The sequence below is a fragment of the Dendrobates tinctorius genome, unplaced genomic scaffold (assembly GCF_039654945.1).
Source record: "Dendrobates tinctorius isolate UK_male_01 unplaced genomic scaffold, ASM3965494v1 ptg000084l, whole genome shotgun sequence".
NCBI classification, from domain to species: domain Eukaryota; kingdom Metazoa; phylum Chordata; class Amphibia; order Anura; family Dendrobatidae; genus Dendrobates; species Dendrobates tinctorius.
The window spans coordinates 43,780,334-43,845,524 of NW_027361752.1; the positions used below are offsets into that span (position 1 = coordinate 43,780,334).

Consider the following 65,191-nt stretch of genomic DNA (forward strand, 5'->3'; position numbering starts at 1 on the left):
CACCCCCCCTCCCCCTTAGCGTTGGGCTCCCTTCCCCTCATTCCTTTGTGTTGCACTGTCTTTCCTACACTGTGCAAGACAATTTTCCATCCTGTGATTTCCATCATTCCACAACTTTCCTTTCTCGGTGTTACAATGTCAATGTTGTAGAATGTTGTATAATGAGTGTGCTATAAATAAAGCAAAACCAACGTGTCTATTTTTCTATTGATGCAATTAGCCAGAATGAACTGCATATGTTTATAAATTATAGAGAGCAGTAGGAATCATATCGATCGAGAGTAGTAATAAGTAAGTGTAAGCAAAGTAACTTTTGTCCAATGATATTCTGCTGACATCTCTAAATCAAAATTGCTCAAAAGTCAAGGTCTATCCACTGCGCTTCATTGCAAAGTTCCACGGGGGTTTCCAAAACTCCACTGAGTCTCTCACGTGGATGCTTTATTTTGACTAAAATTCTAAATATTTATGATAAATTGTTTTCAGTTATTTACAATTTAATTGCTCCTACAGTAGAGAATTCATACTCTCACTGCTCTTACAGTAGAGAATCCATATCACTGCTATTACAGCAGAGAATTCATAATCTCACTGTTTACAGTAGAGAATCCATAATCTCACTGCTCTTACAGTAAAGAATCCATAATCTCACTGCTCTTATGGTAAAAAAAATCCATTGCCTCACTGCTTACAGTAGGGAATCCATAATATCACTGCTCTTACAGTAGAGAATCCATAATCTCACTGCTCTTACAGTAAAGAATCCATAATCTCACTGCTCTTATGGTAAAAAAAAATCCATAGCCCCACTGCTTACAGTAGAGAATCCATAATCTCACTGCTCTTACAGTAAAGAATCCATAATCTCACTGCTCTTACAGTAGAGAATCCATAATTGCACTGCTCTTACAGTAGAGAATCCATAATCTCACTGCTCTTATGGTAAAAAAAACCATAGCCCCACTGCTTACAGTAGAGAATCCATAATCTCACTGCTCTTACAGTAAAGAATCCATAATCTCACTGCTCTTACAGTAGAGAATCCATAATCTCACTGCTCTTACAGTAGAGAATCCATAATCTCACTGCTCTTACAGTAGAGTACACCCACACACCTAAGTCTTCTTCAGTGACAGTTTTACCATTTAGTACAGAATTGTACATTTTATATCCCCTGTCCAAGCACATGACCTTACATTTATCTCAAGCCTTCAGCTTCTCCGAGGGCTTGTGCAGTATCAGGATTTCCGCGGTACAAGGCCATATTGGCAATGTGATTTTCTTTAGTTGGGGCGCTGGCCCAGTCCTGACTAATGTAGAAAACTGATACCACTCTCCCTGAGGGCTGCACTTCATTCAGACAGGACTTTTCAGAGCCCCATTATCAAGATCATTGCCAGTCCCAGGTGACATCTCTTAAAGGAGGTGGCCACTAATTTACTATCTATCCTTAGGACAGACCATCAACATCTGATCTGTTGGGGTGCGAGAACCTGGCACCCCCCGCCGATCAGCTGTTACCAGCACTGGCCAGGAGGTCTCGATTGCTGCCGGAACACACCAACTCCTCATTTCTATAGTGGCCGTGTCTGGGTACTGCAGATCAGCTCCTTATCATAGTGAATGAGACAGTGAAGAAAATGCTGCAACAAATCTACTGCATGTGAACATGCCCCAATCTTTGGTCACTCGACAACTCCTACACTGTTTATCCCTTATCCAGCACTTCAACCTGCCGGTGGCCATAAAGGAAGACTTATCTCCGGGCCCTATTCTTCCCTGGCTATAACGCATTGGCCAGGAGTTGAATTCAGGAACAGCCACTCACTCTTTACAAAATTTCTGGGTATCACTAGTTTAAGTGGTGAGTTAAGGGTTAATACTGGCAACTCACCACTCAGCTGTTTTTACAGACTTGGTGATGAAGAAATGGAATAGCAGAGCTGAGTAGGAGCAGGAAGTTCAGAGGCAGTAAACTAAGTTAACTCAGCGATATAGCACAGCTTGGTTTGTAACAGAGTTCAAAGTAGAACGGTGACATCAATAAAGCAGGGTGACCAAGTGATATAAGAGAGCTAGGTTTATTATGAAGTCCAAGGGAAAGCTGGCGTAGTGAGAAGTCATGGGAGCCCAGCGACATACAGAGATGGGTTTGTCACAGAGTACAAAACTGAACAGGTCAGGGATATCGCTGAGCTTTGTTTGTCACAGCATCCAAGGAAGAGCTGACTAGCAGGATAGAAGAGTTGTCCCAAGATATACTAGAGCTGGGTTTGCCACAAAGTTCAAGACAGATCTGACCAATGATATAGCAGAGTTGCCCAGTGATATAGCAGTGCTAAGTTTGTAACAGAGTTCAAAACAGAACTTGCACATAAATAAAGCAGGGTGACAAAGTGATCTAACAGAGCTAGGTCAATTATGAAGTTCATGGGAGAGCTGGCGTAGTGAGAAGACGTGGGAGCCCAGCGACATTCAGAGATGAGTTTGTCACAGAGTACAAAACTGAACAGGTCACGGATATCGCTGAGCTTTGTTTGTCGCAGCATCCAAGGAAGAGCTGACTAGCGGGATAGAAGAGTTGTCCCAAGATATAGTAGAGCTGGGTTTGCCACAAAGTTCAAGACAGATCTGACCAATGATATAGCAGAGTTGCCCAGTGATATAGCAGTGCTAAGTTTGTAACAGAGTTCAAAACAGAACTTGCACATAAATAAAGCAGGGTGACAAAGTGATATGAGAGCTAGGTTTATTATGAAGTCCAAAGGAAAGCTGGCACAGTGAGAAGTCATGGGAGCCCAGCGACATACAGAGATGGGTTTGTTACAGAGTGCAAAACTGAACAGGTCAGGGATATCGCTGAGCTTTGTTTGTCACAGCATCCAAGGAAGAGCTGACTAGCAGGATAGAAGAGTTGTCCCAAGATATACTAGAGCTGGGTTTGCCACAAAGTTCAAGACAGATCTGACCAATGATATAGCAGAGTTGCCCAGTGATATAGCAGTGCTAAGTTTGTAACAGAGTTCAAAACAGAACTTGCACATAAATAAAGCAGGGTGACAAAGTGATCTAACAGAGCTAGGTCAATTATGAAGTTCATGGGAGAGCTGGCGTAGTGAGAAGACGTGGGAGCCCAGCGACATTCAGAGATGGGTTTGTCACAGAGTACAAAACTGAACAGGTCAGGGATATCGCTGAGCTTTGTTTGTCACAGCATCCAAGGAAGAGCTGACTAGCGGGATAGAAGAGTTGTCCCAAGATATAGTAGAGCTGGGTTTGCCACAAAGTTCAAGACAGATCTGACCAATGATATAGCAGAAGTGCCCAGTGATATAGCAGTGCTAAGTTTGTAACAGAGTTCAAAACAGAACTTGCACATAAGTAAAGCAGGGTGACAAAGTGATCTAACAGAGCTAGGTCAATTATGAAGTTCAAGGGAGAGCTGGCGTAGTGAGAAGACGTGGGAGCCCAGCGACATAACAATGATGGGGTTGTCACTGAGTTCAAGGCTGAGATGATCAGGGCATTGCTGAGCTTGGTTTGTCACAGTTTCCAAGGCAGACCTGATTAGCGGTGATAGCAGAGTTGGCCTGAGATATAGCAGATCCGGGTTTTCTAGACTGTTCAAGACAGAGATGACCATCATTTTAATAGAGAAGCCCAGCGATATAGCAGAGTTGGATTTGTCACAGACTTAAAAGACTGAGTTGACCATGGGAATTGCAGATTTGCCCAGACATATAGCAGAGCTGTTTTTTTCAGAGTTCAAGGCAGAGCTGACCAGGGATATAGCAGAGCTGGATTTGTCACAGGCTTTAAGGCAGAACTGACCAGCTGTAAAGTACCATTGACAAGCGATGCAGTAAAGGTGTGTTTACCATAGAGTTACCAGCAATGTAGCGGAGTTGCCCAATGATATAGCAAAACTGGGTTTGCCACAGGGTTCAGAGCTGACCAGCGGTATAGCAGAGTCGGCAGCAGAGCTGGGTTTGTTAGAAGTGTACAGGACCAAAGCTGTACATGGCAGCGGCACGTGAGCAGATCGCCTGAATACTCCTGCAGCAAGCTGCCGCCTGAGCCAGAGAAATCACTGAAAACCCGACACAGAGGGGATCCCAAATTTACCAGGACTCTCCCAAAATTTTAACAAAACCCTGGCAAATTAGGTTACGACCTGGTCAAAAACAGGTGCGGTTTACATAAACCTCGCCCAAAAGTGGGCACGCCGGTCACTGGGGTATGTTTCCAAGCGAGATTAGCTTATGAAAGGGGTCTCAAAGGTCTCAGATTGTGAAAATCGCAAAACCTGCAAAACAAATGTATCTTTAGCTGAGTGACTATAAAAATAACAAAAAAAAGCAAAACAAACTGTAAAGTTCAGAACATAAGAAAAACGAGAAGGAAACCAAAACACAGAAGCGGCACCCAATCACGTGATTTCCCCACTGCGGCTCCCACTTCTCCGCTGTTATTGGTCGAATCAGGTGGCAATCAAATGACTTCAGCCAATCAGAAGACACCTTTATCGCTGCTCTCCGGCTGGGAAGGAGGAAGGGCCGAGTCTGGAGTGGAGGTGAGCCTCGTTTTAGCCACTCCACTCTAGTCGCTCCCCCTGGACAAGAAGAAGAAGAAGACAGAGATGAAGGAGCAGCAGGTGACGTACGGGTCGCAAGGCATTCTGGGACTTGTAGTTCCACAGAGTAGCTGTCCTGTATCTGTGCACTGTATGGCGGCATTATTCAGTCTCTGTGTGTTATTGGGCGCTGTACGGTGTCCTGTAGTGGCACTGTCCTGGCACAGTGTGGCGCTGTCCTTTCCCCCTGGTATAAGGCTATTATTGTGTCTCCAGTGTGTAGTGGCGTTCTCTTGGTGCAGTATGGCGCTATTATTCCTTTGTCCTGTTGCAGTATTATATTGCCTCTATCATATAGTATTATGTCGGCACAGTATGGCGCTCCAATATTGTTATAGAATAGTTTTCTCTTTGTTCGGTTTGGCACTGTTATGTCTCCATTATACCGTATAGCGGTACTATACTAGTGACGTATGGCGCTATTACTCCATTCCATTGTGGTATTTGGCACCTTATGGCTTCGATACTTCACTATTGAATAGCGGTATTATTTATTAGCTCAGCATGGCCCTGTGTGCTTTTCCTTTTCTATTTGCTATTATTACCCTATTATTTGGCGGTGTTATTTTGGTTAGTATAGTGCTGTAACTACCTATTGTATGGCAGTATTATTTTGATTGCTATAGCGCTGTTATTACCTATGGTATAGTGATAGTATATTGGTTAGTATGGCACTTCTATTACCTATCATATGGTGATCTTAATTTGGTTATAGGTAATAACAGACCAATCGTATGGCGGTATTACTTTGTTTTATATGGCGCTGTTATTACCTACTGTATGGCAATATTCTTTTGGGCAGTATGACACTGATATTACCTATTGTATCCCAGTATTATTTTGGTTATTATCGGGCTGTTATTACCTATTGTATGGCGGTATTATTTGGCCATTATGGCACTGTTATTACCTATCGTATGGCAGTATTTTGTTTTGTATAGCGCTGTTATTACCTATCGTATGCCAGTATTATTTTGCTTATCATGGGCCTTTTCTTGCCTATTATATGGCAGTATTATTTTTGTTATTATGGAGCTGTTATTACCTATTGTATGGCTGGCAGTATTATTTTGGTTATTAGGGAGCTGTTATTGCCTATTCTATGGCGGTATTATTCAGTCTCTGTGTGTTATTGGGCGCTGTACAGTGTCATCCTGACTCCTCTCACCATTGTACGCTGTTATTCTCCTGGCACTGGTGTTTCTCTATGTCCTGTAGTGGCACTATCCTGGCACAGTGTGGCACTCTTTCTCCCTATGGCGCTGTCTTTTCCCCTGGTATAATGCTGCTATTTGGCACTGTTATGTCTCCAGTTTATAGTGGCGTTATCTTGGCGCAGTGTGGCACTATTATTCCTTTATCCTATTGCCTCTGTTTTCTCTGTCATATAGTATTATGTTGGAAATCCTTATTTTTATAGAATAGTTTTCTCTTTGTTCGGTTTGGCACTGTTATGTCTCCATTATGTAGCGGTACTATATTAGCTGAGTATGGCACTGTCATTACTCCTTTCCATTGTGGTATTTTGCACCTTATGGCTTTGATATTGCCCTATTGAATAGTGATCCTAGCTCAGCATGGCAAAGTGTTTTTCCTTTTGTATAGTGGTTTTATGGTGGTTTGGTGCTGTTATTACCCTATTATATGGCAGTATTATTTTGTTTGCTATAGCGCTTTTATTACCTATTGTATACTGGTAGTATTTTGGTTAGTATGCCACTTTTATTGCCTATTATAAGGTGATATTGTTTTAGTTAGTATGGTACTGTTATTACCTATTGTATGGTGGTATTACTTTGGTTAGTATGACACTGTTATTACCTATTGTGTGGTGGTATTATTTTGGTTATTATGGGGCTGTTATTACCTATTGTATGGTAGTATTTGGTCACTGGGCTGTTATTACCTATTGTATGGCGGTATTATTTTGGTTATTATGGATCTGGTATTACCTATTGTATGGCTGTATTAATTTGGTTATTGGGCTGTTATTACCTATTGTATGGCGGTATTATTCTGGTTATTATGGGTCTGGTATTACCTATTGTATGGCGGTATTATTCTGGTTATTATGGGTCTGTGATTACTTATTGTATGGCGGTATTATTTTGGTTATTATGGGGCTGTTATTACCTATTGTTTAGCAGTATTATTTTTGGTTATTATGGGGTTGGTATTACCTATTGTATGGCGGTAATAATTTGGTTAGTTTGACACTGTTATTACTTATTGTATGGCGGTATTAATTTGGTTAGTATGACACTGTTATTACCTATTATTTATCAGTATTATTTTGGTTAGTATGGCACTGTTATTACCTGTATTATGGCCGTATTATTTTGTTAATATGGCACTGGTATTACCTATTGTATGGCGGTATTAATTTGGTTATTGGGCTGTTATTACCTATTGTTTAACAGTATTTTTGGTTATTATGGGGCTGGTATTACCTATATTATAGCAGTATTATTTGGTTAATATGACATTGGTATTACTTATTGTATGGCGGTATTATTTTGGTTATTATAGGACTGTTATTACCTATTGTTTAGCAGTATTAATTTGGTTAGTATGACACTGTTATTACCTATTGTATGGCGGTATTATTTTGGTTATTATGGGGCTGTTATTACCTATTGTTTATCAGTATTATTTTGGTTAGTATGGCCGTATTATTTTGTTAATATGGCACTGGTATTACCTATTGTACAGCGGTATTAATTTGGTTATTGGACTGTTATTACCTATTGTTTAACAGTATTTTTGGTTATTATGGGGCTGGTATTACATATTGATGGTGATATTAATTTGTTTAGTAGAACACTTATTACCTATTGAATGGCGGTATTAATTTGGTTATTATGGGACTGTTATTACCTATATTATAGCGGTATTATTTGGTTAATATGGCAGTGTTATTACCTATTGTGTGGCTGTATTATTTTGGTTAATATGACATTGGTATTACCTATTGTATGGCGGTATTATTTTGGATAGTTTGGCACTGCTATTACGCTTGGTGCTATTTTTGACACTTCTTTTTGTATTTGAGCAGTGCTGTACTGTGCTACTCATTCACACTGCAGTTCCTTTTTGGCATCACCCTCAAGGCGTCTTCTAAGCCACCTGACAGTTTCTTCGCCCTCCTCATAAAGCCGAAGTCATATGTCTCAGACCGCAATGCTATAGCTGGCCGCAGGTCTCCTGACCCGAGCGTGACGTTCTCATACACGCCCATGACAGTGTTTGGTCGGTGTACCCAATGTTCGGACTGTGACACGCGGCTGTGTGGATGCAGCAGTGCAGTATTCTGCAGAGACTACCTGTGTGGGGTTCCTGATTAGGACCGCGGTTGGTTATGATGTTACCATTTCATTTATGTAGCAGTTTTCTTTTTTTTTTTTTACGTTAGTTTTTAATTTTTCATGTTTTGTGTCTGTCAAGGACCCTCAAGTGCGCTATTAACATGTACAGTATATGAAGGTGTCCGACCTTAGGTTACAAGTCCGCAGTTACTCTATGTGACTGCAGACTTGTGAATCCTCACATCGCTCGCACCGTGAACTGCGCATATTTGCCTGCAGTAGGCACATGATCGCAAGTACATGTTTTGCAGAAATGCGGTCACATGCCGACTAGACGTGCACAGTCTAGTTGCAATGTGGCCGGAAGTATGCAAATCATGTATGCCGGCGCTGGAGGATCGTCACATCTCAGAGTCCACGCGCACTCTTAGGATTCACAAGTCTGCAGTCACATAGAGTGACCGCAGACTTTTTCCTCAAGGCCAGACAACCCCTTTAAGACATTGTGTGCACATACCCTCAAAGAGTATTGGAAGTGTCTTTTCATGTAGAGTTTAGAGCAGAATCCGGTGTAAAATCCACATCAAATAATCATCCCTCAATATTCCCATGGGATATTTTTGTAGGCATGGAAATCTTTTTTTTTTTTTTTTTTTTTTTTAAATCCAAGAATGATCCATTTCAGGAAACACTGCTTTTTGTTGTCGTTGTTTTCACTTTTTTTTTTTGTTTTGTTTTTTCTTACCACAGCGAGGTTTTCAAAACCTTGTTGGAAAAAACAGCTGGAAAAACTCATCACAGCAAAATGGATTTTTCCGTGAAAAAAATTTTCAAAGCGTATTTGAATTAGTTTTTGATGTGGATTTTTGGAGAAGATTCGCTTTAAAATCGTCCTGGAAACTTTTGCCCTTTCCCTTTGCTATACCTTGCTGCGGCTTTCAGTCGTCCAATGTTCCGCAACTTTTGTCTCATGTACGTTTACCCTCGGCTCGGTTCACGTAGAAAACTTCTCACTTTCGATTTTATTACATTTAACACCCAAATCCACATACTATCCTCCCATTGTTCTCATTGGGAATTCCCCATTCATATTAGACGTCTATTTTTCTCTTACATGTTCTATCTGTGAAAAATACACTGCTGAAAAAAAAAAAAGGGAACACTTGGGGTATGTGCACACATTGCGGATTTTGATTAATTTCCGCAGCATTTTGGACACGCGGAATTGCCTTAGATCCGCAGTGTAGAGTGCTCACAGTGTTAATGAGTAAGAAATGCAAAAACGCTGTGCACATACGGCAGAGAACTCCGCACGAAATCACAGCGTTTTATTTTCCGCAGCATGTCTATTCTTTTTGCGGATCTGCAGCTGCGGTGTCTTTCTTTCTTTCTCTCTCGCGCTCTCTCTCGCGCTCTCTCTTTCTCTTTTTTTTTTTTTTTTTTTTCTCCCTCTCTCCCTCCAGCATTTTCTGCCAAGAGATGCAGAAAAATCTGCAGGCTAATCCGCAATGTGTGAACATACCCTTAGGGAGCAACACTGATTGACAATCAATTTCACATGCTGTTGTGCAAATGGAATAGACAACAGATGGAAATTATTGGCAATTATCAAGACACCCTCAATAAAGGAGTGGTTCTGCAGGTGAGGACCACAGACCTCATCTCAGTACCAATGCTTTCCGGCTGATGTTTTGGTCACTTTTGAATGTTGGTTGTGCTTTCACAATCGTGGTAGCATGAGACGGACACTACAACCCACACAAGTGGCTCAGGTAGTGCAGCTCATCCAGGATGGCACATCAATGCGAGCTGTGGCAAGACGGTTTGCTGTGTCTGTCAGTGTAGAGTCCAGAGGCTGGAGGCACTACCAGGAGACAGGCCAGTACAACAGGAGACGTGGAGCGGGCCGTAGGAGGGCAACAACCCAACAGCAGGACCGCTACCTCTGCCTTTGTGCAAGGAGGAACAGGTGGGTCACTGCCAGAGTCCTGCAAAATGACCTCCAGCAGGCCACAAATGTGCATGTGTGTGCACCGACGGTTAGAAACCGACTCTGAGGATGGCATTTGCCACAGAACATCAGGATTGGCAAATTCACCACTGGTGCCCTGTGCTCTTCACAGATGAAAGCAGGTTCACACTGAGCACATGTGACAGAGTCTGGAGACACCGTGGAGAGCGATCTGCTGCCTGCAACATCCTCCAGCATGACCGGTTTGGCAGTGGGTCAGTAATGGTGTGGGGTGGCATTTCTTTGGAGGGTCGCACAGCCCCCCCCCCATGTGCTCGCCAGAGGTAGCCTGACTGCCATTAGGTACCGAGATGATATCCTCAGACCCCTTGTGAGACCATATGCTGGTGCGGTTGGCCCTGGGTTCCTCCTAATGCAGGACAGTGCCAGACCTCATGTGGCTGGAGTGTGTCAGCACTTCCTGCAAGATGAAGGCATTGACGCTATGGACTGGCCCGCCTGTTCCCCAGACTTGAATCCGATTGAGCACATCTGGGACAGCATGTCTCGCTCCATCCACCAACGTCACGTTGCACCAAAGACTGTCCAGGAGTTGGTGGATGCTTTAGGGTATGTGCACACAGTGCGGATTCTGCTGCGGATCCGCAGCGTTTCAGGCTCTGCGGGTCCGCAGCAGATTTAGGTGCATTGTACAGTACCATTGTTTTCAATGGTAAACTGGAAAACGCTGTGCACATGTTGCGGATTTTTCCGCGGTTTACAATCCGCAGCATGTCCATTCTTTAGTGCAGAAATGCTGCGGTTTCACACCTCATCCATTGTGAGGTGTAAAACAGCAAGACAAATCCGCAGATAAACCGCAGGACTTTAGTCCTGCGGATTTCACTTCAAAATCCGCAGAGCCAAAAAACTCGGTGTGCACATAGCCTTAGTCCAGGTCTGGGAGGAGATCCCTCAGGAGACCATCCACCGCCTCATCAGGAGCATGCCCAGGCGTTGTACAGTAGGGAGGTCATACTGGCACGTGGAGGCCACACACAATACTGAGCTTCATTTCCTTGTCAAGAGGCATTTCCACTGAAGTTGGATCAGCCTGTAATTTGATTTTCCACTTTGATTTTGAGTATCATTCCAAATCCAGACCTCCATGGGATATTCATTTTGATTTACATTGATAATTGTTATGTTTTATTGTTCTGAACACATTCCACTATGCAATAAATAAAAATTGGAACTGCAACTGGAATATTTCATTCAGAGATATCTAGGATGAGGTATTTTAGTATTCCCTTTTGTTTTTTTTGAGCGGGGTACATTTTATTCTATCACTATAGTCTGTGGTGCTGTTCACATGTCAGGGGAAAAAAAAAAAGTAGACTTGTCTGTTTTTGGTCCAATTTGCTGATAAAACTCAACTATTTTAATGAAATCTGTACGTCAAAAAAGAAAAAAGCCGCACACGGATGTCATCCTGACGTCATCCCATTGTTGTCTTTCTCACTGTTTATTGGGCGTGAGACTGGAATATTTATTATTTTACATCCAAAAATGGATGGAAATTAGATCCAGTGCACTAATGAAAACTGTGATAGATAATTTATGCCCATTTAACGCATTTTTTATCAGGTTGTCGAGCATTGGTGCTTCTTTAAGTTTACAACGATTTATTAGTTGGCATACTTTATGCCAGAATTTTGTATCAAGATTTTGGCTCATGAAGTTGAATATTATGCCATGTCCGGGGAAACTGTCAATAAGTTTTTGCCATATAAGGTAAGCGCGGCATGAAGTGAGGGCATAGACCCTGATTCCAGTGCTTTCTGCCAATATACAATGCACACAGGAAGAAGCCTATCAGTGATATGGGCGGGGTTATACACAGCTCAGCATTCCGGGATTCTAATACAACTGCTGCAACCAGTAATCTGAGTGGACACATCGCTGTAATCAGGGTCTCTGCCTCTACATCATGCTGCTGTGAGATTACATAGCCACAAACCTGCTGACAGATTCCCTTTAAAGACTGTGGACCGGATTCATCAGTTGCTTTTTATTTGTTTTTTTTAATCTGTCTCCTCTTTTCTAGAATTCAAGGACACTTCATTTGTTTTTAATTTTTGTCTTTTTTTTTATTAAAGATGCTTTATTTTTTTTCCTTTTTTGAAAAAAAAAAAAATGTTTCAAAATCGCACGTTTGTCTTCAGATTAGACAGGTTTTGCGCTCCGCTAATTGTGCTGGAGTTGGAATAGTGAAAACCTCTGGATTATGAAAATTGCAAATATATTGAGAAAATGTCCAAAAAATTGAAAATACAAACACAAAAATGGTGGAAGAGACGTAATAAAAATTCTAAGAGGTAAACTTTTAATGCAAAAAAAAAGAAAAACTAAAATAAAAAAAAAGTAAAAAGAATGATAAACTTGGGTCTTAGAGTAGATAATCTAGAGATACACCAGATTTAAGACCCTCTAGTCTAAAAGCCAATGTCATCGGGATCGGCTGACGGTCTAATGTGTTTGGTGGGGCCTCCCGAGTCTACCCCGTCAGATAATGTCGGGGAGAGAAGGAGCCATCCTGTTGGAATTTTAGCAGCAGGCGAGGAGATAAGCAGCCGCCAGAGGGGTCTGTCAGCAGATTTACCATAGAGCCCAGCGTTCCCGTGTGTGGGGGAAATAGCTTTCAGCCCAACAATCATTCAGTTTATGTAATGTGTCCTGGGGGGTCTTAAAAAGGACTTGTCAAAAATGGCCAGTTTTTGGTGTTCTTTTTTTCCTGCTTCTTCCCTGAATAATAATAATTTTTTTTTTTTTTTTTTTTTTCAAATCCCCCATACGGTTCCAGAGATGTGGGCCATTTTTATTAAGGTCTTTTCCAAGCGGGCGGTGCTCTGAGCATTCTAAAGACACGCCCACGAGGATCCTGTGAGTCACGTCCCCTAGGTAAATATAATACAAATTAGCACGAAATATAAAGGCCCGTATGTCGAGGATTTCTAAAAAAAAAATAAAAACAATTAGAAGTCTGCCCAATTGCTTTGCACCTAGTGGGGAGATACTGCCTCAAGGTCAGTGGTTGAATTTTACAATTCGATATATAGAGAAGGAAAAACTCGAAGGAGTTAAAGTAGTTTCACAAAGACGAGTGACTGTCGGCCTTTAGTGATCGTACGGACGTTCTGCCCTATTCTCTTTCTCCTCTGTTTTGGGTTTCTTCCCAGATCTGTTACTTTTTTTGTGTTTGTATTATTACTTTTTTATTATTTTTTTTTTTTTTTTTTAAAGAATTTCTAGCATATCGATAGGGTATAAAAGTCAGATATAGCGCACTTGGACGGCACTATTCCAAGCTCCTCTCGGCCACCTCATTTCAGCCACCTCTTCATTCCTATTGCTTAGGGGAGTTTAATATCACACACTTATGTGTCCCCTGTAACATAGATTTTTTTTTTTTTGCCTGCCTTGAAAACCATTGTACTAAAGGGGTGGTCTGCATAAGGGAAGGAGGAGAGAGATAAGAAAGTATTTCACTTAACTTGCATCTAGAAAAAGTGGAGAACTTGGCGCTTGCGGTGCATTACACAGTCAGACCTAATGCTTCAATGGGAGCTCCAGTGTGAGTCCAGACGAGAAGGCTACCGGTCACAACGCCGCAGCTGTAGAAGAACCCCCCCCCATCGTTTTGATGTCAGCGCAGCGCGTGTCATACTATCCTTGACCCATGTGGCGGAACAGTTACACTGAGGAACAGCGCCAATAAGAAATGTTCCGCTCGGCGTTCTTTGGCCATCACATGTGATGTCTTCTGTGTTGTGTATTTTAGTAGTGATTTCATTTCCTCTTCTACAGATTTCAGATCATGGTCGGGAGAAGGATGTGGCCGGGCGCGTAGCCAGCACCTGCTAGGATGGGGCTTCGAGTTCTTCTGCTAATATGCTACTGTGTAGTACGAGGTGAGAGATTCATGCTGCCCGGAGGGGGGTCTATTATTTTTATGATCTCCAAACCCAAAAACGCAGAAAGTAGGTTAGAGCCACACTTGTAAAGAAAACCTGTCTGCTTCAGTATATCTGCCATGAAAGACAATTCTGAGGCATATTTTCTTAAAACCCTTCTATGTTCCTCTGTTATTCCTCCTGAAAGTGATATTTACAACTGGGTGCTACCAACGCCACTATATATATATATATATATATATATATATATATCTATATATATATATATATCTACTATGTAATTGTCTAATTCTGTCTCTCTGTTTGTAACGGAAATCCCGCGTCACTGATTGGTCGCGCCAGGCCTGGCGCGACCAATCAGCGATGGGTGCAGTCCGACAACGAATTGGCACGGAAATCGAATGACGCACGCCACCGCTACCGTTTTTTTTTACTCTGTAAAGAGTATATATTGCAGTAACACCCAAGGGAAGTAGTTTTGAGAAAGAACAAGCTATTGTTCGAAACGCGTAATCTACTACTTGTTACTCATGTGAACACACCATTTTTTGCTCTGTTTTGGACTTGTTTTTAACAATAAATTGGACTTGAATTTGCAAAGCTGGACCTTTTTTCTTTTTCCTTACCCCATGTGCTATCCCCCTTGTCTGCTGTCTCTCTCCTTCCTGTGCTGTCCCGTTTGAGCTGTCTCCCCCCTGTGCTCTGTCTCTCTCATCCCTGTGTCTGACCATGTACAGAATACACCACAGCTCCTGGGCAGCGGAGGAAGCAAAGACAATACTGACATTACAGCAGGAGATCACAGAGGATGCATTTTGTGAGGTAAAATATTGTTTAAAAACAGTCAGTGAAATATTTTACCTCACAAAATGAATTCCCTGTAATCACCTGCTGTAATGTCAGTATTGTCTTTTGCTTCCTCCCCTGCCCAGGAGATGTGGCATGCTCCATACACTGTCAGACACAGTCAATTTTTAAAATTAACTTTCATTCATGGGAAAACCCCTTTAATGTGACCAGCTTCCTCTGCCTGTTGACACGTTGCACATCTGCCGCCGGGATCAGTCGAATGATTCACTGCGCCTGTGCGGGATTCGTACAGGCGCAGTGCGACGTTGTTCCACTGGTGGTACCGTGCAAGAGGCTGTGTGAGTATTGCGTATAGAGTGTGTGGTGCGACGGAACCGCTGGTGGTACCGCGCAATAGATTGGTACCAGCAGCAGTTTCCATATTGAGACACCCATCACTTGGGTGTCCCAATATGGCGGTCATTGAACTTCCTCCATTTGGAATTCTGGGATACGGTGACATCTGGACAGAACAGGAAATGAAAACGTTACAAGGCTATTATATAAATAGATGCAGCAGCTGGAATAACACATGTGGTGCCGGAGCCGCTGTTCCCCTCATTCTCCCATCTCATGGCTGGAGTCAAAAAGATATAAATAAACTGGAGCAATGGGCAGCAACTAACAGAATGGTTTTTAACAGGGAAAAATGCAAAGTACTACATCTGGGCAATAAAAATGAAAAAAGCATATACAGAATGGGAGGAATAGGGCTAAGCAACAGCACATGTGAAAAAGACTTGGGTATACTAATAGATCACAGACTGAATATGAGTCAACAGTGTGATGCAGCTGCAAAAAAGGCAAATGCAATTCTAGGATGTATTAACAGAAGCATACAGTCTAGATCACGTGAAGTCATTATTGCCCTCTACTCCTCTTTGGTCAGACCTCATCTGGAATACTGTGTCCAGTTTTGGGCACCACATTTTAAAAAAGACATCAACAAACTGGAGCAAGTTCAGAAAAGAGCGACCAGAATGGTGACCGGTCTGCAAACCCTGTCTTATGAGGAAAGGTTGCAGGATTTGGGAATGTTTAGCCTGCAAAAGAGAAGACTGAGAGGAGACTTAATAGCTGTCTACAAATATCTGAAGGGCTGTCACATTGTAGAAGGATCATCTTTATTCTCATTTGCACAAGGAAAGACTAGAATCAAAGGGATGAAACTGAATGGGAGGAGACACAGATTAGATATTAGAAAAACTTTTTGACAGAGTGATCAATGAGTGGAGCAGGCTGCCACGGGAAGTGGTGAGTTCTCCTTCAATGGAAGTCTTCAAACAGAGGCTGGACAGACATCTGTCTGGGATGATTTAGCGAATCCTGCTTTGAGCAGGGGGTTGGACCAGATGGCCAAGGAGGTCCCTTCCGACTCTAACATTCTATGATTCCATGATTCTATGAGTCATATTTGTGCCAAAAAAAGCAATCACTATAGTGTTTTTCAGACTTTTTGCCTGAACCCTTTTTCCAGACATTTTCAGAACTGCTGAGGTAGAAAGTGTCCACAAAGCAGAAAATAATAATACGGCAAGAAATGCTGATTTAGTGCACATCACGTCTCCACCTCTTTCTGTAACTTGTTCCTTAAAAAACTTATGACTTATCCACAGTATAGATGGATGTAAGTATGTAATCAAGAGGGTCCCTGAAACCCCCCAATAATTCCAACTATGGGGGTCCACCAGTCCGGTGTGTTAAAGGAGTGATAGTGAGCACTTGTGACCACCTCGCCAATAGACAAGGGGCAGCGGCCACACGTGCACCAAACTGCTGAATCCACATGGGGTCTCTAGGACCCCAGTTCACATATCAATGATTCCCAACAATTGTACATATAATATTTATTTTGTAATAGATGATAAACCGTATAGATACACATTGAATGAGAAACCAGAATTCAGTCCGTTGCCCCCCCCAGTGTATATCAACTAGCCACTCAATCCCAGTGTATAACATCTTACACCTCGCCCACAGTCTATAACAACTGGCCCCTCACCCCTGGGTCATAACAACCAGACCCTCACCCCCAGTGTATAGCCCCCAGTGTATAACATCCGGCACCTCGCTCCAGGTGTATAACATCCGGCACCTCGCTCCAGGTGTATAACATCCGGCACCTCGCTCCAGGTGTATAACATCCGACACCTCGCTCCAGGTGTATAATGTCCGGCCCCTCTCCCCCGATTTATAACATTCGGCCCCTCAGCTCTATGTATTACATCTCGCCCTCCCGATATATAACATCTGGCCCCTCACCCTCAGTGTACAACAGCCAGCCGCTTGCCACTGATGTATAACATCTGGCACCCGCAATGCCATCTGCTTTTACTAGCTCTGGTGATAAAGAGTTCACTGATACAATCGCGGTCCTGTAACAGAAACTACTGGTGTAACAAGTCCGTTCATGCCGTTTGTTCCTCCTAAATCTTCCCCCATGACCTTTGAGTAATATTATTGAGAAGTGGAATGAACCGCAGCAACTCCGCCATAAAGTGGAGAACCTGCAATGTTACAGAGCGGGGGGCCAAGTGCTGAGGAGCAGAGGGCAGAAAAGTCACCATCGCTCTGCTGACTCCATAACTGCAGGGTCCAGACCTCCTTTGGTATTAACATCAACACAAACACTGCGCCCTCACCGGGAGCTTCATGGCCAAACAGCTGCATGCAGCCGTATATCACCAAGCACAATGTCGAGCGTCGGATGGAGTGGTGTAAAGCTACCACCACTGGACTCTGGAGGAAACTTGTTCTGTGCAGTTGTAAGTGCCAGAGGGTGGTAGCTCTGGATGAGCTGATGCTCCATGACGCTCTGGCACATTACAAATGTATTGTGTCCCAGTCCATATATGTTGTGCTGTGTATGATGCATTACACTCACTTGCAGGCCAGAGGCCTTAGCTGTCTCCTCGTCTGTTCCAGGAACACCCTCACACACATCAGGGGACATCCGGCTTGTTATAACTACTTCAACTTTACTGTACAGTTCAAGTACATCAGTCACCTTTCGTCACTCGTTCCCTTAAACACTTCCATCTTTTCTTTACGTTCAGCTCTGACTATCCCTGTGCTTGATCGTTCTGTCAGCCCCAGGGACTTCCCTTCCGGTCCCGCAGAATTCTCAAGATCCACCACGTTTCCGTCACGTGGCTCCCCATTCGGCTTCCTCTGTATGGAAGGGATTAAGGCATGCTCCTCAGTGCCTATTTTTGGCCGTAGGCTCCGGATGTTTCAGAAATGTCCACATGGAGTTTTGTACGATCTTATACCGCCAGAACGATCTTTAAACACTGTCTTTCCAGAACGCTTCACGAACTTGACACCGTCACCAAAGAATACACTAATTCTTTCTTATCAGGACATGATTACCCATTTTATCACCCCTAGCTCCCCCCAATGTGGGCTAGTACAAGTAGTAGGATAGGATTTAGTTATCTACTAACTTATGGCTTTTACTGTACTTTCCCTCTACCTGAGCTGAGTATATGTGAGTCTGATGGAGGAGTCTGGGTTTGGTGGAGAACGTTACCTGCCTGACTACATTATCAGGGGTTGGCCTCGGACCCTTAGTTCAGGCGTCACACAGTGCCAGCTGATCCTAGAATCAAACCACAAGTCAGGAGTGTATTCTGCTGTCTAGGCAAGTTATTAAATGTGAATTTTGCTTTGTCATCTGTGGTCACAAACACTGAGGGCATGTGGTTTCCTTCGGTTTTTCTGTCCTACAACATGGCACATTTCTGCAGCTGATTTGTTGCAGGTTTATCCTAAAATCGTCATATTAATATCGCACCATGATGTCGCAGGGAATCTGCGGGAAAGTGGATTTACTAGTTTTCTAAATTCTTAAAAAAAAAAATGCTAAAACCAATTAAGAATTTCCCTTCCTATGAGATAATGCTGATCCCAGCAGTTAACCACTTGACTGCTGCAACCAGCTATGATCAAAGCAATGCACAAGGGAGACAGGCCTCCTTGTAGAGTTGATGGTAGCATAGAGACTTTTTGAGACCTCCTAAAAGCGCCCCAAGGTTGTGTCTTGTCAAATGCCTGTGAATGTAATAGTTTGTTGTGTGGCATATTTTTGTACCCTGACTCTATCGGTGTGTTTTTAATGGAAAAAAAATTATACGTTTTAGTGTAGAAAGAAAAAAGGAAAATGAAATGCAGAACACATTTGTGATTTCATAAAAATAACCCCCACCACCCCCATACATGTGATATCACAGGGATTATAAGGAAATTCTAAAGACAATTAATATATTAGATCCTCAATGAATGCAGATTAAAAAAAATCCCTGCCTTTTGTTTTTTGTTTTTTTGCTGGTGCTTAATAGAAAACGCACCCCTTACAGTAGCTCAGACCCCTGGCACCCCCTGACCTCAGTGGGAAGATTTGAAACTTCCTTCTAAAATTTCACGCCAGTCCTGCCAAGCACCGCAGAGAACATAAACTTCCCCTTTCCATGCATCCTCAAAGACTTCTTACGAAATATTCACCTCTATTTTTTTTTTTTCCCTAACCTCTAAATTGTCCCGTACCCTCCATGTCGCAATTTTGCAGCAGCTCGTGATAAGGCAAATTGTCTGCTTCTCGTACACGGGGGGGGATTTTCTTGGGTTCCAAATTTGTCTATATTTGCAAAATACTTATTTCTTGACTTCCCTCCGCCACTTAGTTCTACTATTGTTGTTTGTTTTTGGTTTTTTTTTCTGTGCAGATCTGTCACAAAATGAACGAGATTCCTGAAATCTCATCCACACATTGCTTATTTGTGAGGTTCAGATTTAAAGGGGTATTCCATCTCCAAGATCCTTCCCAATATGTACAGTAGTAGGTGTAATAATAATATTCGCAAATACCTCCAATTAGAAATGTAGTATAGTTCTCCTGATAACTTATGTCGCTTACCCCATGTGCAGGGCATTGCAGTAGCTTAGGTATCCATGGCTATGACCAATAACAACTAACTGCCACTATATGGTTGTAACCATGGATACCTAATCTGCTGCAATGCCCCTCACATGGGGTAAGGCCTGTTTCACACTTCAGTTTTCAGTGTCTGTCAAAATCCGCCGTTTTGACGGAATGATGGATCCGTCGAAATGAGTGAAAAACTAATGCAACTGATCTGATTTTTTTCGAATGATCTGTCTAGCGCAGGGGTGGGGAACCTTTTTTCTGCCGAGGGCCATTTGGAATTTTATAATAGCGTTCGGGGGCCGCATAAAATTATTAATAATGATGAGCGAGTATACGCGTTGCTCGGGTTTTTCCGAGCATGCTCAGGTGTCCTCTGAGTATTTTGGTGTGCTCGGAGATTTGGTTTCTGTCGATGCATTTGCATGATTTGCAGCTGCTGGACAGCCTGAATACATGTGGGGATTCCTTAACAAACAGGCAATCCTCACATGTATTCAGGCTGTCCAGCAGCCATAAATCATGCAGCTGAGGCGAGGAAAACTAAATCTCCGAGGACGCCAATAGGCAGCACAGGTTCCCCAATAGGCAGGTAAATGCCCCCAATAGGCAGCACAGGTCCCCATTAGGCAGCATAGGTCCCCAGTAGGCAGGCAAATGTCCCCATTAGGCAGCATAGGTCCCCAGTAGGCAGGCAAATGTCCCCAGTAGGCAGCACATACTGACCTGGTGTTGAACACAGTGACTCCTGGATGGCCCCCAGGCCCCGCACCGCACACACAGCAGCACACGGTCACCACCGCATCGGTGACCGGGGTGATGAAGATGGCAGGCTGGGGAGGCAGGCCGCAGACCAGCGCAGCTCACACTCTGGTGTGCGGTTACTCGTCCTCTTCATTAGTATCAGTGCGCGGGGGCCGCTGGGGTCCGGCGGGGTGTGCTCAGTCCCCGTCAGTGCGTGCACGTATCAGTGTGCGGTATCCAGCGGGCGGGGCCAGGAAGCAGAGCAAGAGTGCTCCTCTGGCTCCTGCAACAAGGTACCCGATCGCTGCTCTGGAGCGGCTGCGGGCCTGATTAAATGATATGGCGGGCCGGACGTTCCCCACCCCTGGTCTAGCGGATCAGCCGGAAAAACGGATCCGTTTAATCAGTCGCATCCGTTTTTGTTTTTTTTTTGTTTTTTTTTGACGGATCTGTCGAAACTGCAGATTTTGGAATGTAATGGAACATGATTCAACAGAGAGATAGCGAGAGCGGGTTTTGGGGTTAAATTTCATGAAAGGAAATTCTTCTGGGCATGCTCAATTTAAAGAGACGCACTCCGTCAACGGATTCCGTCATGTGACGGACGGGGACGGATCCGTCGCCCATAGGCGTCCATTCTACCGGACGCCGACGGATCCGTCACCGTCCGCCTTTTTGACGCAGACAAAAAGACGTTCCTATGGACTTTTTTTTTCCTGACGGACCCAAATTTTATGACTGATCCGCCGCACAACGGAATACCATCCGTCACAATCCGCCGCCAATGCAAGTCTATGGGGAAAAAAACGGATCCACCAGGCAAATCCATCAGATCCGTTTTTTAACCCAAACGGCGGACAGTGACTGACGCCTGCAAACGGAAGTGTGAAACAGGCCTAAGCGATATAAGTTAACAGGAGAACTATGCTACATTTCTAATTCGAGGTATTTGCTAATAATATTATTATTATTATTATTACACCTGCTACATATTGGGCTAGGATCTTGGAGGTGGGAATACCCCGTGAAATCTGTTGCATGTCAATCCTTTCAGTGTTTTTGGTGCAGATTTCATCCATACTAATAGGTAAAAATCTGCATCGGAAACGTATGTAAAAAATGCATAAAAACCGCACCTGTTTTGCATTGCATTTTTCTTGCCAAGAGATATTTGTGCACCAAATACTTAAAGGGAAGATGTCGCCAGGTTTGGGCGATGGGCGATACGGTCACCACCTTTCAGGCCTGATACAGAATTCTATAAAGCTGAATATCTGCCCTCAGCCTGACCTGAAAGACCAGAAAAAGTGCTTGTATTTGTAGAAAAATATATATATATATATATTTCTTGCACGGTTGAGAATCAAAAGTAAAGGCAATGTTGAATTGAGGATAAAATAAATCTTGTTTTTAATTGTTCATTTCAAAAAGTGATTACAAAAATGAAGAAAAGTAAGTTCATGACATGCAATAATTATTTGAAGAGAAAACGAGCATTGTTCTTACATATAGTCTTGAGCAGCTGTGGTCCGGGTGTTCGAGAGTCTCAAGGGATATGAGATCTCCTGAACAAGAGTTAGACCGGCTTTATATACTATTCTGTCCTATAAACTACAACCACATATGGTGGCTTGCCACTATGTTCATAAGTTCTTCCATATTAAGTGAACCGTAGTTATTTTAACAATATGCATACAGTTATTTATGCATTACCTTAGTCTGAGATATTTAAGCCTAAAGTCTGAGATCTTTAGAACCATTCATTATCTCTAAATAGTCACATTTTGACAGCTTTGACTATTTTGACCTATACATTTGACAAGAGAGACAGCTGTGTGAGCCAAGGCACTCAGAATAAGTCAGTCACTTCTCTAAAGTAAGCAAAGCCTGTTAACTATATTCTGTATGAGAGAATTAATCCATATTATAGAAATACTGATATTTTACAGTATTATACTCCCCTATGGGGCGGTCCGAGGGTCTCGCTGGTCTTGGTCCGGCGCCTCCCTTCTTCTTGTGAACCTTTCTCAAGCAATGTACAAGTTCATGCGCCAGATATTTAAGGCCACTTTCACATTAGCGTTTTTTAGCGCAGCACTTCGTGCCCAATAGAAACGCATGCAAAAAAAACGCATCATGCGTTTTGCATGCGTTTTTAGGCGCATGCATTTTAACCAGTTTCTAGCCATGTTAACTCTTAAAATGCATGCGATTTCAAACGCAGGCGTGCGCATCTTCATGCGCTCGCCTGCGTAACCATAGGCTGTAATGTGTTATTTTGGCGCATGCGGGGTTTTTTACGCCGTTTGACGGACCCAAAAATGCAACAGGTTGCGTCAGATGCGCCTAGGCGCAAACTACAAAAAACCGCATGCGCACAAAAACGCATACAAACGCTAGACCATGCGCCCGCCATGTCAAACATAGGGGCGCATGCGCTTGGACGCACACGATGTGCTGCGCTAAAAACCACTAATGTGAAACCAGCCTAACACGTACAAATTAACGAAAGTATTTAACAATATGAGCAGATCATAATGTAAAAACATGAAGTACATACACAATGGTATAAATACAGGATAGTGCCACAGATATAAAGCGCATTTTAGTAGTGCATACAAAAGTGCGGTATATATTCTTTTTCTTAAAATCAGAAGAACTATACTACATTTCTAAATGGAGCCATTTGCAAACATTATCATTATTATTACACCTACTACATGTTGGGAGTGGATCTCTGAGATGGGAATAACGCTTTAATGATCAAGGTGTTAACATTAAAGGGGTATTCCCATCTCCAAGATCCTCTCCCAATATGTAGTAGGTGTAATAATATTAATATTGGCAAACCCCTCCAATTAGAAATGTAGTCTAGTTCTTCTGATTTTCTATGTCTCTTTCCTCATGTGCAGGCATTGCAGGATCTAAACGAATCCATGGTTAGGACAACTAGCAACTAGCTTTCACTATATCCGTGGTCGTAACCATGGCTAGTTAAGGTCTTGCAATGCCTGCACATGAGGATGGAGACATGGCAAATCAGAAAAACTATACTACATTTCCAATTGAGATATTTGCTATTATTATTATTTCACCTACTATATATTGGGCTAGGATCTTGGAGATGGGAATACCTCTTTAATGCTCCTCATACGCTCCTCTCCATGGAGTTCTTTGATTCTTCAAGTGTCTGCTTCCCAATGCTGCCATTCCCAATTTCTCCGGGTATAACATGGAATAAAGAACAGGAGCATATCTGAGACATGTCTTCACGCCTTTTAATTGAAGTTTCTGAGTAGACAGTAGAAAGTGAGTCTCTGCCCGTTGCTAGCAGTGTGATAATAGTAGAGGTGGACAGGCACAGGTTCTAAATCGTCACCTTCCTCCTCTACTCCAGAGTTCACCCTCCTCTTCATCGTCCGCTATTTTGCCCCATACCGTAGCGTTGTCTTTTTCTGCAGAGCAGGTTTTGCCCGTAGGCCTGGTGACATTAGCCAGTTTGCTGTCGGCACCTTACCTGAGCTGGTATGTGACTAATTAATTTCACCGGCTATTTGAGACTCATGGTGTGCACTGGCAGTCTTTTTTTTTTTCGTACCCCACAGCCATGTCTTTAGTAACTTACAGTTAGGTCCATATATATTTGGACAACATTTTTCTAATTTTGCTTCTAGACATCACAATGAATTTTAAAGAAAACAATTCAGATGCGGTTGAAGTTCAGACTTTCAGCTTTCATTTGAGGGTATCCACATTAAAATTGAATGAAGGGTTTAGGAGTTTCAGCTCCTTAACATGTGCCACCCTGTTTTTAAAGGGACCAAAAGTAATTGGACAATTGACTCCAAGGCTATTTCATGGACAGGTGTGGGCAATCCCTTCATTATGTTATTCTCAGTTGAGCAGATAAAAGGCCTGGAGTTGATTTGAGGTGTGGTGCTTGCATTTGGAAGGTTTTGCTGTGAAGGAAACATGCGGTCAAAGGAGCTCTCCATGCAGGTGAAACAAGCCATCCTTAAGCTGCAAAAACAGAAAAAACCCATCCAAGAAATTGCTACAACATTAGGAGTGGCAAAATCTACAGTTTGGTACATCCTGAGAAAGAAAGAAAGCACTGGTGAACTCATCAATGCAAAAAGACCTGGGCGCCCACGGAAGACAACAGTGGTGGTTGATCGCAGAACAGTCTCCATGGTGAAGAGAAACCCCTTCACAACAGCCAACCAAGTGACCAACACTCTCCAGGACGTAGGCGTATCAATATCCATATATACCATAAAGAGAAGACTGCATGAAAGTAAATACAGAGGGTTCACTGCACGGTGCAAGCCACTCATAAGCATCAAGAATCAAAAGGCTAGACTGGACTTTGCTAAAAAACATCTAAAAAAGCCAGAATAGTTCTGGAAGAACATTCTTTGGACAGATGAAACCAAGATCAACCTCTACCAGAATGATGGAAAGAGAAAAGTATGGCGACGGCGTGTTACAGCTCATGATCCAAAGCATACCACATCATCTGTAAAACACGGCGGAGGCAGTGTGATGGCTTGTGCATGCATGGCTGCCAGTGGCACTGGGTCACTAGTGTTTATTGATGATGTGACACAGGACAGAAGCAGCCGAATGAATTCTGAGGTATTCAGAGCCATACTGTGTGCTCAGATCCAGCCAAATGCGGCCAAACTGATTGGTCGTCGTTTCATACTACAGATGGACAATGACCCAAAACATAAAGCCAAAGCAACCCAGGAGTTTATTAAAGCAAAGAAGTGGAATATTCTTGAATGGCCAAGTCAGTCACCTGATCTCAACCCAATTGAGCATGCATTTCACTTGTTAAAGACTAAACTTCAGACAGAAAGGCCCACAAACAAACAGCAACTGAAAACCACCGCAGTGAAGGCCTGGCAGAGCATCAAAAAGGAGGAAGCACAGCGTCTGGTGACGTCCATGAGTTCAAGACTTCAGGCAGTCATTGCCAACAAATGGTTTTCAACCAAGTACTAGAAATGAACATTTTATTTACAATTATTTAATCTGTCCAATTACTTTTGGTCCCTTTAAAAACAGGGTGGCACATGTTAAGGAGCTGAAACTCCTAAACCCTTCATCCAGTTTTAATGTGGATACCCTCAAATGAAATCTGAAAGTCTGAACTTCAACTCCATCTGAAGTGTTTTCTTTAAAATTCATTGTGGTAATGTCTAGAACCAAAATTAGAAAAATGTTGTCTCTGTCCAAATATATATTGACCTAACTGTATATGAAACAAATGTCCCCTTCACCCACAGGTATGACATCGGTCAGGGTCTCTTGTGAGGAGGTCCTATGCCCCCTTACTATACTGTTTTGTTTTTTTTAACTTTGACTCCTGGGCGACCATATGTGAATGGCTCCTTTCCAAACGAGACTGCAGATCCGTTCCTGGTATTGGTTGTGGAAGACGAGCACCACCACTCTTTAAGTAGTCAGAGCAATGAGGCAACACAGCCCGAATATAAAGCTCACAGACCAGGATAATTGAAAGTATTCTGGGAGCTCTCAAAGTGTGCTGCACATACCCGGCGAGGCAACGCCACATCGCTATTGCTTCATTTTAACGGGGTCCCCTGTATCAGCTGTCCCTAACCTGCTAGCATGGCGGTCTAGTACAGGCTCTCCTGCCCTACACTAATCACACTGATCAGTGTTGGGCAGCGCATGCAAGAACTCTCACCCGGGGCCATGTGATTTATCAATGCCAGATGATTTGAGGAAATCGGTCAACAATTCTACGCAAGGACAGAAACCCTGATTCCATAGATGTTGGGGGTTACTTGCTGTAGTTTTGATAAATCACTTTTATCTTCTGCAGCTCTGTTAGTCTTCTCAGTAATAATGCCTCCCATACTATTGGATGACAACTTTCAGCTTACAGTCTGCATAGGCAAAAAGCTGCCAATCATTGATGATCCAGTGCAGTGCTCTTGAATATGGAGGACTGCCTAGCAGGTTCTCATCAGTGAGAAGACTAGCAGAGCTGCAGCAGAGAAAACAGTATTCTAGCAAAGCCACAGTAAGCAGCCCGTACTGTAAGGGGTATATTGCAGGAATCAAGGTCTCAGCCCCAACTTTATTCTGATTTCAGAAACCTGATATCATAATAAGAATGGTATTGCACTGCCGACTTATCTTGCTAAAAAATAGCATCTTATAGTCTGATAAATACAGTAATTAATGAATATTGCTGTTTATCTGCTCCACATGAAGAATTTCACAAGATTTCCTTAGTAATAATAAAACATTTCCTATCATGAATGTTCTTAAACTAAAGTGGTCTCCCCCTATGGTCCTGATAAGTAGTTGACTTTGTCAAAGGGATGTTTTTTTGGAGAGGTCTCTGTATATATATTATATCTTATATATTATTTTGTTTCTACCATTTCTACAGTTTCTGCTCTTCTTCTTCCCCCGAAAGACCTTACTCTCTCCTCGCAAAATTTCAAGCACATCCTGACCTGGAGGGATCCCAACAATGTAACCTCCATCTTCTACCGTGTGATGTATTCTACAATGTTGTAAGTTCTCCATAAAATAAAACATTACATGTGATGACTAGTGTTGAGCATTCCAATACTGCAAATATCGGGTATCGGCCGATATTCGCGGTATCGGAATTCCGATACTGAGTTCCGATACTTTTTGCATATCGAATACCGGAATCGGAAGTTCCCATAATGCTATGAGCCAGTTTGATTTGATTCAGCCAATGAGGAATCCTCAGAAGTGTGGGCACATCCTGGTAGGCATGTTAACTAATGGCATGGCTGTGATTGGCTGCTGAAATGATGTCATGTGCACTATAAAAGCCGCTGCCATTTTGGTTCACTCTGCTGTGAATTCAGTTAGGGACAGGACGCTGCTCTTGTGACTCTGAGGGACAGTTAGAAGTATCGATTTGCTAGATTGTGCTTTACCCAGGCTACTTTAGCAACCCCTGTTAGAAGCTTTCTTTTGCCTTGCAGCGCTGTTCACAGCTGTCTGCAAGGTCTGTGTGAGTGCAGCTCACGTAGTGTAGTGTGTCCTGCAGCCACCTCTGGTTGTAGGCCGCTCAGCGTGCGTCACTGCCTCATACATACTTATTTTTGTTTTATTGCTGCTCATTTTTCATTAATTCTCCTATTAGTGTACATCCATCCGTATCCATATACAGTGGTTGCAAACACTATAGGAGTAGACAGCGGAGCCTCTCTGCAGCCTTTCAGTGCTAGTTCACAGTTCTCTGCACTGTTCACGGCTGTCTGTGAGGTCTCTGTGTGTGAGTGCAGCTCACGCTGTAGTGTGTCCTGCAGACACCTCTGGTTGTAGTCCGCTCAGTGTGCGTCACTGCCTCATACATTGTCCTTTTTTGCTGTAGTGCTGCTTATTTTTCCTGAATTTCTCCTATTAGTGTGCTTCAATCTGTATCCACCTAGATTGGTTGCAAACACTATATAGGAGTAGATAGAGGAGCCTTTCTGCTGGCTTGTGCCCTGCAACCCCAGCCAGACTAGTATTAGCCTATTTTTTGGAGCCTCATCTATTGCATTGTAGGTTACCTTCCTGCACTGTAATAGCTACAAAAAGTTTGTGATACTATAGCGTTCACATCTTTGGTCACATCTTTTTTTTTTTTTTTTTTTTTTTAAAAACACGTAAATAAAGTTCACCAAACACTCCACTTGACAGTTGTGTATGCCACATTAGCTCATATTAAAGTGTAGTCCACACACTTTATAAAATTAGTGTTTCTTATACCTGTTAACAGCTGTTCAGGAATAAGCACACTAAGCCCCCCTTTGTACTTTTCTGCCTATCTTTGTCAGTCTACCAAGATGAAGAAGGCAGGGAGTAAGGCACGTGGGCGTGGAGTTTCAGCAGGGAGAGGACGTGGGGATTCTGTGCCTGCTGCGGGCACCAGTGACTCAGCATCCCCCAGTTTTACCAGGGAACAGTCCTTTATGCGCAGCTTTGTAGGACCTCGCCGTACCCCACTGCTGCGGGAGGAACAAATTGAAGCCGTTGTCGGATGGATGGCAGCTAACTTCAATTACTTCCACATCCTCTCAGGTCCAGAGCACTGAAAAGAGCAACCATCTGTCTCTTCACCACCTGCCAAAGTGCCCAGGCAGTCTGAGAGCCCTGGACAGGAGCCATCACAGTCTCTACTTCTGTTCTCTAAATCTCTTGGCTTGGAAACAGGGGGCCAGCCAAGCAGCATTCTAGAATGTGAAGAAGAGGGAGTATGCAGTGATGCGCAACTGCTTTGTCCCTCTGAATCTGAAGAGGCGGGTGGGCCAGTGCCTATGGTCAGCACACCTCAGTACGCATCAGATGATGACTCAGGTGCCACTTTCTGGTGCGTACTGTGCTGGCGAGACTACCCAGGAGATGCAGGTGTTTGAAGAGGGTAGTGTAGATGATGAGATCCTTGACCCATCATGGCGTGAGGAACAGGAAGGTGGTGGGAGCAGCTCTGAGGAAGAGATTCCCCGAACGGCCAAAACAGGAGGGAGAGGAAGGGGGCAGACTTGGTTGCCTGTAGCCTCCACTTCGGCACCCATTAGGAGTATGCCCCTTCCAAAACCCAAAACGGGCGCTCCCAGGACTTGCAGTGCCTGGTCCTTTTTTGACACAGTTGCAGATGACATTTGCTTTGTCAAATGCAACCTGTGTAATCTTAAAGTCAAAAGAGGGAAAAGTGTCAGCAACCTCAATACCACAAATATGTGGAAACATGTGCGGACCAAGCACGTGGTGGAGTTACAAAGACACACTGAAGACGTAGGCCAACCTACAGCAGCACCTACCACCACTTCAGCTCGTGTTGGGGCCTCTTCCTCCAGCTCACACACAGCTGGTTCGGCTTCCTCACAGGATCGCCATGGAAGAACCTCTGGCACTGTTGTCCAGAGACCCTGTGACATTCCACCCACAGCACCACGTTCCCTGTCATCCTCACACTCCCAGGCCACTCTACAGCCATCGGTAGCACAGGCATGGGAGAAAAGGCGCCCATACTCGGCAAACCATCCCCAAGCACAGGCTCTGAATGCTGGCATTGCAAAACTACTGGCCCTTGAAATGCTCTTATTCAGGCTGGTGGAGACTGACACCTTCCGTAACTTCATGGCATTGGCAGTCCCACAATACACCGTGCCCAGCTGCTTTTATTTCAGCAGGCAAGCCGTCCCTGCCCTGCAAAAGTACGTGGAGGGAAAAATTAAACATGCGCTACTAAACGCCGTCAGTAGCAAGGTCCACCTGACCACCTATGCGTGGACCATGGACAAGGACGATACCTTTCCCTCACTGCCCATTGGGTCAATGTTATGGAGCCGGGTACAGATCTTGAGAGTGGCGCTGTACGTGTTCTGCCAACTCCAAGGATTGCAGGAATCCAGTCTGTACACATTGACTCCTCCTCATACTCCAGTTCCTCAGAATCAGCGCTGCAGGAGCCGTCACGGTCTACCTCCACATGGACCCGTGAACGCTTACCTGTTACGACCGATATGAGCACAGCTGTGGCCAAACGTCAACAGGCCGTACTGAAATTAATTTCTTTGGGGAATCGGAGCCACACAGCACAGGAGCTCTGGAATGCCATCAAGCAGGAGAGCGACGTGTGGTTTGTGCCAGCGAATCTCCAGCCAGGCTTGGTAGTGTGTGACAAAGGCCGAAATCTGGTGGCAGCTCTGGGCCTAGGCAACCTCGCTCGCATCCCATGTCTGGCACATGTGCTCAACTTGGTCGTGCAAAGCTTTCTGAGGGACTATCCGGATCTTGATGCACTACTACACAAGGTCCGCATAGAGTGCGCTCACTTGCGGTGTTCCAGCATGGCAAGATCGCGCATTGCAGCTCTGCAGCGCCGATTCCGCCTTCCGCAACATCGCATCATATGTGACCTCCCCACCAGGTGGAATTCAACGTTACATATGTTGGAGCGTTTGTGTGAGCAGGAGGCAGCAGTAATGGAGTACCAGCTGCATCAGGCGCAAACAAGTCGCACTGTGCGTCGGTCACACTTCACTACCACTGAGTGGGGCTCTATGAAGGACATCTGCCACGTTTTACGTGCCTTCGATGATTCCACATGGATGGCGAGTGCAGATGATGCACTAGTCAGCATGACTGTCCCCCTTATCTGCCTGCTTCAAAAAACACTGCAAGCACTAAGGGAGGAGGTTTTGGAAGAGGTGGAGGATGAGGAGTCACATATGCCATCTGCTTCTGGACAGTCTGCGCTACGTGGTTCCTCACAAAGGCCTAGGCAGGGGACACTTTGTGAGGAGGATGAGGAGGAGTCAATGGAGGAGGAAGACATCTGTCCAGAGGAGGGAGGTACACAGTGCTCTAGTAGTCAGTATGTAGAGCGAGGGTGGGGTGATGCTGAGCAGACTGAGATGACGCCTCAAGCAGCGGACAGCGTTTCTTTGGCAGTTGGGAGTCTGCAGCACATGGTTGATTTCATGCTGCAGTGCCTGAGAAACGACCGCCGCATCGCCAACATTCTCCACACGGCTGATTATTGGGTGTACACCCTCCTAGATCCTCGCTACCGGGACAACTTACAAAGCCTCATAACACCGTTGAACCGGGAGCATAAAATGTGGGAGTACCAAGACATACTGGTGCATTCCATAATGTTCTCCATTCCACCTTAGAGCAGTGCTGCTAGTGCTTTACAAAGCAGCTCTGTGCGTCGAGGCAGTGGAGAAAGCTCTGCTCAAAGAGGGAGCAGAAGCAGCGCCTCAGCACAAGGCAAGACCAGTATGGCCCAAATGTGGCAAAGTTTTGTGTGCCCGCCACAAATGTCTACACCATCACAGACGGCTCCAGTCAGCAGGAGGCAACGTCTCCGTGAGATGGTGACAGACTACATGTCTTGCCCTCTCAATGTACTGGATACCTGGCCAGAGCTTAGCCAGTATGCATTGGAGGTGCTGGCTTGCCCTGCTGCGAGTGTATTATCGGAACGCGTCTTTAGTGCCGCAGGTGGTGTACTAACAGACCGTCGCATGCGACTATCCTCCGATAACGTTGACCGGCTTACTTTTCTGAAAATGAATAAGGCCTGGATCTCGCCTGAATTTGCCAGTCCTCTTCCAGATTAAATAATTGGTTGGCAAGAGGATCCAGGTCTCCTGTTGTGTTCATGTTTCTCACCACCTGAACTGTAATCCCTGTGCTCCAACACGACCAGTTGCTGCTCAGAAGTGCCGTCTGCACAGAAAAAAACACATGCTCCTGTGTTAGTGGGCTGCAGTAACGCCAGCTGCTCCACTCCTGTGTGTACGGCAATATCTCCTGCTCCCTCCACATTCACCCCGCATCAGATTTTAAACTTACTCCAAGTAGGCCTCAGCCTACTCCTTGATTGACCCAGGGCTCCAACACCGCCAGTTGTTGCTCAGAAGTGCCGTCTGCACAGAGAAAAACACTAGCTCCTGTGTTAGTGGGGTTCAGTAACGCCAGCTGCTCCCCTGCTGTGTGGCAATGTCTCCTGCTCTGTCCACATTCACACTACTACTGATTTTAAAATTGCTCCAATTAGGCCTCTGGCTCCACTCTGTCTCTAGTATTTACACTGGGCTCCAACACCGCCAGTTGCTACTCAGAAGTGCCGTCTGCACAATCAACACTAGCTCCTGTGTTACTGGGGTTCAGTAACGTCAGCTGATCCCCTGCTGTGTGTCCGGCAATTTCTCCTGCTCTGTCCACATTCCCACTAGAACAGACTGGGTAAGAAACATAAAGGGAGAGGCGAGGGCTTGGTGAAGGCAGGGATTACTACTGTAGTTTTACAGGGGAGTTTTTATCCTTTATATATTTTTTTTTTTTATTTTTTTTTTATTTTGAGAATGTTTCTTCTAATAGTAATTCCATTTGATCTTTGTAAATAAAATGTTGTAAAGGGACTAATAACACCTCTATATACAGTAGATAACACAGGATACACCATTCACAAGAGGTGATGTCACAGCTCACCTCCTCCCCATCTCTGCAGAGATCAGAGCATGCCCACAACACTTTCACATAGTGAGCAAGGCACATTTCCAGTCTATTGTTACCTATGGTCCATGTGGCTTCAGTAAAGCATAACTTTAATACATTTTCACAGCAGCTCAGGCAAGATAGCCGTTCCATAATCATGTACAGAAAATACTATAAAACAAAATCAGCTGCAAAAAAAAATAGAGAGATATATAGAACTATCTAGGTTATAGTTGTTAAAAATCCAGATGATACATTCCCTTTAATTCCTTCTCTGAATGGGTTTTACTATCAGTTCGCTGTTGTCTTTGCACCTGGCTGCAGTATATTAAAGAACATAGACACATAACCTTGCACATAATCAGTATAACAGTACCATCCTCCCAATCCTTTTCACCAATTAACAGAATTTAGTCCGCCAAACTGTGACTCCTATTCCATGCACATCCCCCATAGTGGGCAGCAGTAATATCATCTGAGAATAGTCTTTATTAAATCAGTTTCTTTTTTATCACATTTAGTTCTACTGCATGACAGCAAGCAGAGATCCTAAAATCCATGGGGGAATCATAGTGAGAGTAGATTGTAAATTGCATTCATTTGTATTAGGAAATCTTTTCATATTTTACTAAACAATGATATCTATTAAAGAGGGATCATGTTGGATCGCTGGGACTACCACTTGAAAATGAGGATCTCGGACCCCCTGTGTGAAAGAGCCATCACAATGGACATAGATCCCTCCCATTGGTTAGACCCCTGCCGATCATATATTTATACATTTATCCAGTGGGTAGAGAATACGATATTTATGAGAGAACCTCTTTTAGACAGTGGCCTCCAATCAGGTCAGTTGCTCCATTAAAGCAGAACCAATCAGCTTTTGTGTTGTCTGTTTTATTAAATACTTGCATTCTGGAGTCTTTTTTTTTTTATTTCATTTTTTTACTATTCCTCTGTTATTGCTTCTGCAAATATATGAACACTCCCATTCCACTTGTCTATGGGGCGTGTCCCTCCACATTATTAAATCGTCAGTTCTGATTGGACAGTTTGAGAATGTGTAAGGGTACACCCCCTAGATAATGGCCATAGCAATGCCCCATTTTACAATTTAATTCTAAATTTGCAGGAAGAATAAGAGAGGAGCCACACAACTTAGGGTTTTTTTTGGAAAAATGCTCCAGAATGGTTGTCTTACTTGTATTCTCCATATGATGACAAGTCAAGAGGAAGGACTTGTTCTCATTAAGTAGAGCCGGAAATGTCTATACAGTGTAATTTAACAGTAGGCAGGGGAAAATGTTGGGTGGCTTCACATTGTTACTTTTTCATGTGGTTATTGTGTTACTTTTTGATTTTTTTTTTCCCATTGTCTTTGTTCAGTCTCCAGCTACTTAATGAAATGTCTCATCAGTCCCACGCCCGGTGGTGACGGTTACAGGGGTTTGGCATTATAGGATGCCGGACAGTTTTGTATTTGGGAATCTCTTACCTTCTCTTATTTGTTTTATTTTAAAGCCTTGATTTCGAAGATTCCACCGATTGCTCCAATGTCACCACGCCGCGCTGCGACCTGAGCAAGGACCTCACCGAAATCAATGATTCCTATAGAGTGAGGGTTTTATGCTTCACAGACCAAAACTACTCCAAACCATCCAAGTCCATCTCCCTGACTCCGGTTCAGAACAGTAAGTCCTCAAAAAAAAAAAAGCGTTCTAAGAATGGGTTGTACCGTATGTTGGATAGAGGTGGATCTCACTCTTCGAGACCCTTTATACCCAGACCCATGTTCCTAAAGGTGAGACTGCCACAGGCTCACTACGTAGAGGAGAGGCGGACATGTCATTGGGGGTCCATCCTCACATCTGCACAGTCCTCAGAGTAGGGGCTTTTCATTTATGAATTCCAGACTAATCATAAGTCCGTCGGCTGAACACTTGCTGTCTCTCCCATACACGTGAACATCATCTTTCGGGGGGAGAGTTGGAAGGCCATCGTCATACATGATGCTTGGCCAAACCCGCCGATATTGGTGAGTTCAGCCGACATTCATCTAATGAAGACTGTAGTAGAAGGCCACACATCCCAACATCCACATCCTCCATGTTTGTGACCATAACATTAAAATATTAATATTAAAAATATGCTCCCCATTCATCGGTGTATGGCCACCAAAAATATAAGTAGGCGGCTTTAGAAATCTGGAGCTGTATTTCTTCATGCAAAAGAAGAAGAGTCTATATGGTGGTTTTAGGATTTAAATCCCCAAGCAGTCAATTACGTTTATAGCAGAATCTTGATTATTCTGGGAAAACGTTATCCTGTGCCAAAATTTGGGCCCCACAGACACCACCAGGGCTGGCGGCTCAGTGTATGAGGATCGGTAATACAGTGAATTTATTAATCTGTTGGTAGCAAATTCCTCCTTATGAATTTGCACCAATCAGTCATAATATTAAAACCAGGTGAAGTGACCAACATTGATGATCTTGGCGCCTGGTAAGCGGTGGGATATATCTGACAGCAGGTGGACCGTCGCTTCTTGAATTGATGTGTTAGAAGCAGAAAAATGAGCGATTGTACGGATCAGAGCGACCTCCGTATTATCACGACTGGATCAAAGCATTTCTAAAATGGCAGAAGTTGTGGAGCGTTCCTCGGATGCAACGGTGACCACCTAGCAATATTGGTCCAAGGAGGCATGGCTGGTTATACCTGCCACAGGGTTATGAGCATTCAATACTCAGTGATGTGTAGAGTGAAGGCCGGAACCCTGAGTGCTCCAATCCTACGGAAGAGGTATCGTAGTACAAACTGCTACAAATGTCACTGCGGGCTATGATAGAAGGGTATCGTAGTGTACAGAGCATCACAGCTTGTTGTGCAGAGTGGTCAGAGGGCCAGTGCTGACCCCTGCCCACCTCCAAACCACCTACAATGGCCATCAACAAAACTAGACCACTGGGCAATGGAAGAAGGTGGCGCGGTCTGACATAGACATCCAGGTTCATGTGGAACACTTACCTGGGAAAGAGATGGCACAAGGATGCAGTATGAGAAGAAGCCAAGCACTGGGGCACGGAGATGCTGTGGGAAACCTTGGGTTCTGACGTCATGTGGATGTGACTCGTACCACCTACCGAAAACCCCCGTTCTTGGCTGCCATATTCCCTAATGGCAGTGCACTCTTTCTGCATGATAATGCGCTGCCACACTGAAAAATTCTGTTCAAGAATGGTCTAAGGGTAACAAAGAGTTCAAGCTGATGACTTGGCCTCTAAATTCTCTAGGACGTGCTGCAAACTAAGGCCGATCCATCAAGGCCACACCGAGCAACACACAGGACTTCAAAGGATGCGCCGATAACTTTTTAATGCCAGGTACATCAGGGCTCCTCCGAGGTTGTGTGGAGTCCACGTCTCAGCTCTTTTGGTGGCACAGCAAGGAAGCCCACCAGATTACACTAGGTTTTAATGTTATGGCTGATGGGTGTATATATTATATGTGGAGACTCGGGCTGTGACCACCTCTGTACAAATGCCATAAGCAGTCGTCCTGATAATGGTGCCACTAATTCCGCCATTTCTGTGGTATGTTTCCAGCTGTACTGGGGCCGCCCATCGTGGATATTGCGACATGCGACCGCGGCATCCAGGTTTCTATCCAGCCTCCGGTCTCTTACTTATGGAGTAAGGACAAGCAGCAGTACGTCAGCCTGGTCAGCCACGACGTCTTCGCACGGATGAATTGCAGAATTATGATGCAGAACAATACAGAGGTAAGCAGACGCTGCTCACTTGTTGGTTTTGCTTTTGTTTTGCCCATTTCTCATTGCTTATGTGACTCCTGTCCTTTGCATATAAATGTACATACAAATTACAAGTTATATCAATGCAAAAAATAGATATTAACACAAGGATCCAGGAAAATAAAATTCTGATTTGGTATGGCGGTCCACAATCTCCCCCACTCAGCTCTGTAACCCTTTCCAGACCGGACAATTTTCCATTTTTTGCCCTTTCTTTGTTTATAAAAAAACTCTTTTTTTACTTTCCGCTGTATTAGTCTCTTAGGGGGCTCAAACGTTTGATCGTTAAATTGTACACAGCAACACCACAGCACTGCTGTGTATAGTGAAAGTATGTCGGAGATTGACAGCGGCATTTAACAGGTTAACAGTCACTGTAGAGCTGCTCTCCATGCTGGCTGTTAGAGGCAGATGATGACTGAGTATCACAGTCCTCATCTGCCGGGAAAAATGCGAGTTCACAAGAATATTATTTTTTTTCCTCTTTTTGTAGCTTTCAGGTATCAATTTCAGGAATTGTAGTATGGAAGGCAGAAACTGTAATAGTGAGCCACAGGCTAAGTGTTTCTGCCTATAATATTAGGGTTTTCTGAGATTGAGTAATGGCAGTGACCAATTACAATAAGAGGAGATTATAAATTGAGGAGCAAAGTCAGAAGATCTTGAAACAAAATGATCTGTACTGGTGGGTCTACCTCGGGAAGAGAGAAAACTGCAGTATCCTGGCCTGTAAGTAAAGAGCAGTGTCCAAGGGAAGTAAAATGTTAGCGAGATTGGCTCAGATGAGCCCTTCTGATCTGTCCACCATAAGGTGTCGCCCTTCTGATCTGTCCACCATAGGGTGTCGCCCTTCTGATCTGTCCACCATAGGGTGTCGCCCTTCTGATCTGTCCACCATAGGGTGTCGCCCTTCTGATCTGTCCACCATAGGGTGTCGCCCTTCTGATCTGTCCACCATAGGGTGTCGCCCTTCTGATCTGTCCACCATAGGGTGTCGCCCTTCTGATCTGTCCACCATAGGGTGTCGCCCTTCTGATCTGTCCACCATAGGGTGTCGCCCTTCTGATCTGTCCACCATAGGGTGTCGCCCTTCTGATCTGTCCACCATAGGGTGTCGCCCTTCTGATCTGTCCACCATAGGGTGTCGCCCTTCTGATCTGTCCACCATAGGGTGTCGCCCTTCTGATCTGTCCACCATAGGGTGTCGCCCTTCTGATCTGTCCACCATAGGGTGTCGCCCTTCTGATCTGTCCACCATAGGGTGTCGCCCTTCTGATCTGTCCACCATAGGGTGTCGCCCTTCTGATCTGTCCACCATAGGGTGTCGCCCTTCTGATCCGTCCACCATAGGGTGCCGCCCTTCTGATCCGTCCACCATAGGGTGCCGCCCTTCTGATCTGTCCACCATAGGGTGTCACCCTCCGGTGCCTGCCAGGTTCATTCATACGGCTCAAGCTGTCATGTTTCTAACTCCTGCCCTAAGGTGTTGCTGTCACTGTTACGAGACACATGGCAGGTCTCATATTTCGGTTACATGGGGACACAAAATCGAGATAAAGTTGTGTTGACAAAAAAAACTTTGATTTACATTTGGTGCATAAAAAATGTTATTGGACGGCTTTCCCTGAATGTCAAGGAATTGCATATTTCATTCATAAAATAAAATTAACAGGTTTCATCCCTACTTATTAGCCAGGACCGTTGACAATAGACTGATCCTAAGTGATCAGCTGTAAAAGTTGGCAGCAAGTGTTCAGTTTTCCTACAGCGCCACCGCAGGAGGGATTAGGTATTACAGAATAACTATTCATATCAGTGTGTTGTTTGTGTAATGCGGGACAGGACGGAGCCTCCACAGCAAAGGACTCTTCTTTTTTTTTTTCACATGGGATTCCCCCTCTAGAAAATGGGTTTTCTCACAGAAATATAGTGTACGACTGCCAGTGGATCACTTTCCATTAACCCCGATCCTTTGTTGACAGGTGTCATTCCAGGATGAGCATATCAGTGAAGAGAATACTACATTTATCTACTCCGTGCTGCCAAATACCAACTATTGCGTGTCCGTAAGTGTAACGGCAGATTCCAACTCCATGCCTTTAAAGCCAACAATACCATCCAAGATGAAATGTGTCCTCACAGACAAACTTGTGAATGGTAAGTGGAAGTCCTATGTGAGGAGAACATACACTGTGTTCCAAATTATTATGCAAATTATATTTTTCTATGATTTTCCTAAATAGTCAGTACAAATGACAGTCAGTCTAATAAGTCATCACCCGTTAGAGTATACATCAAATTTTATTGAAGAAACCTCCCAATGATAACAGTATAATCTCCAAAATGAATAAAAACTCAAATTGCACTGTTCCAAATTATTAGGCACAGTAGAATTTCTAAACATTTGATCTGTTTTAAAGAACTGAAAATGTTCATTTGTGGAATTTGCAGCATTAGGAGGTCACATTCACTGAACAAAAAAGCTATTTAACTCCAAAACATCCTAACCGGCCAAGTTACATGCTATCATAGGAACCCTTCTGTGACATCACCTTCACAATTATTGCATCCATTGAACTTGGGAGTTTTTGGAGAGTTTCTGCTTGTAATTCTTTGCATGAAGTCAGAATAGCCTCCCAGAGCTGCTGTCTTGATGTGAACTGCCTCCCACCCTCATAGATCTTTTGCTTGATGATACTCCAAAGGTTCTCCATAGGGTTGAGGTCAGGGGAAGATGGTGGCCACACCATGAGTTTATCTCCTTTTATGCCTATAGCAGTCAATGACTCAGAGGTATTCTTTGCAGCATGAGATGGTGCATTGTCATGCATGAAGATGATTTTGCTCCTGAAGGCACATTTCTGCTTTTTATACCATGGAAGACAGCTGTCAGTCAGAAACTCTATGTACAGTACTTTGCAGAGCTCATTTTCACACCTTCAGGAACCTTAAAAAGCCCTACCCGCTGTTTCCCCATGATTCCGGCCCAAAACATGACTCCTCCTCCTCCTTGCTGAAGTCGCAGCCTTGTTGGGACATAGTGGCCATCCACCAACCATCCATCTGGACCATCCAGGGTTGCTCGACACTCATCAGCAAACAAGACTGTATGAAAAATAGTCATATAGCTGCACCAGCAGCTTTAAATATCTGTTTGCTGGTTTGTAATGGCTATTTAGCAGCTGCTCTCTTAATCCAATGAACTTGCCTGGCAGAAACCTTCCTCATTCTGCCTTTATCAGCACAAACATGTCTGTGCTCAGAATCAACCACAAATCTCTTAACACTACGATGGTCACGTTTAAATTTTTGGGAAATATCTAATGTTTTCATCTCTTGACCAAGGCATTGCACTATTTGATGCTTTTCAGCAGCAGAGAGGTCCTTTTTCTTTCCTAAATTCCTTAAAACCTGTGCCCTGCTTAATAATGTGGACATCATTCTTAAGTAGTTTTCCTTTAATTGGGCTCACCTGGTAAACTAATTATCACAGGAATTTGAGATTGATTTCAGTGCTCCAAAGAGCCCTGATACACAATAGCATCTATGAGTTTATTTGAAAAACAAAAAATTCCATCTTTATGATACTTAAATCCAGTTTGCATAATAATTTGGAACGCAGTGTAGTGTCACACAGTGTAGGACAGACTAAGTGCAACACAAAGGGTTAAGAGGAAGGTGGGCCCAACGCTAGGGAAGCAGGGAGTGGAGACCCCTAGGCAGATCTTGTTATGATTGAGTCACCGTAGGAGGCAAAAACAGAAATGCTAGCTAAAGGGCCTGTCACACTAAGAGATATCGCTAGCAATATCGCTATAACTAGTGACGTTATAGCGATATTGCTAGCGATATCGCTGTGTGTGATACTTACCTACGACCCGCTCCCCCGCTGGTTATCGCTGATCGAGCGAGAACGTTCAGGACTGTTTCTCGTCGTCAGCTTCCTGCGGCGCTTCCTGCTGTGAAGACGAGCGACGCGTGGAGCCGGGCGGGAGGACACAGGATCGCCTGGTGTGACAGGTAAGTAGCGACCCCCGTCCCCAGCGATGTCGCTGGTGAGATCTGCCTGTGTGGCAGCTCACTAGCGACCACTTAGCGATGTACCAGCGATCCTGACCGCGTCATATCGCTGGTCGGGATCGCTGGTACATCGCTAAGTGTGACAGTACCTTTAGTCCAGAAAACCAGAGAAGTTGGCAGCTATCGGATTGCAGACCCCTGAACCTATCAACACAACTAGCAGTAGCCGTGGGGGGTTCCTACGATGCCCTAGACCCCTCTATTACAGCCGGAGAAATAGCTAGACCTAAAGAAAGAAAGGGGAAAACTAAACTGCCCCAGAGCAGACCCCAAAGCAATAGGCAGCCCCCAACATATAATGACGGTGAAGCAAGATGAAAACACTAACACAGGCAGAAAGATAGACTGAGCAAAGACGGGGCCCAATCTAGCTAGATAGAAAAGGACAGGAAGGCTGCTGTCTGCAATCCGTGAAAAACCCTATGAAAATAAGAGCCAACAGACTGACAGTGAAAAAGGCCCTGAAGACGCTAGGCTTCAAAAAAGCTATGTCAGTACTCAGGAATATTCTGAAGACAGAGCTACAGGCAAAAGGAGATTCAGCTCACCCCAGAAGGGAATGGCAGAATCCAGAAAAGCAAGGAAAACAAAAACAAAACACTAATGCAAACAGGCAAAGCAGAAAAACTTAGCTTAGAGGAGCAGGAATCAGACTGGTGTCCTAGAAGTCCACAGAGAAATCACCCGCAGGGCAGAAGGGCGTCGGCAGCCTTATATCCAGTCCGTGACTCCACTCAGCCAGTCATCCTCATCAGGTTCAGGTGCCTGATAATCAGGCTCATTACCTTCCTTCACCAGAATAGGGAGTTCACCAGACCTCAGTGGCGAAGGGGAAAATGAACTCACAACAGTACCTCCCCCTTGAGGAGGGGTCACTGAACCCTCAACCACGCCACCGGGGCGATCAGGGTGAGCCCGATGAAAGGCACGCACCAATCTTTTGGCATGAATATCAGAGGCAGAGACCCAGGAATTATCCTCCTGACCATAACCCTTCCACTTAACCAAATACTGGAGTCTCCGTCTAGCCAGACAGGAATCCAGTATTTTCTCTACCTCATATTCCATGTTACCTTCAACCAATACAGGGTCCGGAGGTGCCACCCCAGGAACAACTGGTTCAACAAACCTCTTCAACAAGGACTTATGGAACACATTATGGATTTTAAATGTGACAGGAAGAGCCAAACGGAAAGAGACCGGATTAATAATCTCCAAAATCTTGTAAGGTCCAATAAATTTAGGCTTAAACTTAGGAGAAGCCACCTTCATAGCAATATTTTTTTATGATAACCACACCATATCACCAATCTTAAACTGGGGACCAATGGTCCTATGTCGATTGGAAAACCGCTGGGCCTTTTCCTGGGAGAGAGAACTTATCCACCACTTGGTCCCAGATCTGGTGCATTCTCTCCACCACAGTGTCAACACCTGGGCAGGCAGAAGGCTCCACCTGCCCTGAAGAAAATCGAGGATGAAACCCAACGTTACAAAAAAAAGGTGACATCAAAGTGGCAGAACTAGCTCTATTATTTAAAGCAAATTCGGCCAAGGGCAAAAATGAAACCCAATCATCCTGATCAGCGGAAATAAAACATCTCAAATACGACTCCAAGGTCTGGTTTGTTCTCTCTGTCTGCCCATTGGTCTGAGGGTGAAAAGCAGAGGAGAAGGACAACTGAGTTCCCAGCTTGGAACAGAAAGTCCTACAAAATCTAGACACAAACTGAACTCCTCTGTCAGATACAATGTTCTCTGGAATCCCGTGTAAGCGAACCACCTGTTGCAAAAACAGGGGCACCAACTCAGAGGAAGATGGCAACTTAGGGAGTGGTACAAGATGAACCATCTTAGAGAACCTATCACAAATCACCCAAATAACAGTCATTCTTTGAGAGACCGGCATATCAGAGATGAAATCCATTGAAATATGGGTCCATGGCCTCCTGGGGACAGGCAAAGGCATCAACAACCCACTAGAACGAGAACAAGATTTAGACCGAGAGCAAGTCCCACAGGACTGCACAAAATTCCTGACATCATGAGACAAGGTGGGCCACCAAAAAGAGCGACTCACCAGATCTCTAGTACCAAAAATACCTGGATGACCAGCCAATGCAGAGCAATGAACTTCAGACATCACTCTCTTCTTCCACTGGTCAGGAACATACAACTTTCCACTGGGACAAGGCTCAGGTTTGTCCTCCTGGAACTCTTGCAGAGCAAGTCTCAAATCGGGCGAGATGGCAGAAAGAACTACCCCTTCGCCTAAGATGGTAGCAGGCTTGGTCACCACAGGAGAATCAGCAAAGAAACTCCTAGAGAGGGCGTCTGCCTTGACATTCTTAGTTCCAGGAAGAAAAGAGACCACAAAATCAAAACGTGTAAAAAAACAAGGCCCACCTAGCTTGTCTAGGGTTCAAGCGTTTAGCTGACTCTAGATAAATCAAATTCTTGTGGTCAGTGAGGACCACAACTTGATGTTTAGCTCCCTCCAACCAATGTCTCCACTCCTCAAATGCCCATTTCATGGCCAACAGTTCCCGATTCCCCACATCATAGTTACGTTCAGATGGAGAGAACTTTCGGGAAAAGAAAGCACAGGGATTCATTTTAGATGTTACAGGATCCTTTTGGGACAAAACAGCTCCTGCACCAATCTCAGAAGCATCCACCTCTACCTGGAACGGGAATGAGACATCAGGTTGCCGCAAAACCGGGGCGGAGGTAAATCTTCGCTTCAGCTCCTGAAAGGAAGCAACAGCCTCCGGAGACCAATTCAACACATCAGCACCCTTCTTAGTCAGATCAGTCAATGGCTTGGCAATACTAGAAAATTTTGCTATAAATTTCTGATAAAAATTAGCAAAACCCAAAAACTTCTGGAGGGCCTTCAAAGAAGTGGGCTGAACCCAATCATAAATGGCCTGTACCTTGGCCGGGTCCATTTCAATAGTTGACAGAGACAAAATAAATCCCAAAAATGAAATCCTCTGTACTCCAAAAAGGCATTTCGATCCTTTGACATACAGGGAATTCTCCCTCAAGATCCGGAACACAGTCCGAATATGTTCCACATGAGAATCCCAATCCTTGGAGAAGATCAAAATATCATCCAGATAGATAATCAAAAATTTATCGACAAAGTCTCGGAAAATATCGTTCATGAAGCACTGGAAGACAGAAGGGGCATTAGTGAGCCCAAAAGGCATCACCAGGTACTCAAAATGTCCCTCCGGAGTATTAAACGCCGTCTTCCATTCATCCCCATGCTTAATGCGAATAAGATTATACGCCCCCCCTGAGGTCAAGCTTGGTAAACCAGCAAGCACCTTTAACTCTAGAGAATAGATCCGAAATCGGGGGTAACGGATACTGATATTTAATAGTAATTTTATTGAGGGCACGATAATCAATACAAGGCCTTAAAGAACCATCCTTTTTGGCCACAAAAAAAAAACCGGCACCTAAGGGTGAAGAGGATGGTCTAATATGACCCTTCTCCAACGCCTCCTTAATATAGGACCGCATAGCCTCGTGCTCGGGTACAGATAAATTGAAGAGCCGACCCTTGGGAAATTTACACCCCGGGCTTAGTTCAACTGCACAGTCATAACTCCTGTGAGGAGGCAAGGACGCAGACTCATTCTCACTAAATACATCATAAAAGTCCGCCAAATAGTCAGGAACATCATGCGACTGAGGAGAGGTGGAAAAAACCGGAGCCTCACTAAAGGTACACCGACAACCCCAACTCGCCACAGACACAGATTTCCAATCCAAAACTGGATTATGAATTTGCAACCAGGGAAACCCCAGAACAACGGCATCATGCAGACCATGCAACACCAAAAATCTGCAATTTTCTTGATGGTCTGGGGCGACCCGCATGACCACCTGGGTCCAAAACTGAGGTTTATTTTTAGCCAAAGGAGTAGCATCAATCCCCCTCAAAGGGATAGGCGTCTGCAGAGGTGTCATCGGAAATCCACAACGTTTAGCAAAATCCAAGTCCATTAGGTTTAGCGCTGCTCCCGAATCCACAAAAGCCTTGGCGGAAAATGTGGACAGGGAGCAGATCAGAGTAATTGCCAGAAGAAACTTAGGTTGAACATCACCAACAGAAAACGTCTGTGCAAAGCGTTTCTCTCGTTTAGGACAAACAGAAATAATATGCGAGGCATCTCCACAGAAAAAACACAGCTTATTACGCCTTCTGAACTCCTGACGTTGCGCCTTAGGCAAAACTCTATCACATTGCATAGGTTCAGACGTCTGTTCAACCGGTGGCAACACCTCTCGTGCAATCCTGCGTTCACGTAAACGCCGATCAACCTGAATGGCCAATGACATAGAATCGTCCAGACCAGAGGGAACACGGCTTCTGACAAACCCTTCCGAAAGAGAGCAGCCAAGGCATTATCATTCCAGGTAGTAAGGACCGCCCACTTTCGGAACTTTTGACAGTACAACTCTGCAGAATCTCGACCCTGGTTCAATGCCAACAGGGTCTTTTCTGCCTGATCAATAGCATTAGGTTCGTCATACAACAACCCCAAAGCTTGAAAGAATGCGTTCACATTAGTCAGAATAGGATCATCTGGTTCCAAAGAAAACGCCCAATCCTGGGGATCGCCACGCAGCAAAGAGATGACAATTTTAACCTGCTGCGCGGAGCTCCCTGACGAGTTAGGCTTCAAGGCAAAAAATAATTTCCAATTATTTTTGAAATTCAAAAATTTAGATCGATCCCCAAAAAATACATCAGGTGTAGGGATCTTTGGCTCAATAGCATGCGAACGAGCAAGGTAGGCGGAAATTCCCCGCACTTCCGCAGCGAGCTGCTCCACACGATCAGACAATTGCTTTATCTCCATTGAGAGAAAAAAAAATTCCCCCTACGGCCTCAGAGATATAGAGGAAAGAATATACGCACACCTTTTTTTTTTATTTATTTATTTATTTATTTTTTTTTATTTATTTTTTTTTTAAACACAATTCTTTCCTGCTATTGAGTACCCTAGGATCTGCGGTATGGCGGGTGATTCTGTTATGATTGAGTCACCGTAGGAGGCAAAAACAGAAATGCTAGCTAAGTCCAGAAAACCAGAGAAGTTGGCAGCTATCGGATTGCAGACCCCTGAACCTATCAACACAACTAGCAGTAGCCGTGGGGGGTTCCTACGATGCCCTAGACCCCTCGATCACAGCTGGAGAAATAGCTAGACCTAAAGAAAGAAAGGGGAAAACTAAACTGCCCCAGAGCAGACCCCAAAGCAATAGGCAGCCCCCAACATATAATGACGGTGAAGCAAGATGAAAACACTAACACAGGCAGAAAGATAGACTGAGCAAAGACGGGGCCCAATCTAGCTAGATAGAAAAGGACAGGAAGGCTGCTGTCTGCAATCCGTGAAAAACCCTATGAAAATAAGAGCCAACAGACTGACAGTGAAAAAGGCCCTGAAGACGCTAGGCTTCAAAAAAGCTATGTCAGTACTCAGGAATATTCTGAAGACAGAGCTACAGGCAAAAGGAGATTCAGCTCACCCCAGAAGGGAATGGCAGAATCCAGAAAAGCAAGGAAAACAAAAACAAAACACTAATGCAAACAGGCAAAGCAGAAAAACTTAGCTTAGAGGAGCAGGAATCAGACTGGTGTCCTAGAAGTCCACAGAGAAATCACCCGCAGGGCAGAAGGGCGTCGGCAGCCTTATATCCAGTCCGTGACTCCACTCAGCCAGTCATCCTCATCAGGTTCAGGTGCCTGATAATCAGGCTCATTACCTTCCTTCACCAGAATAGGGAGTTCACCAGACCTCAGTGACGAAGGGGAAAATGAACTCACAACAGATCTATGGTCACCCTGTCTGCCCTAAGGTTCTGCACCTGTCGCCGTGCAGGATACCTAGTCCCTGTCAGATTCAGGCAGTAAGCTCTGCTTAGGGAAGGAAAGGGAGAACACTAGACAAACCCCACTAACACTAAAGACAGCAAGGATACACAAAACAAGAGAAAAGTTAGCTTGAATAGACTCAGAGAGAAACACTGTTGTCATTCAAACTCCAAAGAGGATGCTAGCCGACTGCTGCAGCTCCAAGCCTCAACAGGGAAGTACAAATAAAAAACAACACCCGCAACTCCCAACAGGACGTTATAAACAGCGAGATCCAAGTGACACCATTCAGGCCGGGGAGGTGGCCTCTAGTCTGTAAGGCCAACTGCTGAGAGCTACTGCAGCCAGATGCAGTGCGACTGTCTGCAGCCTCTGACACACCTGTAAAACAGAAGCCGCGGAGACACCATCGCGTGTTTCTCAACGCAAGCAATGACCAGCCAGGTCTTTGCCCGGGAAGGAACAACCACGGGAAGGGCAGTCTCCAATGAAGGAAACCACCTATGCCAAAACATGGTATCCATCCACATACAGCTGTTTCGGGGTATTGCCCCTCATCAGTGTGGAGTAGGAAACTGGCTTGTAGGAGCAATGCCTAGTAAAAAGACTACGAAGAGGAGGATGAATGAACTCATGGAGATCAACATCCGACACTGCGGAGACACCATCACGTGTTTCTCAACGCAGTGATTCTAGAGCACTGCCCCCATCCCTTATGGGAAATATGTAAAACATGCAAAACAGAAGCCGCGGAGACACCATCACGTGTTTCTCAACGCAAGCAATGACCAACCAGACACGTGATGGTGTCTCCGCAGTGTCGGATGTTGATCTCCATGAGTTCATTCATTCCTTAAGGTGCGTCAAAGTTTGCATGAGCAGACGCATAAGTGGGATGCTCATGCTTAGGATGGCGTCGTCTGCGCTTACCAGCCGTGTGCATTCCTCAAAACACTGAAGGACTTTACAGAGGTCTTTCAGCTTCGACCACTGCACACCTGTCAACTCCATGTCTGCTCTCAAAGTGCCTGGCCGTGTATCCTCCCACAAATGCATTATGGCCTGCCTCTGCTCGCACAGCCGCTCTACCATGTGCAGGGTGGAGTTCCACCTTGTTGCAATGTCGATAATGAAGCGGTGGTTGGGAAGGTTCAGCAATCGCTGCAGCTTCTGCATACGAACGGAGTGTACAGGCGACCGGCGGATGTGCGCGCACAGTCTTCGCACCTTCTGGAGCAGGGCTGTTAACTCCAGATAATTTTTGAGGAAGCACTGCACCACCAGGTTCAAGGTGTGAGCCAAGCAAGGTATGTGGCTGAGTTTTGAAAGGGCTATGGCTGCCACAAAATTACGGCCGTTATCACTAACTACCTTGCCTGCCTCAAGATGTACACTGCCCAGCCATGACTCAGTTTGTCGCTTCAAGTACTCGGCCAGCACCTCGGCGGTGTGTCTGTCGCCCAAACACATCATCTGCAACACAGCCTGCTGACGCTTTCCACTAGCTGCTCGATAGGGGGACACCTCGTGTGCAACAGTGGCAGCTGCAGATGGAGTACTCGTACGACTGCGCTCTGTGGACGAGCTTTCGCTTCTGGAGGAGGAGGAGGAGGGTCAAACGCCTACAGCCAACTGTTTCCTATACCGTGGGCTAGGCAGCACTGTCCCACCACCGCTGTCCCCTGTGGACCCTGCATCCACCACATTAACCCAGTGCGCAGTGATGGACACGTAACGGCCCTGGCCATGCCGACTGGACCATGCATCAGTTGTGAGGTGCACCTTTCCGCTCACTGACTGCTTGAGTGCATGGACAATGCGGTCTTTCACATGATGGTGGAGGGCTGGGATGGCTTTGCGAGAGAAGAAGTGGCGACTGGGTAGGTCATAGCGTGGTACTGCATAGGCCATGAGTTCGCGGAAAGCTGTGCTTTCCACCAACCGAAAGGGCATCATCTCAAACGAGATTAGTTTGGCAATGTGGGCGTTCAAACCCAGTGTACGCGGATGAGAGACTGAGTACTTTCTTGACCTACTCATAGTGTCTGGGAGGGTGAGCTGGACTTGAGAGCTGCATATGGTGGAAGTAGCGGTGGACAGGGCAGACTGAGAGAGGGTTGATGATGGTGATGGAGTTGGTGTTCTTTCTGATGGCCTAGAATCAGTCTTTCGTTGATATAACAGTGGGATTCCCTGACTGCTGTGGCCTTGCAACGACACCTCAACATTTGCTGCTGTGCTAACCGGTGGGCTTACAGTGGGGGAAACAATGTAGCGTTGCTGACTACCTTCGTTGTGATCAGTTGCACATGTGGCACTTGAGGTTTGGTGTTGTGTCCACGCTTGCAAGTGCATGCTGGTTAAATGTCTAAGCATGCAACTGGTATTCAAATTTTTCAGATTTTTCCCTCGGCTAAAGGTCTTTGCGCACTTCTTACAGATAACTTTGGCCTGATCATGAGGATTTTGTTCAAAAAAGTGCCACACTGCACTCTTCCTACTTTGGCAGACATTTTGCGGCCTAGCACGCTGTGATCTTTTGACCCTCTGGACAAGCTGTCCAGCAACTCTTTTGATGTTTGGAACCTGTCTTTGGAGTGCTCCGGGCCTGCCAGATAACAGCTGTTGCGATGTCGATGTCTGCTGTGGATGCTCCTCATCTGAGCTATTGGAAGCAGCACCCTCTTCCCCCAATGGATGCCAATCTGGGTCAACAACTGGGTCATCCATCACCTCCTCTTCTATGTCATGTGCACCTTCCTCTGTGTCACCGTGTATGGTGGTATAGTGTGCGGGAAGGGGCACCTGAGTCTCATCAGGGTCAGAATCTGGCTCTGTACACTGCAAGGACAATGTAGTGCTCTGAGTGAATGTACCAGCAGAATCATCCATCAGCGGCTGTGCATCAGTGCACTCCATGTCAGATTCATCTTGGCCTGGGTAATTCACCATTTCACTTGATAATCCAGGCATGGTATGTGAAAACAGCTCCATGGAGTAATCAGTAGTATGGCCTGGGTCATCCTTCAATCTTGGTTGGGGTGAAGGACACAAGGAAAGGTGTGGTTCATGAACATGAGCCTCCAATGACGGCTCAGTGCTTTTACTTTTTACAACTGAAGAAGAGGAGGCGATAGAGCTGGAGGCTGAGTCAGCAATGTAAGACAAAACTTTTTCCTGATGCTCTGGCTTTAAAAGCGGTTTGCCAACTCCTAGAAAACTAAGCGTTCGAGGCCTTATGTAGCCAGACGATGACGCAGGCTCAACACCTCCTGCATTCGGTCCTATTTTGCTCTTGCCACTACCATCAGATCCACCACCAACACCATCATTACCAGCTGCCAACCCCCGCCCAATTCCACAGCCTCTTCCACCAGCCTTCCTCATTTTTGGTAGAAATGTAGACAAAATCCAACAAACTATATAGTAATGTAAAACAAGGTACAAGGTGTCTATAGGACAGGGGAGATTTTGAATTTCTGCAGACACTTGTGGACACTGGACACTTTTGGATTGTGTGAGGCCCACTGATATCTGAGCGCTATGTCACAGGCTCGATGGCACAGCTGTGACCAAAGTGACTAGAGGATAAGGGAGATTTTGAATCTCTGCACACACTTTTGGACACTGGACACTTTTGGATTGTGTGAGGCCCAATGAATATCTGAGCGCTATGTGACAGGCTCGATGGCACAGCTGTGACAAAAGTGACTAGAGGATAAGGGAGATTGGATTGCTTTTAAAAAAGCAGTTTGCGGAGCAGTGGGTAAACAGCAATGCAGGAATGTCAGGAAGCCTTAGAAGGCAGCCCAACAACCAACACCACTGATACACCACTATATAGCCTCCCCTTGCACTGCACACACAGTGACTGGTGTGTTGTGCAGGCCAAATCGCTAGCAGCAGAAGCAGTTTTTTGGTATTCTTCCCTGCCTAACGCTCTCCCTACAGAATCAGCAGCAACCTCTCCCTATACTGAGATCGGCAGAAGTAAGATGGCGGTCGGCGTGCACGCCCTTTTATACCCCCTGTGACGCCCACCAAAGCAAGCCAATCACTTGCATGCCCTTCTGAAAGATGGTGGTGACCCCTGCCTATGTCATCACGTTGCCCACAGTGTCCGTGGATCCTGATTGGCTGAAAAAGACCGCAAAACAAACTTTTGAAACGCGACTTTGGCGCGTAAGTCGCCGACCTCGTGGCCGACCTCATCCTAGGGTCGGGTTTCGTTTCATGAAACCCGACTTTGCCAAAAGTCGGCGACTTTTGAAATTTTTCGACCCGTTTCGCTCAACTCTAATCCTGACTGTTTCTCTGTGTAGATATCTGCACAAGCATACCCACCCGTCCCTTCCTGGTCTGAACTAATCACTGAGCCCCAGTCTCTATATTATTTCCACATTTAACTTAATAAAATTGTGGTTATATAAGTTTTCTTTTCCTCTTCCAGGCGGCAGCAGCAGCACGGTGTATATAATTGTGGCTGTAGTGTGCGGAGTTCTGCTCCTGGTTGGTTTACTCTTCTGCTTATATGGACTGGACAAGGCTGGGTTCATCTGCAGAGTGAAGACTGGAATCCCAAAGGTTTTGGTATGTAGGGTGTTTCTTTTGACCCGCAAACAGCTGATTGGTGGAGGTGCCGGTTGTCAGACCCTTGTGATCTGATATCCTAAAGAGAATCCCTTTTAAGACCAGGAATTAAAGAAAAAACTGGAAGTGTAAGCCAGATGTGCAGAAAGCCATTTATGATGTCCGTCCAGCTGCTCTTAAAAAAAACAAACCGTTTTCTTTCTTTATATATTTTTTTGTTTTTGTTTTTTTAGATGCAATCAAGCAAAAAGTGTCTGTGAAGGAGGACACGGCCTTCACTGTATCCCCCCATTGCCTGCATGTGAATTATTTTCTAGTTCTCTTCCGCTCAGTATTTTTAATTGGTCCATGGCTCGGCATCAAAGGGAGAATGCGGAGAAGGGTATGTCAAGGTCGTAGGGAGAGCGGCTCACTTCACATAGTACTAGCAGTCTGACAAAAAGAATTTATTTAATTGCTAAATGGTTAGATCTGAAAGTAAAATAGATTATTATATAATTTATATGTAAGATATGACCAGTCGGGGGGGGGGGAGAAAATATTAAATATCATTAGCAGAGAACCTACATAGGAAACTGCATGATTTTGGCTGTGATATAAGAGAAAGAAAGAATAAGTGAGAAAGGAAGAAAGAGAAACCGAGAGAGAGAAAATGAAAGAAAGAAGAAAAAGAGAGAGAGAATGAGGGAGAAAGAAAAAAAGAGAGAGAGAGGGAAAAAAAGATAAGGGAAAAAAAAAAAGTTTTGGCTTCATAGACCCTGAGGTCCACTCCTGACCATGAAGTACTGTAATCATCACAGTCCTTTTGCAACTTTTTTGGAAGATTTTTTTTGGGGGGCACAGTCAGACAATGTATACAGGTAATGGGAGAGATTTATTAATCAGTAAGTCTCTGCTCGGGGCCGATCAACATGGCTTAGTGGGACAAAAGCTTTGGAATAATGACGACCTGTCACCGGATAAAAAGTGACCATTTTTAGATTTTTTTTTTTATATATATATATATATATATATATATATATATATATATATATATATATATATATATTCCTGCAGCTCTTAAATTTACTGTTTTGTTGTGGTGGTTTTTTTTTTTTTTTGGTTTGTTTTTTTTTGTTTAATATTTAATCTGTCGTATGGTTACAGAGATATTTACCTTTTTTTTTTTTTTTTCTTTGTTTGTGGTCTGCCAAGTGGACATTGCTCCCACGGTAATTGTTACAGACCATAAGAATCGATGTACACACTATTGAGGCTCTCTTTACTAGAGAAGTTTATGGCATATCAGTAGGATATGTCAGACATTTTTGATTGGAGGTTGGATCCCCATCTTCCTCCCCTTGTTTCGGACACTGTCTTACCAGCAGTGTATGGAGAGGTTGCAGCGCTTACTTCGGCTTTCTACATTCATTGCAATATGAGTTTCGCATACAGTCAGCTGAATTTGGACCTCCCATAGTATTGCATGGAGAGAGCCGGCATATGCATTGGCCAGAATGGGGGGAGAACCTTGTTCTGGACAGAGATCCAGATCTCGTTTTCAGAACAATGTCCTCCCTCTTTCCATCCAGTGTATGACCACCAGACGTTTTTTTTTTCTGTGGTTTTTCTGGTGTAGAAGCCATAAAGACTTTGAAAAGCCTTGAAAATATAACCACAAATATTCCACAATACTCCAGACTCTCTGGATATCCTCATTTCATATCGACCAGCAGCGCAGCATACCCGGATCTCCTTTATCTGAACCTTTAATGTGGTCAGAGACAGATGAACCGGCCACAGATGTCACCAAACTTTCTGGCAAGTCTGAAGACCAGTGTAGTATGTGTGTGAACTGAATTCATGGCTGCCTGTGGTATACAGGAGTGGATGAGAGAGTTAGACTATGTTCACATGGAGTTTTTGGAACAGATCCTCTCTGAAATCCTGAAAAAACGCTTGGGAAATTTTTCCAATTCATTTCTTTGGATAATCCTTTATGGGGTCCTGTGCACACGGAGTCTCCTTTTTTTTTTTTGCAGAGGAGAAACTGAGCAGAACCCTCCTAAGTCTTTGAGGAGGATTTCAAAAGTTTCTGCTTCAAAAGCTCCTAATAGAACTCTGTAAAAATATCATGTGAACAGCAAGGGTAAGTTTGTTTGTTTTTTTTTGTTTTGTTGTTTTCTTTTTTTTTTTCTTTTTCCCTTTGTTTTTTTTATGTTTTGTTGTTTTCTCTTTTTTTTTCTTTTTCGGAAAGAGGTTTTGAAAAAAGATAGGTGGGGAACAAAAGGTATGTGTTGCTTCTTTTGAGTAGATCCTGAAGGAAACCTCTCTAAACGAGACCTTGTGCAATCAAAAGGCTGCAAAAAAATGAAACTGATTGTGCTTGAAAAGCTCCTGGTTTTTTGGTTTTTTTTTGTCCTGTTCAGAAGTATTGAATACAGGGTGCAATGAAGGGAGTTCTGTAATTTGGGGTCAATTTATAGTGTCACTTGTGTGTACCATACTGTAGGGATTGAATGATCAGCCACCGTTCGGTTTAGAATCCTTTCCATGGGCGTGTGGCGGAGACAGATAAGTTACCGGCATTGTCCATTCTAGATTTACAGGTGCGTCTCACAAAACTAGAATATCATCAAAAAGTGAATTTATTTCAGTTCTTCAAAACAAAAAGTGAAACTCATATATTATATAGTCATTACACACAGATTTCAATTGTTTATTTCTGTTAGGCGATGTACCCACGTATGCAGAAAAAAAAACGGACTCCTTTCCAGGAAAAACACGCGTTTTTTACAGGAGCATCCACATGCTCATAGAATATAGTTGGAAATGCATTTTTTTCCGCCAAATTAATGAACGTGCTGCTTTTTTTCCGCGATGCGGTTTTTTTTTTTCCCGGAAAAAAACGCATCATGTGCCCAAAAATTGCGGAATTCATTAAAAAGAATGGGATGCTTAATGTATGCGTTTTTGAAGCGTTTTTGCCGGGAAAAACGCTTAAACAAAACGTGAAAAAACCGCTTACGTGGGTACACAGCCTTAATGTTGATGATTATGGCTTACAGCCAATGAAAACCCGGAAGTCATTATCTCAGTAAATTATAATACTTTTATAACACCAGCTTGGAAAAGGGATTTGAAAATCCGAAATGTTGGCCTCCTGAAATGTATGCTCAGTAAATGCACTCAATGCTTGGTCGGGGCTCCTTTGGCATCAATTACTGCATCAATGCAGCGTGGCATGGAGGCGATCAGCCTGTGGCTAATTTTGTGAGAAGCATCTGTATTAGGATCTCAAATCTTTAGGATCTCAAATCTTTAAAGGGGTATCTGGAATGATTATTTTTTTCTTTAGCCATTATATAATACCAAATTGAGGCACGTTCTTCTCTTATCACCCTCATGGATCCATGACATCCTGCTCTTGTGGTCGGTACTGTGACCGGAAGCAGTGATTGTGCTGTGTGGATGTCACAGGCCTGAAGTAGCCTATGATTGGCTGCAGCCGTGAATAAACATCTGTTGATGCACTCTTCTGTTTAGCAGTCCTTTGACCACCAAAGTGACTTATGCTGGATCCACGGTTAGATGGTGGTGGGGTTGACAGCATATGGTTTGACAATTCAGTCTCCTCATTGACAGTCATCTCTATTGGAGTTGCTGGCGGTCTGTACTGACTGTACTGATGGGAAATGCATATTCCTCCATTTGTTGTTTTATACCAAAACGTGGCTAAGAGAGAAAAAAAAATGTCACCGCCAGTCAATCTCTTTAAGAGGACCAACACAGGGTGACCTTACGACCCTAGCGCTGCCCTTGTTAGCGCTGCCCTTGCTAGCGCTGAGAAATGGTGTCTTTGTGTGTAATGGGACATCTTTATAATCCTATTTTCTTTCTCTTTAAGAAATCGTTGCCAACTTCCACAAGTACATTTTTTGATACGAGTGATTTTGCATCCCCAACTTTCTCCATTCCTGTGGACATAACTGAAAAATCTGAAGAGGAGCAAGAGCCAGAACGTGATCACAAGCTCTGCGACGGAGGCTATGAAAACCGAAAAAGACTTGTGGACAGTGACACAAGTGGCGCGACGACGACAAGTGGGGAACATCCTTCAGCCGTCTCGTCCTCCATAGGGTCCAGCGGACAAGAGGAAGACCTCTCTACGGAACATCGAGGAGATGGTGCATCCTCTGCTGTATGTGAACTTGGCAGCTCTTGCTTTTCCCGTCTGCCTGTCAAGGCCAAGGATGACACTTCAAACCTCTCACTTGATACCAGTGGGGTCTTCAACATAAATCTGGATAGCGTTTCCATAGCAGACCCTGCGAAGATCTGGTCTGGTTTTGGACAAGTTGAGGTCCCCCAAGAGGAGGCAGAAAACTCTATTGAGTCACATGAAGTTGAGATTGCACTGGACCAACGCAGTGATGTCTGTTTATATGATGACCTGGCAGGGAAGTACTGTAGCGATTACGAGGTGGAGGAGGAGGACATTTCGGAGAATGAGGACTCTGAGGGTCACCTGGTATCAGGCTACATGAGAAGATGATTTTTATATCATGATGCATTAATTACAATAGAAGATTTTATGTTTATAGCACTGTGATATGGAAACACTTATACATGTGCGTGTATATGTATACACCCATCAGCCATAACATTAAAACTCCATGTCTAATAGCCTGCGAGTCCCCCATGTGCTACCAAAATAGCTTTAACCTTTGAAGGTTTCCCGTGGTATTTGGCACAAGACCTTAGCAGCAAATATTTCAAGTTTTGTTGCTACACCTTGGAGTAGACACACATCAATGAGTCTTGAGTGATATTGACTCTGTTGCCCTTCTTGAACCACTTTTGGTAGGTACTAATCTTTGTAAACCAGGAACACCCCAGATTACCTGCCGGTTTGGAAATGTCTAGACATCACAATTAGGCCCTGGTTATAGCAGGCTGTTCAGACCTTTACGCTGGCCCATTTTCCCGCTTTGAGCACATCAACTTTGAAAACTGACTTTTCACTTGGTGCCTAATGTTTCCCACACTTTGACCAGTGCTATGTTCATGAGATAATCAATGGACTGATGGGTGTATGCACAACAGATCGGTAAAGAACCACTTTTTATACTGCAGATATTTCCAGTATTAATAGTTCATCCTGCAACCTGGATCATGTTTGTAATATATGTTTTTCGTATGAACATTTGTTGTACAATTTTCTATACAAAAATAACTATAAAAATGTACAAGCTCAGGCGGTAAAGTTAAAAGCCAATGCACGATCGAACTTTACATCCAGAGTAGAGGAGTAAAAGAGAACCACTTTCAATAAACTTTGCATAAACCAATATTACAGTCACATACAATAAACTTTGTAATATATGTTATCTGAAAAATCTGCTTCCTTCCCCACTTCTTCCTCTCTCATTGCCTTATGATCTCGCCATCCACTGTGGGAAAAACACTCACAGCTCACTGGTTACACCTCCTATTATTCTCTATAGAGATGGTGTGAAGACTGAGGAGTAAAGTGAGAGAAGAGAGAGACATAGAAAGCAGGGCTGTAGAGTCGGTAAGCCAAGCCTCCGACTCCTCAATTTCCATGACTCTGACTCCAGCAAAATGGTCTCCGACTCCACAGCCCTGAGAGAATGATCATGCTGAACTTTTTAACAAGTCTTTTATGCCATCCCAGAGCTGATTTCACATTTACCCTGTTCAGTACCGTTGCATAATTTCCTCCAAACTGCTTCGGCCCTGTGTGTCTGCTAACTAAGGAATGAAGAGCAGGAATCCATCTCTGTGTGCTGTGTATAGCAGCGAGTCTTCTCCCACCAGCTCAGAGTTAATTGCAAAGTCAGAGAGAGAGAGCCTGCAGTGGGAAAACTGTTGAAAAATGCATACAATGGCCATAATAGTGTTATTCTGTGTGTACCACATTTATCTTTATTCTAAAGAGTTCTTTGAAAATATGGTTATCTGTTAGAGTTGACCACCAATATGGCTGTATTTCCTCCTGTTACTTTATGTGGATATTATTGGATTCTCTCAATAATCCTCCTACTTTTGAAGACCTGGTAACAAAGTGTGTGATGGTAATCGTTTCCCAAGTTGTATTTCTTTGTCATGAAATTAACGTTTTGGATGCTGTAGACATACTTGGGTGTGTCCATTTGCATTGCTAAAGCCGGTTTCACACATCCAACTTTTATGGGGTGAGTACGGACTGCAATGTCCGGACCACCTGAGAAACTCCTGCCCTGACGTCATAAGCCTCATGAACGTCCATAAGGCTGTGAAATTCAGGCCAAGAGACCCGTGACCGGTCCGGACATTGCGTTCCCCTCTCGGGACATGAAATTTGGACTTGTGAAAACTGTCTGATGGTTCTGGTATCCGGCTCTGTATTAGAATATTTCATGGTATCGTAGTAATTAATCGCTCTTCCAATGGGCTGACAAAGGAAGGAGGACAAACCATTGGACCCACCCATGTCTATAAGGAGAACAAAAATGTTTCCCTAATCTCCAACAGTTGGGGGTCCAATCTAATTGGATTTGAGTTAATTTTCTGTCCATGTCCCTGAGAGCAAAAACACGACTCTGCTACACCAAATCGTTAAGTACTCTTCTGATTTTGTTTTTTTTTTTCTCCTTTTAATGATTTCTAACACTTTCTGCACATTTTACGTCTTCTATTCCTTTATTTTTGTAACTGTCTTTTGACAAATGGGTCATTTTTACCCGGTGTAAATGTTGCTGTTCTTAATCCGGAATTATTTTTGTTTTTCTCTGCATTCCCGAGTTATGGCCCTCTGTTACTTGTATATAAATCTAGTCCTTTTTTTTTTTTTTTACCAACTTGGTGTGGTCATCAACTCTTCTCTATGGGACTGTTTTTAAAGATGACACCCACTTGGATAAAAAAAATAACTAGATTTATTTTACAGGAAAGAAGGGGCCGTATCTCGAAAACGGAGAGGCGCAGGAAGAAAAGAAAATCGACGTCGGATTCAGGAGAACAGCAGGATTTACAATGGATTGCAAAAATTACCTTTTGCATATTAACCCCTTCCTGACATCAAATCTTTGTGTTAATCACATGATCAGATGTCTATCCAATGGCAGTAAACAGCAATGGTTCCTATTCAATGACTGAAAACTAAGCGAAGCTTTTAATCGCTATGTGATAATCCCTCCATGTCTCTACTAAATAGGTTTTGCAACCGTATGAAATCTTTTATTTTAGCTATATCCTGTGTGGAAGGGCTGCAGCCGCCCTTGAAGTTTTCTAAACCTTCCCTGCAGGCTACGAGGAGCCACCATACTGTAATTTGTGATTAATGAGGTGATGTGACTCAGAAAAACAAAGTATATACAAAATGTGACATGAAAGATCAATGCCGATTTCAATCCTGACACTATATACAGGTTACATTGCCATGAAAAATTAGCGAGTAAAGTGGCCCTTCATGGATTAAACAAAGCCTGCACAACAGGGTAGAGTTAGTGAGGTGATAGGCCTTTCTGAAGAGATGTGTTTTTAAAGCACGCTGGCACACTAGCCTGACCAAACAACTGAGACGGGCTTCCCAGTTTTGCTGAGCGGAGATGGAAGAGGTCCTACTCCAACGAACACTTCATCGCATTCACACAGTCCCTCACTACTTTCAAGGTCAAACTCGCCACAGCTAAACAAACCTACTTCTCATCTCTCATATCCTCCCTGTATCACAACCCTAAACAAGCTATTCAACACCTTCAATTCTCTCCTCCGTCCCCCAGCACCTCCTCCTTCTCCACTTATCTCAGTTGAAGACTTTGCCTCATTCTTCAAACAGAAGATTGATAATATCAGAGAAAGCTTTGGTCTACAACCCCCACAACCCCTCTTTCTAACTTCTCAGCTTTTCTCCTCCAAAACCAGCTTCTCCACCATTACAGAAGACCAACTTTCCGCCCTACTCTCCAGATCACATCTCACCACCTGTGCACTTGACCCGTTCCCATCCCACTTCATCCCAAACCTCACCACGATCTTTATCCCAACCCTAACCCGTCTCTTCAACTTAACACTAAAAACTGGTGTTTTCCAGTCATGCTTCAAACATGCCTCAATCAAACTCATCCTCAAAAAGCCCTTGCTTGACCCATCCTCTGTATCCAATTATCGCCCCATGTCACTTAATACCTATCCCTTAAAACTACTGGAACAACATGTCCATTTCGAACTGTCCTCCCACCTCTCTTCCCGCTCTTTCTTCGACCACTTACAATCTGGCTTCCGACCTCATCACTCCACTGAAACAGCCCTAACTAAAGTCATCAATGACCTACCGACTGCCAAAGCCAAGGGACACTACTCTGTCCTCCTCCTCCTGGACCTTTCCTCTGCCTTTGACAGAGTGGACCACTCCCTATTACTACAGACCCTCTCATCTCGTTTCCTTACAGACTTGGCCCTTTCTTGGATCGCGTCATACCTAACAAACCGGACATTCAGTGTCTCCCACTCGCACACCACCTCCTCACTTCACCCCCTATCTCTCGGAGTCCCGCAAGGTTCAGTCCTAGGTTCCCTGCTCTTCATCTACACCTTCGGCCTGGGACAGCTCATAGAATCTCACGGCTTGCAGTATCACCTCTATGCTGATGACACACAGATCTAACTCTCTGGACCATATATCACCTCCCTACAAAACATCCCACAATGTCTGTCCACTATTTCATCCTTCTCCACTAGATTTCTAAAAGTTAACATGGACAAAACAGAGTTAATCATCTTTCCCCCATCTCACTCATCTCCCCCAACAGACCTATCCATTAAAGTAAATGGCTGCTCACTTTCCCCAATCCCCCAAGCTTGCTGCCTCGGGGTAATCCTTGACTCTCCTTTAAACCACATATACAAGCCTTTTCCACTTCCTGCCGACTTCAACTCAAAAATATTTCCCGGATCCGTACATTTCTCAACCTAGAATCTGCAAAATCTCTAGGGCATTCCCTCATCTCCCGCCTTGACTACTGCAACCTCCTGCTCTGTGGCCTCACCTCTAACACTCTTGCACCTCTCCAATCTATCCTAAACTCTGCTGCTCGACTAATCCACCTGTCCCCCCACTATTCCCCGGCCTTTCCGCTCTGTCAATCCCTTCACTGGCTCTCCATTACCCAGAGATTCCAGTTCAAATCCCTAACCATGGTATACAAAGCCATCCATAACCTGTGTCCTCCATACATCTGTGACCTCGTCTCCGGCTACCTGCACGCAATCTCCGATCCTCACAAGATCTTCTCTACTGCCCTCTTATCTCCTCTTCCCACAATCGCATACAAGATTTCTCCCGCGCATCCCCTCCTCATAGGACATGGTTTGCAGACCGGTCACTATTCTCATCGCACTTCTCTGAACTTGCTCCAGTTTGTTGATGTTTTTTTTAAATGTTCTCAAAACTGGACACTATTCCAGATGAGGTCTGACCAAAAAGGAGTAGAGAGCAATAATGACTTCACGTGATCTAGACTGTATGCTTCTGTTAATACATCCCAGAATTGTATTTGCTTTTTGCTGCTGCATCACACTGTTGAGTCATGTGCAGTCTGTGATCTATTAGTATACCCACGTCTTTTTAACATGTGCTGTTGCTTAGCCCTATTCCTACAATTCTGTATATGCTTTTTTCATTTTTATTGCCCAGATGTAGTACTTTGCATTTTTCCCTGTTAAAAACCATTCTGTTAGCTGCTGCCCACTGCTCCAGTTTGTTTATATCTTTATATCTCTCTCGTATTAGCTATCCCTCCTAGCTTTGTGTCATCAGCAAATTTAATCAGTTTACTCTCAATTCCTTCATCTAAATCATTGATGAAGATGTTGAACAATACAGGGCCCAGGACAGATGCTATATGTCATAGCCATACATCGTGTATATTTCAGAACTCTCTGGACCGGACCGAATACCTTCCAGGGTCTCGATCCGTTCTAGTACCTAGGGGTATGGAGATACATATAACAGCAACTAGATGTCGGGTAGTAAAGCTGTGTTTAAAGCATAACAGGAGCCCGGCCGGATCCAATGGTGCCAGAACGGCCGCCCTAGGACTGTCCAGAAAGGAGTAATGATCTTTCATAAGTTTTGGAGCTTTGCAGATACAAGGGGAGGGGATTTAGATTCAGTCCAGAGGGCAACAAGAGAGTGACCCAGAGGGGTTAAATGCTTTTGTAAAGCATGCCCTAATGCTTTTTCTCTGAGAAAGTCGCGACGACATATCATGTGGGGAGAAGTCAAGCAACAGAGGCGACCACAAGCCTCCCATGTGGCAGCCCCTCCCCTACAAGCCAGGCCTTTCATCTGACTGGTAACTGACTCTTAATATCGCTCTTCACTTGTATTTAAATATCTGACCATTGTATATGTAAAACCATCATGTATATAGTGTACTGTCTAGTGTGCCCTTAAGGTGATTGAATATATAATTTAACCTTTGGCTGCTATTTTATTCCTATCCACGAATCCACATGACCATTTCTCGGTTTAATTTTCCATGCTACCGGGGTTGGTTTCTGGCCCAATATAATTCCCGTTAACGGACCGGGCTTATATCAAATGAAGAACTCATGGCGGTCCTACCGGGCTGCCAGTGCTCTGTTTCACTGGTGCTAGTGAAAGAGACCTGTCAGCCTGTCAGGGTTGTGAGCGAGTATGATGTCATGTCAGTGACTGCATGGGCCACATCCTCTCACTCCCCATGCCTCCCTGGGCTCGTGTGAACAGGGGATGTCTGTGTAAAACTGTTCCAAGCTGACCTTATGTGCTCCAGGGGGTGTGGACTGTCACATTGGTACAAGTGGGGAGACCTTATCACGTGATCCCACTGACGTAATATTGAAGTCAGGTGTGGTGCGAGGTGCAGATCCTTTACCAAGTGGTGGCAGCATTGAGATTCTGCATCATCTCTCTGGTGTCATCCTTCACAGAAGCATATTTGCCTGATAAGAAATATTATAATGTTTCTTAAATTCGCTTGTACTTTTGATTAATACAAAGTTATGAACATAGCAGTGACCATATAACTACCTTTTATTAGTGTTTTCTTAGTAAATAGAGGTAGGGTCTCCTACTCAGGACCCTCATCTAATAGTCCGGGATGAGAGTGACTGTAACCAGTCGTGAGTAACTGCCCATTATATTACTGGCTAATGCTTCTGGTCTCATCCTAAAGATCACTGAATGTAAATTAAGAGCTCGGACAATGATAATGATCCGCTCCTTCTGATTGGTGATATCACTCGGTGTAATTCCAGCCATATAATAGAGTCCAGTGCGGGACGCTCAGATTCCTTGACTGAGTCCTTAGAGTAGGACGACTGAGCAGCATCTGACTGTAAGTAATATTATTTTCTTCTGTGTCTCACTGTTGAAGCATAGACAATAAGCTGCCCTTACCATCCTGAATGTCTTGTGTCTACTTCTCTCCCTGCTATGGTTGGGGTACTGTGTAGCGAGCACTTTATATTGGGCACTGTATAGCAGGTTCTGTGTATGGGGACAGATATGGTGGTGACTGCATGATAAGGTCATACATCACTGATTGGTAACTTTTGAAGATGTCTCCTTGGTTGTATGCTCTTCTCACAATTACACTCCCCTTCACTAATATCTGCTGCTGCTCGTTCCATGTGGTATTCCATGTATTTGTACTATTGTGCCTTACAGATGTGCAAATAAGAAAGGGGCTGCCACGGGGATACCACGACAGAGTGGGGGGGTCAGGCAATGGTGACACATACACCTGTGGTCGTTAGAACGTCTTCACCATCCTATTAGCAGTTCTGGCTTTCTTTGCTCTGTTTCTTCAAGGGTTAAACTCCTTAGTGGACGCCTGCAATACTCTGCCTTATTGTATCAGCTGTTCTGAGTTGGTTACTCCCGGCAGGTTTAAGAACCCTCCTCCTTGTTTCTTGTGATATCTTATCACTTTCTGAATTGGAGTTGAAGGAGAGTTCAGAGTTAGGAGCAGACGGTTGGAGTAGTTTTTCAGGAGATTTCTGCTTGGATTCGGTTTGTGTGTGTTCCTCCTTATCTTCCCATTTGGTTTGTCCCACCTACTCTACCCTTGTTTCCCACTCGGTCATTTTATGGAGTATTTGTATGATTGTGGTTTTCTTTTATCCCTGTCTGTTTCCCCTTGTCTGTCTGGTTTGTGTTATTCCATGTGCTTCTGTCCCATTCCTTCTTGGGTGGGGGAGGAAACAGATAGGCATCCATATAGGAGCATAGTGTTAGGCGTCTGGTTTCTGCGTCTGCTCTGCAGGAATCCAGAGCCTCACATCCTGCGGTCTCCTGCTGTCTATCTACTGTAGAGAAGATTACTTTGCAGCAGACCGCTCCAGAGACTAAGTTCCTCGGTGCTCCTACTGGGCATGCTCACGAGGCGATCTCCCATTCGAGATCGGGAGTCGTGCCCAGGTCCTGCTCCAGATCTCATTGGTCCATCTCGGAGATCTGAAAGGTCCCGCACGGCGATAAAAAGCGCGCATGACCGTTCGTCCATGCGCTAGTATAGACTTTTCAAGCTAAATGTGTGAATGGTGACGGATGTATGACTCTGGTGACTGACTCATTTGAAACCCCTTCCCTCTGATATTACGCATGTGGATAGGGAATTAGTGCAGCAGTCAGCGCCAGTCAGTGGCAAACCATAGGCCACTGCGCACACCGCACCTCTGCTCTAGCGTCCGACGTTGCGCCTGCTTCCTAGCTTTGTCGAGTAGTGGCCATGCCCTACGCCGCACTGCAGTTGCAGCCCTCCTTGGCGTCCGCAGTAGCGATGCCGCACACACGGTAGGTCTAGACGGACGCAGCTCCTCTGCCTTGGGTCCTGCTCCTGTGACCAGATACCGTGTGTGCATTTCCCTGTGGTCTGTGACGCTAACAGGTTCAGCATTTTCGTATGTTTATGTTGTGGCGCCTCTGTGTGCGAACAGAGCCCGCTTTGCGCACTTCGGGTGAAGTCTAACCCGTGCGCATTATTCCGCCATATTGCTCGTCTGTCATTACCTAGCAGTGGTGTAACATCTACTGCACTGTGGACTCCGAGTGGCGAACGCACTTTATTATTTATTTTTTATTTAGTGCATTCCGCCGTTCCTAACTTTATACTAGCGCCAGGGTCTGGCTAGTAATGACAGATCAGCAGCAACTCCTTCAGTGCATTCGCCAGCTATAGGGTGGGTTGGCTACTCTTGAGAGTGTTATCTCAGCGGCGAAGTCTTCAGAGGCTGCTGTACAGGCGATCGCAGAGGCGGTTTCACGTATGTCCACGTCCTCCCCTGCGTCGACAGTTTCCCGCCTCCCGTTGCCCGATAAATTTTCTGGCGATTGCTCCTCCTGTAGGGGTTTCGTGAGCCAGTGCTCTATCCAGCTGGAGTTACTGGCTGCGTGATTCCCTACGGAACGGGCTAAGGTGGGGTTTATTGTTTCCTTTCTGTTGGGCAGGGCGTTGGAGTGGGCCACGTCACTGTGGGAGGGTGGTGACCCTGAGGTTTGGACCGCTGCTCAGTTCTTAACATCTATCAAGCAGGTTTTCCTGGGACCACGGGTCACGCACGATACCTCTCTTCAGCTCCTTGCATTAACTCAGGGATCCCTCTCGGTCAGCCAGTATGCCGTTCGTTTTTGGACACTGGCTTTCGAGCTGGAGTGGTCTGATAGAGCCCTCATCCCTGTGTTCTGGAGATGTTTAGCTGAGCATGTTAAGGATGCTCTATCTACCAGAGAGGATCCTGCAAGTCTGGAGGAGCTGATTGCCATTGCCACCTGCATTGATCTCCGTTTCTCAGAGCGCGGGCTGGAGCGTGCTCAATCCAGACGGAGGGTTACTCCGGCTCCCAACCTCTTTGAACCTCTGGAATCACCCGAGCCAGTGTTCACTTCCAGAGCCCATGGAGGTGTCTCTTGAAGCGCATCCGGCACTAAACTCCACTTGCGGCTACCACTGTCAGCACTCTGTTCCCCAGGATAACGGGGCCCCACAATGGCCAAACTCTGTGCCGCCGGGGCAAGACCTTTGTCCCCCCCTCGCCTTCGGCCAAAGGTTCTCGCGTGGGCACACGCGTCCAGGGCGGGTGGTCACTGTGGCTACATGCAGACCACAAAACTCCTGGCAGGGTCGTATTGGTGGCCGCACAGGGCTCGGGACATTAAAAAATATATTCTGGCATGCGCCTCATGTGCTCGGGATAGCCTCCTTAAACAGAGAGTGGAAACGTCCGCCGACACACTGCGGCGTTCCACCTCAACCTATGCTCCGGGTGGTTTTGCCGCTCCCGTTGTCTCCCACGTGTCCCTTTTTAAACCTGGCGATCTTGCCGCCTTTGATACCTTCCACGTGTCCCGGTTTTCCGTGTCATCTACCGGGACATCAGA

At 44.6% G+C, this 65,191-nt stretch overlaps 1 protein-coding gene across 1 annotated transcript; it reads left to right on the forward strand.

Moving 5' to 3' along the window:
* Positions 1 to 4,437: 4,437 nt before the first annotated feature.
* Positions 4,438 to 56,159, forward strand: LOC141097505 (uncharacterized; the record flags this gene model as incomplete). The annotated part of the gene is made up of 7 exons (XM_073584729.1): positions 4,438 to 4,654; positions 26,814 to 26,940; positions 33,923 to 34,092; positions 36,007 to 36,182; positions 38,195 to 38,369; positions 50,642 to 50,781; positions 54,668 to 56,159. Coding segments are annotated over 7 exons (1,653 nt in total), but the record flags the coding sequence as incomplete, so codon positions are not given.
* Between the last annotated feature and the right edge of the window lie 9,032 nt (positions 56,160 to 65,191).